The 72,089-nt window shown below is 44.8% G+C and overlaps 1 protein-coding gene across 1 annotated transcript; it reads right to left on the reverse strand.

The window, feature by feature from the left end:
* Positions 1-354: 354 nt before the first annotated feature.
* On the reverse strand, positions 355-55,252 carry BGN (biglycan). The gene is made up of 8 exons (XM_044269210.1): positions 54,935-55,252; positions 33,369-33,639; positions 13,197-13,309; positions 10,425-10,638; positions 9,920-10,030; positions 7,730-7,823; positions 6,331-6,469; positions 355-1,624 (listed from the first exon to the last, which is right to left on the reverse strand). The coding sequence occupies exons 2-8, from the start codon at positions 33,622-33,624 to the stop codon at positions 1,427-1,429; spliced, it is 1,125 nt and encodes a 374-aa protein (XP_044125145.1). The 5' UTR covers positions 33,625-33,639; positions 54,935-55,252; the 3' UTR covers positions 355-1,426.
* Positions 55,253-72,089: the final 16,837 nt, after the last annotated feature.

Consider the following 72,089-nt stretch of genomic DNA (forward strand, 5'->3'; position numbering starts at 1 on the left):
ATTTCCCTGCAGCGCCACTACAGGACAACTGAAGCATTACATGGACAATTCAATGGGCTGTCTATGTAATGCAGGACAGGACACTTTCTCCACAGTGAGAGACCTTCGCAACTGCTCTCCACTCTAGCCAGGAGAGAGTCCTCAACCCTGGACCCTCTTCTATTACCCCCAAATTCCCAGATAAGCTGTAGGAAAATGGTTTATCTAAACCTCACCACCCCCTTTAAGTGTATTCTTTTTTTTTTTTTTTTTATGGAAAATCCTGAATATTTTTACATTTTATAACTTGATTGCATAGAAATGTTGACTTAATGTCATTAAACGGCAGAACAAATTCCTAAAATTATACAAACGTATCCACCACTGATTTTATTGCTTTTGGAATATCTACAAAAAAAAAAAAAGACACATTTGTATGTAAAAGAAATACAAGAACATACATTTTGCGATATTGGGTGTTGTACTGCATCTCTTGCACCCTGCTTGCACGTATTGCCATTGATTCCCTCTAGGTGGCAGTATAACCCTATGGACCCACTGATTCCTCCCATAAGCAATTTACAAAGGCACAAAGTTTAACGTAAAGGCCGCTACTACTGCGTGTGGTTTACAAAGCTTATGCATGATCCGGCATGTATTATAGGGATGAATAAAGTGCGGCGCTACCATCACAGGCCTCGTTGTCTCTCTCAGCCGGGGCTATTAACTTTTATACCATGGAGGGAGTTTAAACTCTTTTCACGGTTTAGGGACCCTGCAATGCCTTGCACTGCAAGACCGCATGGACGAGCCCTGCAATAGCTAAGAAAACTAGAAGACGGAAGACGGGTGGTAAATTTTATTTGGGACTGTCAAGTCATTGACCAATACCCACACTGGTCCCATAGTTTATGAGGGATGCAGGCTGCATTCAGCGGAACCTATCCATACGTCACCAATGCATTGCAATGCCTGACTATATAGAGGGAGATTAACTCATCGAGTGCTGATGTCAGTCTCAATAGGAGCCTTTCGAGAGTGTGGATACTGGATCTGCACTTTTTACACACTGCACTTTCAGTGCAATATATGAAAGATAGGCATCCCGTGGCTCGCCCGGCTAGAAAACATGCTGGGAGTTGGTAGGCCGGGGAACTACAGGCTGGCTAAAAGCTTTCCATTACGGGGATACAGAATTGTGGCTATACAAGTTTAGTGCGACTACTGCCTACCTGAAACTCCATTCTGGTTATCTATACAGCGGTGCCAGAAATCAGGCAGGGCAGAAAGGATACCTAAAGCGTGGGATTTAATGGCTGCCTCTTATCACTGGGTTTATTTGTTACATTTTTTATTTTTTTGCTCTACTCTTCTGTTTTCACCATGTCGCTCTTTTTTTTTTTTTTACTTTCTTTAATTCTTTTGAGAATTTTCCTCCCACTGCGTTTTACTTTCTGTAATTCCCAAACTGGATGGACAGGCGGTCGGTAACGCAGCGGAAAGTGGCCGGCTGTACTTCCCAGTATGGGACTGGGTTGTTGAAGAGGCTGATGCCGTTGTAGTAGGCGCGTTTCACTCCAAATCCTACTGGGCAGAAGTCGTTCACTCCGACTTGGGTGATGTTGTTGGAGTGCAAGTAGACAACCTGTGGAAGAAGCCAAAAGTGTGAGTTTTGACCAGTTGTATAATACAGGATATACAATATGGTGGTAAAAAAAAAAAAAGGGGGTTCACCAATCAGTGTCATCTTCAATTGGCCTAAGTAGACATGGACAGCATTGTTCTGAAGTCCACCTTCTCTAATGGCTCCATGGTAGTCACATGGGCTGCATGAATGTTCTTGAGTAGGTCCCATCAGTTGGAGGGCCTTGTCTGGTGGCCTTAAAGACGTTGTCAAGTGGCACCTGTGGAAAAATCCATATCTACCTGCTCCTTGCTGCTCTGTTTCTGCTCCCAGACTCTCTTCAGTAGACCGGTCGCCATCTGTCAACTTCAGCACAACAAGGTCATGTGAAACTCAGCAGTGACGTGCCACTTGGGGACATGTCACCACTGTGGACAGTCATTAGCTACAGCAGCTTATGTGACCCCATCTTTATGGAGGTTGACAGAAGTCCAGTGAATAGAGTCCAGGAGCTAGGGATGCGGAAAAAAGAGAGTATGAATTTCTCCACAGGTAATGCTAGATAGGTGAATAATAAAAATCCAGGACAAGCCTATTCGTTCCACCAAACAAGGCCCTCCACCTGAGATAACCAACTCAAGGACATCCATATTACATAAAAAGTTCATGTGACCACTACGAAGCCATTAGAGAGGGTGGCTTGGCTAATATAACCTATATTTATCCTTTAGCCCCTCTTCAATTGTTTTGCCCAAGTCCTGCTTGGACTTTGAGATAAGGTCCTAACAGTTCAGCCCGAGGCAGAGCTTGGGCAGCAGGGTAAGGGGTTGCTTTAACCCCTCATATCTTGGATTCTGTAGCAGATAGATATATGGGCCTGGTCTTGTTTGAAATCTGACAGTTTAAGCTTTAAAACTAGACCAGAACCAGAAGCTATTTGGGAGATATAGCTGTTAAAAATCGTGTTGGGTATGATAGTAGCTGAAAGTTAAAGCAGCTCCTGACCTGATTTCTAACAGCTATTTGCACCCACTACATGCATGGTATGCCTCCTGATATGGGCAACGACTTGACAGGCATAATGCACCAAGATGGGAAAGAATGGCACATGTGCAAGGTTTCTGTGTAAAAACTAGCCTGGGAAAAAGCTGGAGCTGTCAATAAGGGCACAAGGTAAGAAAATGGACAGGGTTTGCAAGCAAGGGCTGAGGTACTTGCAGGATTTGGACCGCCCTTAGGGCACTTGCCACGAATTTGCATATTAAGTTAAAGGGAATGTGTCGTCAGAAAATTGCCTACTGTTTAAATCGTATTTTATGTTAAACATATTTGTATAGAATTTATTTAGTTTTATTTTTTTTACATTTTCCATGTCGCTATCTTTTTTTTTAATGTATATAATCGCCATTAACACACTGTCCACTAGGGTCATGATTTCCTGTTCTGTGCAGGTAATTTTTCAGTAGCCATCTCATTATCATAACAGGCAGGATTACAATAAGCCCATATCGATAACACAGAGTCGTCCATTTACAATAGGTGACATGACAGCTTATCTGCTCCCTCCTGACCTCTGCACAGGTCACAGAGCATGCCCAGAAAACTCTCCCATAGAAGTCTATGGGGTCCCTTCCTGCCCATTGTGTCTATGGCCCATGTAGCTGCTCTCGAAAGACATATTTTAGACCTAATGGATTGGCCAGTACGAAAAATGCAGGATTTTATTATTGTTTTATAAATATATGGTAGATAAGAACATGGGGGGAAAATTTTAATCCCCAAAAATTCTAAAAAAAACATATGCTTAACTTAAAATAATGATTTAAACAATAGGCCATTTTCTGATGACACATTCCATTAAAACCCCTCTACCTGGGAACTAGTTCTCTACCGTTTGTCTCGCATCTTATTTTAACTCTTTCATTTGGTGAGTAAATTATCATTTGGTTTGTAAGGCCCCTTTCACACGGGCGTTGCGGGAAAATGTGCGGGTGCGTTACGGGAACACCCGCGATTTTTCAGCGCGAGTGCAAAACATTGTAATGCGTTTTGCACTCGCGTGAATAAAATCGCGCATGTTTGGTACCCAAACCCGAACTAAGTTCGGGCTTGGGATCGGTGTTCTGTAGATTGTATTATTTTCCCATATAACATGGTTATAAGGGAAAATAATAGCATTCTGAATACAGAATGCATAGTAAAATAGCGCTGGAGGGGTTAAAAAATTTTTAAAAAATATTTAACTCACCTTAATCCACTTGTTCGCGTAGCCCGGCATCTCCTTCTGTCTCCTTTGCTGAACAGGACCTGGGGTGAGCATTAATTACATGAACAGGACCTGTGATGACGTCACTCCGGTCATCACATGGTCCATCACATGATCTTTTACCATGGTGATGGATCATGTGATGGAACATGTGATGACCGGAGTGACGTCATCACAGGTCCTGTTCATGTAATTAATGCTCACCCCAGGTCCTGTTCAGCAAAGGAGACAGACGAGATGCCGGGCTACGCGATCAAGTGGACTAAGGTGAGTTAAATTATTTTTTATTACCCCTCCATCGCTATTGATCGGGTCTCCATCCCGATCGTCTCCTAGCAACCGTTCGTGAAAATCGCACCGCATCCGCACTTGCTTGCGATTTTCACGCAACCCCCATTCACTTCTATGGGGCCTGCGTTGCGTGCTGCGATTTTCACGCAACGCATAAGTGATGCGTGAAAATCACTGCTCATGTGAACAGCCCCATAGAAATGAATGGGTCGGTATTCAGTGCGGGTGCAATGCGTTCAACTCACGCATCGCATCCGCGCGGAATACTCGCCGTGTGAAAGGGGCCTAAAGGTTTCATTATTCGTCATATAGTGCCGCCATCACGGTATGAGTATAACGAGCGCTGCGTATACTGAGTAACACTCACTGGTCAACTACCTTTGTGTTCGCTCGGTGTAGACATTTCAGAAACCGTCCTTCCCTTGGCTGCAATTTCAAAGCTTTAACCTCAACGGATCCTCCTTCTTCCCGACACTGCAGCCCCCCCTGTGGCCTGGACAACGCACGGCTCACATCTCTGACCTTTTGTTAATTGCACAGCCTGGTGTTAAGACTCCAGCTGTAATAGATGTTGTCTGCAATCTGCAGCTTCATGGGAAATCAATAAGTGGCCACTGCACACCTCACACCAACTTAGAGGAAAAGTTCAGCTACATTCGAGCGTGTCAGGTTTTATATTGTGAGCCTTATTCCTTAGGATGAATGTGGCCTGTGTCCCTCCACAATGTCGTGCAACTGCTGCCTGTTGGTGTATGTCCTATGGTGTGTATGTCCACAGGGGCGCACCTAGCCTTCCTGATGCCTGAGGCTCCCCTCCAGCCCTACTGTTAAAGAAATACTGGGATACAGTTGAATATAGAGAGATGAGCGCTTCCACAATGGAAGCGCTCATTTCCCACAGCCCTGCCACCACTTCTCTCTAGACCTCGCCGCCTGAGGCAATTGCCTCACTTGGCCTCATTGGAGGCGCGTCCCTTTATGTCCAACATTATGTCAGTGTATTGTAGGGGGTTGTTCTGTACAAAATAGACAGGGCAAAAAGGTGTCCCTGATGTCTATAGGGCCAAAATAACCCCTTTTACCATAAATGTCCCAATATAGTGATCCCTATGTCACGTACTTACCACCCCACGTCAATTCCAGCTATACTATGGCGGCATCGCCATTAGTGGTCTGTTGCTACAGCAACCAGCCCTTCTGAAAGGTTAGCTGACCTATGAGAGAGCAGGGACGCCGAACCAATCAGGCATGGCACCGGAGTCACATGCTTCCTAAGGGGGGGATATTTAAAAAGGCAGCTGCTGGCCACAGTTGCCACAGTTTGTTACTCTGGATCACTGATCCTTTGCCTGCTTCTCTGACATTACCCCTGAATACTGATTTTGCCTCTGACATAACCTCCTCATATTTGACTTTGCTTGTTATTTGACCTTGCTTGACCTTGGACTCTGTTTAGTATTATACTCTGCCCGTTTGTGACTTTACCTGCTGACTTTATCTCTGATGTTATCTCCGGATTTCACTCTGCTGTGTATTTGACTTAGCTTTTGGATTCTGATCTGGTCCTAGTTTTGCCTGTCTGGTTTTGATCTCTTTCTGCCTGACTATTCTTTACCCATTTTGATTTCGGCCCCTGCATGTAGTCAAGTCAGGGACCGTCGCCAAGTTGTGGGCCACCATTTAGGGTGCATTGTATAAGTAGGTAGGGACAGTGGTGGGGGTGGGGTAAAGGGTTGCACTGTTCCCTACCTTTCATGCCACCCTATTGATATATTTGCAGCTTCTTGACCAATTAAATATGTTCATTCATATCTGAAATTCTCCATATACATTAGTTCAGCCAACAATATAATGTGTATGGGCTGAACAACTGTCTGCTGCCAACGGAGGCAAGGATAGGGCATGTTTGTCCCTCTTGAGATGTAAGCGTGAGGAGGTGTTTGACAACCACTTTCCTCTCTTCACAGGAAAGCTAAGCATCCAGGTTTGTGAGTTAGTCAGAGGGTGATGATGTAGGCATATCTCCCACCATAGAGAAGGTTCGCTCATTCAGATCCTACCACTCATGCCCACCCTCAATTAGCCGGACCAGAGAATGGGAAAGTGCCTTTTCTAAAATTCCCCCATAAATGTTCCTTTTTTAGCCATTGTTGGACAGTGCTATCCTCACCTGGAGAAATTTCATATCAGGAAGTCCTGGAGGAACCTTGGAGAGCTTATTATTGTCCAGGTGGAGTTCTCTTAGAGTGGGCAGAGTGGACAGGCTGCCATTTTCTACCGCTCTGATGTTATTGTATCCCAGTCCTAGCCTAGAACATCACAAAAGACAGAAACAGTTTTTAGATTGTAAAAATAAGTCAACAGAGTGAACATTTTTCATTGTAGTTACATCAATTGCTGAAGCTGGGGTTGGGGGTTTGGTCCTTTTGGGTAGATACGTTTGGCAATAATGGTCTACCCAAGGTTCCAGCGCCTCCCAAATCTCCCGATATCACCACATAGGAGTCAACTAATCAACTTCTTAGCTTGGCAGAAGACTAGTAAAGGGCAGTCTTCTACTGAACTGAACCATGGCTACTTTGGAACGATTAAAATAGTATTTGGAGAGGGTGGTTTGGGGCAGCAGATGAACTTGTGCCTTTTTACTCTCATTCTCAGAATGCTCTGTTCATTCCTGTGTCAGAACCAGACTGAGATTAGGATAGTTGAGTAGAGTTATTCTATTTGGTGGTATGGTGAGTGGTAAGGGTCCATGACCTTGAACCCTCACTAATTCCCCATAGCAGAGCTCTTGACCCTGTCAGGGTCCTTTGTGAAAGGAGATCATAGTGCTCTGTTGTTAGTTTTGTAGCAGAGGTTTCCAATGATGGGTTCTCCATTCATTGGGGAATCTCTGGTAATCTGAAGTCCTAGATCTAATTGATTTCTTCTGACTGGGTTAGTCATTTGGAAGATAAGTAGAGATGAGCGAATCGAATCCCACGAAGTGGAATTCGATTCGAATTTCAGGATAAATTTGATTCACCTAGAAGCCGAATTTCCTCGTGCTTCGATTCAGCTAATCAATATATCCAGAAATAGTATAAAAAACAAAAAAATAAAACTTACCTCCTCCATTTGCATGCAACAGGCCGCCAGCCTCCATCTTGCTTGAAGATCTCGGCCGACATCCTGTGCGGCACAAGATTACATCATCACGCCAGACGGCGTGATGACGTAATCTCGCGCTGCACGGGATTTCGGCCGAGATCTTCAAACAAGATGGCGACAGCCGGCCTGTCGCGAGCAAATGAAGGTGGTAAGTTTGATGTAATAGTTTTTTTAATTGCTAATTTTACACAGTTTTTAAACTCAGATGCCGCGATCATGTAATGAATGCGCCATCTGAGGGGTACAATGACGGGGGCGGCGCTATCGCAGCTCCCTGTCATTAGACCCGCTACTTACAAAAAAACGCGCTTCGTGACAAAGTAATTCATTACAAAGCCAATTTTTTGGTAAAATTCGGCGATGCAGCCGAATTAAATTTTGAAGAAAGATGTCTACTAAATAATTTTCTTATTTCTTACCTGTATAAATTGGAAAACTGGCTCAGATCTCCCATCTCAATGGCCTGAATCTTGTTGTGGTCAAGGTGCAGCTCGTTAAGACTGCTTGGTAGACCTACAAAATTATAAGATATCGGTTTGGGTAGTTGAAAATGTTAAGTTCTTAAGTGTATTCCTTAAACAGAAAATGCTGAGTATACCACAAGATACTGGAGTTAGAAATAGAGGATGACTAAATACACTCCTCCTCAACTTTAAAATTGCAACACCAAGAAGGACAAGCAGTAAGGTTATGCAAATCGAGGAAGTAGTAGGTTTTGCTAAGGTTTGCAGATGATCAAATTTTCAAGCACCTAGCTCCAATCTGTGGCATGTGGGAGAGGCATAAAAGCCAGATTAAAAGCAACATTTTTTAGCCACATGAAACCTCAAAAATTGGATCAAGTCGAGTGGGATGATTGTGTGATGCCTCATGCCAGTTACTGCTACTTGTCACAAACTGAGAGAGACAGAATCCTTGAACTGAGAGACCTTGGTTTATCACTCCACCAGATCGCTGGGTGCCTAGGAGGAGATGTAAGCACTGTTTAATGTTGTGTGTCCCGGTGGTTGGGAGACCATCGATGAACTGGAATGACAGTAAGAGGTGCACAGAGACGAAACTCTGCATGGACGAATCATCTGATTATAAAAATGTCGCATAGTGATCCATTCTGTACTGCAAGGGAAATTGGATGTCATATTCCAAGCCTAGGACGTCAAACAGTGTCTACACAAACCATAAGAAGGTGTCTGCATGGCACTGAGCTACAAGCCAGACGTCCCCCGCTTACGGCACCACTCTTAAAGGCTTACCATGGTGCACAGCACAACGGCAACAGAGCAGGAGTCCTGCTTTTGTCTCAGACGCAATGATAGCTGGAGATTGGTCTAGAGACGATGTAACGCCACGAAGAGGCCTTCACAAGGAAATGTCACACTGGTCCTACTTCTTGGATTACGGTGTGAGGTGGCATAATATATGGTAGCCGGACTTGATTTCAGGTACACTAACAGCTTGGCATTACATTTATTTATTTATTTTATGCACTTATATAGCGCTACTATATTCCGCAGCGCTTTACAGACATTAGCATCCAACTGTCCCCAATGGGGCTCACAATCTAATGGCCCTATCAATATGTCTTTGGAGTTACATTAATTTGGTTATGGAATTAGTGGTACAGCCATTTCTCCAAAGTGTCCCAGGAGCCGTTTTTCAACAGGACAATCTGGCCACCTGTTGATCATGCTACTGTGAACAGCCTCCATGAGCTGCACACTGCGGACTTGTCTCTCATTAAACACATCCAGCATCCAGCATGGCATGAGATTCCTCAGACAACCATTAATAACCTCATTGATAGCGTGCCAAGGCTTGAAGTGTGTGTATTGCTGCACATGGTGCTCATACTCAATGCTGAATAAATCAAGATATTTTGAATATTTTGTTTCCATTTTCATTAACATGTCTATCGATCCTGTCATTTCCATAATTCCATGACTTTTCCTTCTTGGTGTTGCAATTTCAATGTTTAGGAGTGTATAATCATTAGAAACAATGCAGTCTAGAAGGGTGGTCTACTCAAAGAGGTGATCTTTTTGTGAGGCATAACTGCACAACACATGGACCCTATGGAGAGGAGATCCTTATATGGATTCTTACCACCTATGATGATGCCAACCTGGGCTAGGATCTTTCTCTACAGACGCCCAATTACAGCCACATGGGATTCTTCTATGTTTCATATGATCTTGGTCCTAACAAACCCTTATGTATATTGCACGGATATTTTTTTTTTTTTACTTTTGAATCACATGTTTTAAAGTCTGGAAGTCTATACAGAGAAAGCAGACCCAAACCTATTTTTTGATCTTTCAAGTGCACATGGAGGGCTAATGTTTGAATTTGTGGAGACTAATACCCATCCATAAGAACATTATTCTTAAAAATGTTCCTTGCATCTTGTATCAATAAGACCAAATCCTCTAAGCATGTGCCTGTCTCCAGTATGGTTGATCTATGATGACCCAGAAGATAAAGATATGGTTTATTGGTACAAGATGTTCCCTCTCCTCTCTCTACTCAGTATATTTCCTTCTGTGGTCACAGACATGTACACATCTGAATCTTTCATCATTCTCTCATTGCTCAAGGACATCTCCGATTACCTTTGGGGATGCCGCTTAATTTGGCTTCTGAGATACGAAGGTAGTTGAGTTTCAGTCCATCAAAAGCTCCAGCGACAATACCTCCATTCTCAAGTGGGTTTCCTCCCATTTCTAGAGAAAAAAAAGCAGCAATTCACAATCAGTATGGCAGTTAAGAAGTTCTTCTAATGGCAAATGGTGATAACCTTCCAATAATATTGCCTGACATAAATACTTGGTTGGTGAATGGAAGTTTTTAGAGTTTTTACTAGGTCTACCTTACATACACCTCATTGTTTCTGATCTACTTGACCTTTCTTGCTACATTCTATGGTTCCATACTCAAAGCGCCACTGTATGATGCCTTCTTAGGGGCCTCTATACTCAACTGTACAAACTTGAAGGCACAGGGAGGTACAGTTATGGCTGCACACATTTCTCTATAGGTTTTCAGGCTCCAGTAAGACCTGGCCGTACTATCAAGGTGGCATTTTTGAGGTTGCTCTTTCATAGCATGTAGACTTACCTATGCAGTTCATGTTCTTGAGACCATTAAATGCATCCTTAGAGATCTTCTTGATCTTGTTTTCATGAATGCGAAGCTCCACCAGAGACTTGGGTAGACTCCCAGGAATTTCTTCAAGGCTGTTTTTTGAGATGTACAACTTCTGCAGCTTCTGCAATGGCTCGAATGCCTTCTCATTAATTTTGGAGATTTTGTTGTTTACTAAAACCAGGGCCTGCATCAAAAATGGAAATGGATGGTCACCTAACTACTAACTCTAATATCGGTAAATCGTTTGACACTATCAGGTGACTTAGGTTGGAATATATTGACATTCGATTAAGTTTTATCATTTTACTGATTACTGCAGTATGTACCCTCAAGCTTTTATTCTGTAAGCTGGAATAAGAAGTCCAAACCATAACTATTTTGAAGGCAATGGAGAACTGTTTTTGGTGACCCAGTCACTAAACCTCTATTCATTCATGCAAGGACAGTCTTGGAGTTCTTGGGGACCAGCAATTGGATGTCATTACCTATTCTAATGGCATCCATTACAGTTTCAATTCATTTCACAAACAAGTGCTTGACTCCATGGGGCCTAGAAAGATCTAAAGAAACATCCAGGTCCTAGGCTGCATTTGGTCTTCATATGACCACTCATAAGCCAAAAAGGAACAGAGATGTTACAATGGTTGTAACAAGGTCCAAGGACTGTACAGGAACTCTGTACAGTCCTTGAACCTTTTTACAACCATTGTAACATCTCTGTTCCTTCTTGGCCTATGAGTGGCCATATAAAGACCAAATGCAGCCTAGGACCTGGATAGGTGAGCTCCTACTTTGAAACAGCTGATCACCGAGGGCGTGGAGTTTCGCCGATCAGACATTGATGGCCTTACCTGAGGGTAGGCCGTCAAAATTAAAATACCAAAAGACCATTTCAAGGGCGTACATTGACTTTAAATTTGGAACTGCTATCAATCCAAAAACATTCATGTTCATAGACTTTTAACCTTTCGTGCTTAGAATATTTTTTTATATGAACTGGGTGCTCCCAGTATCGGAGTCTAGATGTTATTACAGCGTTCCTTTGTGTTTTTCATGTCATTGTTCCTACGCACGGATCACATTTCAATTAAATGCAGCAAGTGCTGTAGAACAATGGAGCCCATTTACTAAGAGTGACACGGGAAGAATGATGTACAGTACAAAGACATTAATTCGACACAAATTGAGCTAAATCCACCAAAATGTTGTAATGTTGTATGCTACCTTAATATGTATGACCATCTCATAGTGATTGTACATGTGTATTCCAGGGGCTACCATCACAACTTGTTTACCGGCAGATCTATCATGGACCCATTATCAAATCTGTTTCACATGAAAATGCTGGGGATGTATAAGATTAGAAAAACACAGCCTTTCCTGTCTATGGTTGTACCTGGTATTGTAGCTCAGCTCCAGTGAAGTAAATAGAGCTCAGTTGCAATACCACATACAACCTGCAGACAGGTGTAGCGCTGTTTTTACAAGAAAGCAGCCATATTTTATTAATCCCTCTAAAATACGGCACATGATGCAAAGTAAGGGAGGACTAAGGCTACTCCATTGACATCACCACTTGTGAATAGGGGGTCATTTTTTTTTATGAGATGCCCTTTATTGTTTAAAGGGTCGCTTCATGTTAAGACAATCACAGGGTATGCAGCTGGTGGGATCAGAGATCCGTATGGAAACCCAGCAGTAAGTGTTCAGTTTGCCTGCAGAGCCACCACAGGGGTAAATGATGCATTACACCTTTAAAGGGCGTCTGTCAGTCGTTCTGACCATACGACTGTTGACGGGACTAGGTAGCTCCTGGAGAGAACAGAAGAAACATGCCTTTTGTGGAGCTTTTATGGAGTAGTGTGAATATGAACTTTTATTCTGCTAGATTCTGCTCCTGCAAGTGCCCAGGAGGTGGAGCTTTACTATGAAAGTGCTTTCTGCTTCACAGCCCTTCCCATGTGAGTGACAGCTGTAGTGGTCTCCTGGATGGTTGTTACAGCTGTCACTCAGAGCAGAAGGGAGGGGATATGAAGAAGCTCAATCCAGAGAGCACTTCATAGTGAAGCTCCACCTTGCAGGAGCAGAATCTGGCTGAATAAAACTTCATATTAACACTACCCCTGATAATAAAAGATCCACAAAGGGGCTGTAATAGCACATTCAAAATAGTTTTTCTAAACTAGAGAGTCCCATTCAGAGACAGAAAGCTTCAGGCATGGGTGCACCACTGGGTCTTAGTGTCTACATAGTGGAATGACAGAAAATCTCCTGTGACTTAAAGGGGTATTCTGGGTATATTAAGTTACCCGCTATCTAGGGGATAACTATTGGATTGGTGGGGGTCCTATCACTTGGACCCCTATCGATTCTAAGCATGGGGACCCCACAACCTGTACAGCCCCTTGAAATGAACGGAGCTGCTATTGACAGCACTCAGCTATCTCTGGAACTCCGATAGAAAGGAATATAGTAGCTGCGTGCATGCCTGACTGGCCGCTTCGTTCATTTCGGAGGGCTTCATTGGGGACAGGGTCCCCTTTCTGGTAATCGGTGGGGTAGGACCTCACCGATCTAATAGTTATCCCCTATTCTGTGGATGGAGGATAACTTAACATAACTGGAATGCCCCTTTATTTATAATAAGCTGAAGAAATGCTTAACTCATGACCTGTTCAGAGTCCTTGAGACTGGAGAAACCCAGATGTAAAATGTTAACGTTCCAAAAAAAGCATCACTCACATAAAGGTTGGTAAGTCCCTTGAAATCGTCTTTTTTAATTTCCGTGATTTTGTTATTCTGCAGATCCAGGAGGGTGGTGTCCTTTGGAATATTCTTGGGCACACTGGTCAGACCTAAAATGGAAACAAACATTGTAAAAAAAAAAAAGGCTGCTATTATGTCCCTGAGTCACTTTGTAACTACCATACATTACATTTAGTACTTTTTGTAATCCAGAGCTGTATTCTCAATTCTGCAGGCTTCAGAGCTGAAATCTCCCAGCATTGTGATTTGCCTTCTGAGAAGTGTGGCGACTAACAGTCCCCATGCATTATCGGAGTTAAGCTGTTAGGGATACGTCTGCTGGCGTGTTTGCCAACTGTTTCCAGTGACAACCGGCAGAATTGTGACTGCAGCTCTGGAGTATAATACAGGCTGATATTAGGATCAGTACAAGGTTTAGTAATGAAATGTACTTACAGTGTCATTCAATCTGTTTTTGTGTATTATATCTACTGTATATAGTAAATATGGTGTCCAGGGGCGGACATACCCTTAAAGAGCACCTGTCATTAGGATCAACCCTATTAAACCAGAGGTAATCCTGCAGATATCACCTTAATCATATTGATCAACCCTACCTGGTTTAATAAGGTTGTTCCTGCTGACATGTGATCTTATAACTAATGAAGCTACTAATAAGGGCCTTTTTGACTGGCTGGGATAGGGAAAATTATCAGGTTCCTATGAACGCTCATTCCCGATAATTGCCCTGTGTCACCTATCGACCCAGACCTGAGTGGTCACATCTTTCACCCTGTGCCAAAAATCCTTGTTTGTCGGCAGTATATCGACACGTGCTGCCAACAATATGCAAAATGAATGGGGAATGAATGATCGGAATAATGATCGTTCACTCACTTTTCACTCCACACTGGTCGTGTGAAAGGCCCTTTAAACGAGCGCCGATCAACTCGTGTATCATCGATCGGCAGTTGTTATTGACACAGCCTCACCTGGTGTAATGGAAACGTCAACAAGAGGTACTTACTGTACAGGAAACCAACCAAGCTCCAGCCCATATACACTCACCTAAAGAATTATTAGGAACACCTGTTCTATTTCTCATTAATGCGATTATCTAGTCAACCAATCACATGGCAGTTGCTTCAATGCATGTAGGGCTGTGGTCCTGGTCAAGACAATCTCCTGAACTCCAAACTGAATGTCAGAATGGGAAATAAAGGTGGGCTACAACAGCAGAAGACCCCACCGGGTACCACTCATCTCCACTACAAATAGGAAAAAGAGGCTACAATTTGCACGAGCTCATCAAAATTGGACTGTTGAAGACTGGAAAAATTATTTCTTGAACATGACAATGAGTTCACTGTACTAAAATGGCCCCCACAGTCACCAGATCTAAACCCAATAGAGCATCTTTGGGATGTGGTGGAACGGGAGCTTCGTGCCCTGGATGTGCATCCCTCAAATCTCCAATTGTTGAATCAATGCCACGTAGAATTAAGGCAGTTCTGAAGGCAAAAGGGGGTCCAACACCGTATTAGTATGGTGTTCCTAATAATTCTTTAGGTGAGTGTATATATACAGTATATTGTCAGACGTTAAAAGTTTTACAGCCCAGCCCCAGGGGCGCACCACCAATGAGGCCAGGTGAGGCGATCGCCTCAGGCAGCACCAGGTAGGGGCAAGAGAAGGGCAGTCGAAAGGCCATGGGCTGAAGAGAAGGGGTTAGGTTAAGAAATTGGCATTGGAAAGGGGAGGGGGGCAATTTCAGTTTTCGCCTCAGGCAGCAGAAAGGCTAGGTGCACCCCTGCCCAGCCCCCACTCACAGCAACCGCTACGAAGCTATAAGTTTTCCTCAACGTCCTGATGGATTACATCATCCATTCTAATAGTTGAGTAGAGTCGTCCTATTACCTGGTACATACTGATGCTGTTATGTAATGACTGCCAGTGAATTCCCAGGACTCCAGTCTGAGGGGGGAGAGTCTGGTAAATGTCTTATTAGTGAGTGAACACCTCCGACGTAAGCGTCCTGTATCTTCACGGTGGTTGTCCTTGTGGACTTTGTATCTTTAATGGAGGCCCTTCTGCTCCTCATCAGTGGGCATGCAGTTCATAACCTCCAGTGTTGGGCACTGGTTATATAGAATGCTGAGAATTCAGATAATGGCCGTCATGGAGGAACGGCAGCATGATGATGGATCCTGCTAGATGTCTGTGAAGTGCAGCTTCCCACTTCAGAGCAGCGGTACACTACAAAAAGGGGTTTTTGAATGGTAAATGCATTTCTGTGTGTGCACAAGGTGTTAATAGGCCGTATTCACATCCACCACTAGATGGTGCTGTTGTCACTCTCTCCATACAGAGAGGAGGGGTTAGTCCCATATAGATCAGACCAGTCCAAGCTAGTCCAGACCTGGGGGTATTAGAAATTGTTTATATTTTTTATATATTGTGCATTTTACTGTTGACTTCTGGCTGTAGCTATCAGCAACCGTGTTCCCACCCTCTTGGGTGGAGTGGGGTGTCCAGAGACGGAGAGGAAGCAAGTTGCAGTGCTCCTGCTCCTGTTACATATTCTTCAGAGAGAAATACCCAAATTGTCCTGAAGTAAAGCCTTGAGATTCCAGACACCAGTGCTACATCTACATCTGCTACATCTGCAGCAACAGACACTGCTGTATGGTGAGGGACTACAGTCAAAGCACCCATCACCAGACAATTACTAAGCCAGTATCACCTATATGATACTGCAGCCATCTGACCTGCCTCCAGAATTCCTTGCTAGTGCCAGAGAAGAATTGCTGCTACTGTATGTATTTCAAGTTCTATCTTGCACTTAGTAAAAAAACCTTTGTTATGTTTATGTTCCCTCTTATGCCCAGGGAGAAACGGCCTGAGGGAGTACACCATGACACAATACTTCATCAGGGCCACTACCACTCCTATCCTCATCACTGGCTCCTCAGGGAGTCGCTGCACATCTACTGCTGCATCAAGGGACCCTGTCTTGCACCTCAAAACCACCAACATGAAGGGCACCTCAAACCACATCAGGCAGGATACCCTAAAACCAGGGTGTGCCCCATAGAAAAGGTGCGCCCTTCCTAACAGAGTGAGTACCACAACCACCATTCTTGCTACTATCACTCTTATCCTCTCCTCCTCCTGGATTGCTGCAGATGGAGCCCATGCGGTTCATCGTAACTTTACTCAAAGGGCTGCTGGTCGTACCTGCCAACCTCACGTCTAACTAGAGGCACCAGAATCTCTTTATAAGCTTGTAGAAAAGTCAAAAGAAGACCGGAAAAAAACAGGGGAAGAGTAATCCGAATCCATGGAATATTTTTGTCGTCAGATGTAGACATTTCCTCCCTTTCCTTAGGAGAACAAACTGACTGCAGTTAAATAATTCCAAACCTTGTCATTTATCTATGTCTGTATTACTGGTCGACCTGTCCACTCCATGCAAACAAACTATATAAAATATATTTTTCCCGCAAGTACTCAGAAACAGTTCAGAAACAGCGCCACTCTTGTGTAGGGGCTCTAACTAGTATTGCAGCTTAGTCTACTCACTTGAATGGGGCTGGGCTGCAACACTGGACACCCATTCCTCTGATCTTATGTGATGGTTCTTCACTACCAACATGGCATCCTAATTACATTGTTCAAGTAAACCTAGCAAAGGAAGACCTTGAAAAGCTGCAACTGTAAGCAAAGAATCCATATATTGCTATGGCACCTGCCTGACACCCTCCTGTCCTTCAACCAGTTACTCACTGATTCCCATTCCCATTCTCATCCATAGAAGGCAGTTATGAAGGCCCTTGCACTTCCAGACCTCATCTAAACTTCAGATTAGTGTTCTTGCCATTATATCCTTGTACAGTACTGTCCTGCTTCTGGTTCCGAACTTTTCGCTAAACCCTGATGTACTCTCCTGCGCTGCCTCTTTGGATTTATGCCTGGTACTTTTTTTGCTGGCATTCCTGATATTGACTTCAGCTTTTCTAGCAATGTCTTGATCTTTCTTTGATCCTTCCCTTCTGTCCAACTCTCACCTCCTTTCTCATAATGACTCTTGACTGTTCTCTCCTGCTCTTTTGGGCTCATAATGGTCATGTCTTTCCCTGACATCCTCAGTTGAGTACTTGCTGCCAATAAATGGCTACTCTGTGGGGCACTGTTACTATGACAGCCCGTGCCTGCTACTGTCCCGCTCCTCCAGGCCTTGCACAGGTGCCATCTCACTCACCGTCCTGATCTTGTCCGGTAGCCTAGATCCGCTGCCCGTTTTCTGCTTCAACTGCAACAGGCCCGCTCTCTGCGATTCCTGAACTCTAATTCTTCCGCAGTCTATGTCTGGCTGCCCTTGGGTATTTAAGGCACCGTACCCCGTGGTAGGGTGCCTGAGCAATAGGTGTATTTAGCATGCTAATCCCTGTAAAATTTTGTTCCGTTTGCCCGTGTACTGACCTGTGCCCAATTCCTGACTCTGATGCTCCTCTGCCTGACCTTACTTGTGCCTGATTACTGCATTTATCCTTGCCTGTCAGCCCTGACCTCAGACCTGTTACACAGCTTTGTATGACCCCTCAGTGCTCCACTGGAACTACTCCAAAGGTAAAGGCCTGGTGGCTCCTCTGCAACGAAGTCCAGATCCTTGTATAAGGGTTAAAGAGTAAATACCAAGGGTCTGCCAGAATAATACGCTTATGTTTAGTCCAAAGTCAAACTGGTTGGTTGACACAGTGGGTCCACACGCACTAATTGTTACAGACACCACATGCACATCTGACAGAAAACATCCATACCATGAGGTAGTTGAAGGTGAAGAAGCAAAGTGTCCCATAGACTCTACTCTCTGGCTAGTCAATGCCAAACTAGTGGGATTAGATGTTCCAATATATTACACATGCAGTCCTTTTTCTGTTTATGTCCACTTCTGGTTTCATTGGAAGATAGGAGTGGTTTTGGTAAGTTTACCATGCATCTTCAGTGAGAATATATGGGTCCAAGACATGAGAGAGATGTACTTTGTCCCTTTTTTCTTAGTTTATTTTGTAAAGTAGAACATACATTTTATCCATCTTCCACTTATCTTCTGTTTCGGACAGGATGAACATTCCATGACCAACACATTCTTGCTTTATCTAAAACACATTATTTCCATTTTCCACTTTCATTCATTTCTGTGTGGGAGAAAAGTCTCACAAATCAAATCTGTTTGCTTTATTATTAATCCTTTCAGGTTGCCAAACAAAAGCTGAGGAGCCTAAGTAGGTTAAAGCAAATATCTATTCCAGTAGGGAGCTGTTTTTAGTGGGGTTCATATAGACATCTCTAGGGGATCTTCAGGGGTGTAACTAGAGGTAAAAGTCAGGCATGTGCCTTGGCCATGGTATTTAGACACCGGTCTACCCTTCTAGGTGTATGTGTCATCATAGAGGTTCCTACAGGTCCTAATGGTCCCTCATAGAAAGGACCTCAGCTCAGTTGACCACATTCCCTTTCCAATGGGTGTTGTGAGTCTGTGTGTAACACCCCAGAGTGGTGTTACCACTTCTTCACCTTGCTACTATCTTTATTGGTCAAACTTCATGTCATCGTATGCATTTCCTCCACACTGTGAATTTCTAATGTTATGTAACTGCTCATATGTAATGTGCCTGGTTCACCAGCAGGTGGCAGAAAAAAAGGCAGAGCTAAATTTAGATAGAATGGAACCTTCCATTACATTCTAACCCCCCCCCCCCCCCCCCCCCTCTGGAGAGAGTTGGGCAATCCCTACTTCCTGCAGGAAGGGTGGGGTAGTAGAAGTTCTAGTTAATCTAGTTTACGCCCTGCTAGGGAAAAGGTGTGCAGGGGCACGTCTCAGCTGGATGTGCCCACGCCAGCCAGAGCTCCTTAAGCTCTGCTGGCCATGGAGGCCAAAGCTTGAAGCCTCAGGAGCCAGGAGGAAAGTTCCCTGACATAACTTAGAGTCAGACTACAAAGTGAAGTGCAGCTACAGAAGAAGCTGAGTTATACAGCCAGCCTGTCAGTACAGCAGAGTCAGAGAGAAATAGATATAGCAGAGTGAAGTTTGACCTCCGTTTTTTTTCTAAAGCCTGCTGGAACCAAGACAAAGTCTGTAAACCACTTTGGAGAACGTTTATGCAAAGTAAAGCTGCCATTGAACTTCATCTCAAGGTCTGGACTCAAGTTATTATTTTATCCCTCAATTATTCCCATTATTTATTGGAGCCAAAGCCTAAGGGTCCAGCGGTATCCAGGTAGGAGCACCGTGACACACACAAGAGACATTTTAGACCGCCACACAGTGGCGTATGGATCACCATAGCAACCATAGCAGTGGCTATGGGGCCCTACGCCACTGGGGGCCCGCCTGTCCGGACCGCATAATTATTTTTTTTTTAATACATTACAGCACTCACAGGCAGCCAGCAGCCAGGGCCGACCGCCCGCCCAGTGTAGTGGGCGTGGCGGGGGCGGTCCGCGGCTCGATCTGGAGAACATGAGGTAGGCCGGCGGATGCGGTGGAGGGGGCCGGAACGGGGGCGTAGCGGAGGCGGAGCCAGGCTGGCACCAGCGCCGCCCGCAGACTGCAGTGCAGGAAAGGAATGAATTTCCCCGCCCCCTCCACCGCCTGAGTCCGCCTCCTGAGTCCTCCCACCCAGTCCCTCTAGTTAGTAGGAGGCGGACTCAGGCGGTGGAGGGGGCGGGGCCAGGCCGGGGGGGCGGGGGTTGTTACCTGTCCTGCTGTGGGGAGGAGGGACTGGGAGTGGGACTATGGAGGGAGACTGGTCCCGCCCAAAACCAGTCTTAACTAGTCTGAGGGCGGCGGGCCAGAGAGGAACCGGCTCATAATCAGTGACTCACTAGTCACTACTACTGCTGTCACTGGATGGCACAGAGGGGTGATGGCACCTACTTCTCCAGGCTGCCTGTGAGGACCAGACATCAGCTGTCTACAGGAAAGGTAAGTGTCTGTCTGTAGAAATAGGTGTATAACTACTTGTAAGTTCATGTGTATGCAATGTGTGTGTGTATATATGTGTATATATATATCTATATATATATATATATATATATATGTCCATATATGTGGTGAGTGCGTATGTGAGTCTGTCCATGTATGTGGTGAGTGCCTGTATGAGTGCGTCCATATATGTGGTGAGTGCCTGTATGAGTGCGTCCATGTATTAGTGAGTGCCTGTATGAGTGCGTCCATGTATGTGGTGAGTGCCTGTATGAGTGCGTCCATGTATGTAGTGAGTGCCTGTATGAGTGCGTCCATATATGTGGTGAGTGCCTGTATGAGTGCGTCCATGTATGTAGTGAGTGCCTGTATGAGTGCGTCCATGTATGTAGTGACTGTGAGTGCCTGTATTAGTGCGTCCATATATGTGGTGAATGCGTGTATGAGTGCGTCTATGTATATGGTGAGTGCCTGTATGAGTGCGTCCATGTATATGGTGAGTACGTGTATGAGTGCGTCCATGTATGTGGTGAATGCATGTATGAGTGCGTCCATGTATATGGTGAGTGCCTGTATGAGTGCGTCCATGTATATGGTGAGTACGTGTATGAGTGCTTCCATGTATGTGGTGAATGCGTGTATGAGTGCGTCCATGTATATGGTGAGTACGTGTATGAGTGCATCCATGCATGTGGTGAATGCATGTATGAGTGCGTCCATGTATATGGTGAGTGCCTGTATGAGTGCGTCCATGTATATGGTGAGTGCCTGTATGAGTGCGTCCATGTATATGGTGAGTACGTGTATGAGTGCATCCATGTATGTGGTGAATGCGTGTATGAGTGCGTCCATGTATATGGTGAGTGCGTGTATGAGTGCGTCCATGTATGTGGAGAGTGCGTGTATGTGTGCGTCCATGTATGTTGTGAATGCGTGTATGAGTGCGTCCATGTATGTGGCGAGTGTGTGTATGAGTCCGTCCATTAAGTTTGGGAGGGGCCCAGTACAAAAATTTGCTATGGGGCCCAGTCAGTTCTAGCTACGCCCCTGCCGCCACATACCACTCGGCATTTACTACACCTGAGACACGCGACATAGAGGGCCCTAGGGGTAGGCGCCCGTTGCAATTTTGGCATCACGAACAAGATTTACTTGCGTGCCTCTAATCTACGGGCCTACAGAATTGTCAGAGAACCCCCTAAAAATGACTTTACTACATTTATTGCGGAGCGACAGGCGGAGGAAAGTGTGTGCTGGCTACTGAGGGGTTAATCCCCCATCTTTGCCAGTAATGGCGTATGTTCTTCTTGTACATCAAGAGCGGGAAAACGCCCAGCCCAAGAGCGGAAAGTGACAGCTCTGCCAACCGGGAACTGCCCAGTGCTATTACAGAGAGAGAAGACTCCACCCCTAAGACTCCTCCACTCCTAAAAGCTTGCTCCTGCCAGCGAGAGGAAGACAAAATGGCGCGACCTCTGCGGCACAACTGGGGTGAAATGGTGTGGGGCGACGAGCCCGAAGTGCAGGCTGCCCTGCAAGAAGTGAGACTCTCTCAAGTACAGAGGAACCGTTGGAGATTCCTTGGCCACAGCCCCTACAGCCGGGGATCCTGAGCTCCCCTTCCCCGGCAGGAGGTTACGGCACTTCCAAAGAAAATGTGGCTGCCGCCATCGCCAGCGTAACCACACGGTCACTACCAAAGTCCTCCACTAGAGGTCAGCAGAGCACTACCATGGGCGCAAGTTTAACGTACAAGAGGCAGGAGTGCCCTCTTATGTCCTTCAGCAGCAGCATTAGCAGTGAGGAGGACTTCAGATACCTCCTCTAAGGAGCTTCTTTCCTAAAGATCATGCCAGAATGATCATCGACTAACCAGAGCCATATCTTAAGGGTTAGGGCGTGTTGGCTATTTTGTTTGTTTGTTGCCCATGGTTTGGCCCTCATCCAGATGGACATGTTTGTTAGGACTCTCCCCATCTGCAGAAAAACTCCAGGTTGCGCTCAGCAGTGCGAAATTCCCTTTTTCCCCCCTTTTCGGGTTGAATGAGAGCCCCCTTTTGCTCAAAGGGTTCTCATCATAATTGCTGCTATTCTATGCATATGCATGTGGATGTTACAAATGATGACATTGCTACCTCCTGTGGATTACAAACGACTTTGGCACTATTTGTTCCAGTTTGGTGAACTTAATCACCCAGCACTAAAGGAAAAGACTCTAAAGTGAATTTGATTGCACTATGGTATTGCATTATATATTTGCAGTATTTAGCCCATTGTATGTACTCTTTTTCAGGTACAACACTGTGAACTTTTGCACTTTTAAATGGACTCTGGAATTTTTGTAGTTTGCCAGATAGCTAGCACCTTACTTTCTAGCTCATATAGACTGCCTCTGAGGACATCAATGTAGAGTCACAAGCATGTCTAACGTCAAGGGTAACCCCGCTGCTAAAAATGTGTGTTTAGAGGGATTAATCCTCGTGAGGGTTCTGGGAGAGAACCGGATCCTCCTCCTACTTTGGTGTGTCCTAAGGCTTAGTGCGCAGCCTTATGGATATGTATGTTTAGCTACCTGTTCAGTCATAAAGGTGACAAAGTACAAGCATTATTAGGCCTTGGTGCTAGGAAGGTATTACAGGATGAAGCCACACTTCTATTTGTGGGTATCTCATAGTATCGTGGAGGGATTGACACCCCCACGCTCCATATAGGACTCTGGCTCAGTCCTGTGTGGAGTATTTGAGCGCTTAGTGCAGTATCTTTTTTCGTTCACTGGTTATACCGAGAGGGCAAACTGCGAATAGACACAGTATTCATATGGGCAGGAACCTAGTGGTAGCCGTCTCTATGTTAGTATATGTATGTCATAATAGTCTATAGTCTAAAGCAGCACTCTAACCTTCCTTGGGTACCCTTAGAGCACATTCTAAGCACAAACCAAGGGCGGCTTGGTTTTAAGTAAGGGGGAATGTAATACCCCATAGTGGTGCTACCACTTCTGCACCTCGCTACTGTCTTTATTAGTCTAACCTCATGTCATCTTATGCATTTATTCAAGGTTCTATACACTGGGCATTTCTAATGTTATGTAACTGTTCATATGTAATATGCCTGGTTCACCATGGCAGAGCTATATTTAGATAGAATGGAACCTTCCATTCCATTCTAGCCCCCTTCCCCTCTGGAGAGAGTTGGGCGAGTCCTACTTCCTGTAGGAAGAGTGGGGCAGAAGTTCTAGTCAGTCTTGTTTACCCCCTGCTAGGGGAAAGGTGTGCAGGAGTATGTCTCAGCTGAATGTGCGCACGCCAGCCAGAGCACCTTAAGCTCTGCTGGCCATGGAGGCCAAAGCTTGAAGCCTCAGGAGCCAGGAGGAAAGTTCCCTGGCATAGCTTAGAGTCAGACTACAAAGTGAAGTGCAGCATACAGAAGAAGCTGAGTTATACAGCCAGCCTGTCAGTACAGCAGAGTCAGAGAGAAACAGATATAGCAGAGTGGAGTTTGCCTGCTAGTTTCATGCTAAAGCCTGCTGGAACCAAGACAAAGCCTGTAAACCATTTCGGAGAACGTTTAGGGTCCATTCACACGTCCGTAGTTTATTGCGGAACCGCAATTGCGGACAAGAATAGGACTTGTTCTGTTTTTTTTTTCGAAGCCTGCGAACCGGAAGATTGGGGGTGCGCTCCAGAAATGCGGATGTGGACAGCACACTGTGTGCTGTCCGCATCCATTCCTGCCCCATAGAGAATGAATGGGTCCGCACCCGTTCTGCAATTTGCGGAACGGATGCGGACCCATTCTACGGATGTGTGAATGGACCCTTATGCAAAGTAAAGCTGCCATTGAACTTCATCTCAAGGTCTGGACTCAAGTTATTCTTTTATCACTCAATTTTTCCCTTTATTTATTGCTTCCGAGCCAAAGCCTGGGGTCCAGCGGTATCCAGGTAGGAGCACCGTGACACACATAAGAGACATTTTAGGCCGCAACATACCACTCGGTATTTCCTACACCTGGGACATGCGACATGGAGGGCCCTAGGGGGAGGCGCCCGTTGCATGTGCATGGTCTTTATGGTTCTAAAGCACTGCATCAGAACCTACCTATGTTGATATCAACCAACCTGAGCTTCATATCAACATTATAGTCTACAATGATTGGGAAGAGGGGGCAAGTAAGGATCTATATACATAACTTGAGGTCCTGGACACCAAAGCAAAATCTACAAGGCCCCCAACTATTATGGGCTATTTATAACACTAGTGTCCTTATGTGAAAGAGAGGTTGTGGGGCTCCTTCAGAACTAGAGTCCGGAAACCCCAGCATTCTCTATATCTACACCCGTGGTATGGGAGTCCCCCTTATGTTTACTCTTGCATCCTCTTCCATGTTCACACCTTAAGGCTAAATTGGTAAAACTATAGGTTGGGGCTTCCAGTGCCTCCTCCAGGCACCAGGCAGCTTGTCTACAGCCAGAGATGAGGAATAATCAACGAATTTAGAAAAGAAAATCCACAACTTGCATGTATTTTGGCAGGCGCTGCAAATTCATGGAAAACTATGCACATGTTTGATGATCTGTCTATTGGCACTTCCCCTATGATACATCATGTCATGAGGTAGCCCCCTGATCTCAGTTGGATTTTACAAACAATTTGAGGAGGAGACAGACATTCCACAGTCAGTGCCAGCATGGCATTCTCAGGGGATCCCTCCACAGCCAAAGACTTCCTTTAGTCAATGAAATGAGATAAGCATACGTTGTCTCCATTACATCATTGAGTTTTGAAAAGTCAATCTGTCCATCTGCAAGCCAGCATTTAAAAGCCATGCCCACAGATGCACCTATGGTGAATAATGACGCCATTTTGCAAATAGCCTTGGTGAAAAATATATTTATACATACAGCTAATATGCGTTTCCATGGTGACAGACTACAAACAAACTCTGTGTAGTCTGATCCTGTAGTCATGCTGCCTTCTATCTGTCCTCTAGTTCTTGCTTATATACATTCAGTAGGTTACAGTATGGCTACAAAGTCAGGTTTCCTGATGTAGTCAAAACCAAGAGTAATTAAAAAAATGAGGAGAACTCATATCTGTCCTCTATACTTGCTCTCCTTTTATGTTCCACTCCTGATTTTAGCATCCAAAACTGGAAACCTTATCGTGTGGTTACACCCTTAAAAGGAGTAGGCAACAGATGTAAGGGAGTATGACTGTAGGATCAGACTACACAGGGTTTGTAGTCTGTTACCATGGATACACAACATGTTGTCTGGGACAGGAATTCATTCACCTTGGGCTATTTTTCTGTCTGCTAGAGGACCCTCCTCAGTTCTCCCTGTCAGTCAATCACTCTGCTCAGATATCCTTGACTGATACTATGCTTGTACAATGCAAAACTTCTACCGTAATTTGTGCATCGTGGATGTTCCGAACATACTTTTTTTGTTCATGTATATGGTGCTCGGGCTCAGACATGTCCTCCTAGTAGGATATGTTGGCTAATATCTAAATGTTATTATCAGTTTGAGGGTTTAGTAAGTCCGCAGTGTGCACCTGTCTTTGCTATTATTATAGTGTTAAAAGAGAATAATCTCCTTTAAATTTGGTCATCCATGGAGCAGGTCTGGGCCTATGTATCTCCTTGCCCTTCAGTGACAGTAGGAAGAGGAGCTCTAGAGTGCATTACTGTGTAGAAAAAGCGGAACTCTCATCTGCACTAGCATGCTTTATTTTTTGAGGTGTCATTTAGAAAGTTCCACAGCTACTCAGTGCTGCCCCTGTCTATGACTTTGAGAATTACCCTGGACAAATATTCTACTTGTGGTTTAGAGGAGCTCCATGATGATCTTGAACTGAATTCAGAGGTGTCATTTGAAGCTACCAGGCTTCAATGCAAATCTGTAAGAGGTCACCTACTGTGGCCCATCCACCATAGGTCCATCTTCTTATATGGCAGAAGGGTGTTTGGGTCCCCGTAGGCACCAGAGTATGTATACAACTATTACTTCTGCACCTTCTAAAGCAGTCATCCCCAACCTGTAGTTCTCCTGCTGTTGCAGAACTACAACTAATATGATGCCCTGATAGCCATAGGGAGTTGTAGTTTTGCAACAGCTGGAGCTCCACGGGTTGGAGAACATTGTACTATAGCTATACCCCTGAGGTAATAGAAGATCTTAACACTGAATTATCTTCCTGGGGTTTGATTCTAGGAGAGGAGAGGCCATTTCTTTTTCTATTTCAGAGCATTTTAAAATTCCAGTGTCTCAGCGGACACTTGTAACTATGACTAACTTTCCGCTACCATAAATCACTGAGTGTTTCCTCCACGACCCCCAGGGCTAGTTGAGAACTGATCAAAGAAATCTGCAGAACGATTTTTCAGCTGTCCCTTAAGGCCTGATAGGAAGTAGTTCAGAATAGTAAAATTCTGTTGACATCCATATTGTTTATACTAAGTTTCCCTGTGCAAGGGATCAGATAATGAGGAACTTGGGTATCTCCATAATGAATACAATAAATACACTGCCTCTAGAACTTTTCCACTTTGTTTCACATTTCATGTTGGAATTTTATGTAATAGACCAACACAAAGAAGCAAGTATATGAGAGGTGAAAAGAAAATGATACATGGTTTTCAAAAATTTTAATAATTTAAAATCTGGAAAGTGTGGTGTGCATTTGTATTCCCTGTACTCTGATACCCCTAAATAAAGTGCAGTTTGATCAATTGCCTCCAGAAATCACCTAATTAGTAAATAGAGTCTACCTGTGTATTTTATTCTCAGTATAACTACTATTGTTCCGTGCAGGCCTTAGAGGTTTGTTAGTGAACATTAGTGGTCAAACAGCATCATGAAAACCAAGGAACACACCAGACAGGTCAGGGATAAAGTTGTGAAAAAGTGTAAAACAGGGTTAGGTTATAAAAAATATCCCAAGCTCTCAAAATCTCAAGGAGCACTGTTCAATCTATCATTCAAAAATGGAAGGAGTATGGCACATTTGCAAACCTTCCAAGACATGGCCGTCCACCTAAACTGACAGCCCAGTTAAGGAAAGCACTAATTAGAGAAGTAGCCAAGAGGCCCACGGTCACTCTGGAGGAGCTGCAGAGATCCACTGATCAGGTGGGAGAATAGGACAACTACTAGTCATGTAATCTCTCCACAAATCTGGCCTTTATGGAAGAGTGACAAGAAGAAAGACATTTTTGAAAGTTAGGGTACTTTCACACTTGCGGCAGGACGGATCCGACAGGCTGTTCACCATGTCGGATCCGTCCTGCGGCTATTTCGCAGTGCCGCCACTCCATCCCTATTGACTATAATAGGGACGGGGGCAGAGCTCCGGCGCAGCATGGCGGTGCACGGCGAAAAGCGCCGGACTAAAAAGTCGGACATGCAGGACTTTTTAGTCCGGCGGCTTTTACCGTGCACCGCCGTGCTGCGCCGGAGCTCCGCCCCCGTCCCTATTATAGTCAATAGGGACGGAGCGGCGGTCCGACGGCACGGCGAAATAGCCGCAGGACGGATCCAACATGGTGAACAGCCTGTGGATCCGTCCTTCCGCAAGTGTGAAAGTACCCTAAGCCATAAGAAGTCCAGTTTGCAGTTTGCCACAATTGAGACTGGGATGGAGGTTCACCTTCCAGCAGGACAACGACCCTAAACATACAACCAGAGATACAGGGTGGCCCACGAAAAAGTAGACCGTCTCCAATCTCCAAATCAAACTGCCTAATAGTAAATCTGTCTTAGTTGTCCACAGCAACAAATCAGAGCTCAACTTTAATTTTTTCAGAGCTCTGTAGGAACTGAAAGTTGAACTCTGATTGGTTGCTATGGGCAACCAAGACTGATTTATTATTCAGTTTGACAAAAATGACCTATTGTGTCAGAAAGATGGTGTTCTCCCTGGAACAGCGAATAGTGATTGTGGAAGTCCCCAGGAATAAAACCACCAGCTAAACTTTGTATTCAGAGTCTGGTTCGAAAATGGCATCAAACTGGCTCTGTTGCAAACATGAAGAAACCAAAGCATCTATCAATCAGGAAGGCTGAAGTTGTGAATGAAGTTCAGCAATGGATTGCAAGTAGCCCCCAAAAATCAAGTCGAAGACTGCCTCTGCAAGTTGGCGTATCATGAACGACGTGTCAGTGAGTGCTGAAATCTCTGAACCTGATACCGTACTGAATAACGTGTGTACAGGAACTGAAAGAGTGGGACAAAGCTAAGCGCGGAAATTACTGAACTGGTTGCTGATTATGATTGCTGACAGACATTTGGACCCATTGCTGGACTTCATGACGGACGAAGCTTGGTTTCATTTATCAGATCACGTAAATTCCCAGAATATGAGGTACTGTTATGCTGAACATCCCCATTCGACTCACGAAACACAACTTCACGACCAGAAAATTGGCGTTTGGTGCATAGTGTCAGGAGCATGAATAGCGGTCCCAATTTTCTTCAAATCAAATGTGAATACCGCAATTTACCTAGACATCTTTTACAACCAACTAATACCAGAAGAAAAAATGTCCTGCTTTTTCTAACAAGATGGGGCAACATGCCGCACCTCATCGAACTCACTGGCACTGGTTCATGAACTGTTTACCGAGAAGCGAACTGTGAGCAAGGGGTTATGGCCACCACGTTCCCCAGACTTTTCCACATGCGATTTTAAAATTGGGAAGCTTAAAGTAGAAAGTGTCCGTTAACAATCCACATCCCCTGGAGGAACTCAAGGAGAACATCACAAACACTATCCGCAGCATCACAAGCAGTATCAGCCAACATAATCCGACCTGACCAAAGATGCAGAGACCTGAACGGGGACCATTTTCAGCATCTTTTGTGACTTAAGCTTAATTAAAAGAAAAACAATCCACTTGCTCGTTCATCTTGTCATACTATCCATGGAGACGGGCTACTCTTTCGTGGGCCACCCTGTATAATGGAATGGTTCAGATCAAAGCATATTCATGTGTTAGAATGGCCCATTCAAAGTCCAGGCCTAAATCCCTTTGAGAATTTGTGGCCAGAAAATTGACGCTCTCCATCCAATCTGACTGAGCTTGAGCTATTTTGCAAGGAAGAATGGGCAAAAATGTCAGCCTCTAGATGGCAAAGCTGGTAGAGACCTACCCCAAAAGACTTACCCCAAGACCCTAATATAGATATATATATATATTTAAACACTGCAGCCCAAAAAATTATGTTGTTGCCCAACAACCATTCAGATCACTGCACCCCCACCGTAATATGTCAAATCTGAACGATGGCTACATTCATCAACACCTCCATGTTTTGTGTGCACTAACTTTTATACATCGGTATGATTAGGCCTTGGTTTCCCCTGGCAACCAATCACAGAGCAGCTTTCATTTTTTCAGAGCAGTTTAAGAAATGAAAGTTGAGCTCGGATTGGCTGCTATGGTCACTCTCCTTCTTTACACACAAGCAGAGGCTTCCGTCCAGCAATGTTCCCGGTGACGTCACCGGCACTGATGGGCGGGATTTAGTGCTGCCCCAGCCGTTTTACAGGCGAGGGCAGTGCTAAAGCCTACCCATTAGTGCAGTGACGTCATTGGGTTCACTGTTAGGTGGAAGCCTCCGCCTAGCATTCCAGTATGCCAGCGCAGGGCAATGGCGAGCATCAGAGCAGGAAATGCCCCTATACTCATCTCAGAGGGGCTGCCTGGGTGAAAACGGGGATATGTCCGGCTTCAGCTCTGACAACCTCTTTAATTAATGTACAATGGTCATAAATCACGTGTGTCAAGCACAAGGCCTTGGTTTTTGTGACCCGCCAGTATGCAGGATTAGTGCCCCAGCATATATTTACAATCATATCCCAGCCACTCAGCAATCACGCCAACGCAGCTTCAACATAATTGCTGAGTGGCCGGAAGGTATTGCTGGGCGCCATTTTCTTTTTGTGCCCGCGTGGAGCAGGAGTGTTGAAGGAGGTAAATACAACAGGTAGCAGCAGGCTCTCTGGTGGCAATATGATGGCAGGCTTTGTAAGGGGCAATATGACAGCAGGATCTGTGGGCAAAATATTGCGGCAGGCTCTCTGGGAGCAATATGGCAGCATGTTCTCAGGGGACAATATGGCAGCTGGCTCTGTGGGGCTATATGACAGCAGGCTCTGTGGGGGCAATATGGCAGTATGTTCTAAGTGGCAATATGGTGGCAGGCTCTGTGGGGCAATATGACTGCAGGCTCTGTGGTGGGGCAATATGGCAGCATGTTCTCAGGGGACAATATGGCAGCTGGCTCTGTGGGGCTATATGACAGCAGGCTCTGTGGGGGCAATATGGCAGTAAGTTCTAAGTGGCAATATGGTGGCAGGCTCTGTGGGGCAATATGACTGCAGGCTCTGTGGGGCAATATGGTGGCATGTTCTCAGGGGGCAATATGGCAGCAGGCTTTCTTGGCGCAATATGGCGGCAGACATCCAGCCAGAAAACAAAATCGGTAAGTATTTTTTACAAACCTGTTTTGTGTTATTTAACTATATGTTATCATCAGCCTTATGGCTGCCTTCAACGGGCTTGTAACTGCGCCTAACTGGCATAGCAGAATTACTAAAGGCCCTTTGAAGACAACCATAGGACTGATGTGGCTCCTGGCAAAAATGAGTTTAGTAGGACTAGACATAGGGATAAGTAAATAATTTATTACACTCATCTAATTGTATCCTGTCCCAGGCGTGCTGCGCTGCTACATCCGCTGGCATAGCTCGACTGCTATAGGGGGTGCAAAGGTAGCAGTCAGACCTAGGCCTCAATTCCTCATTGGGTCTAAAGGCCCCTCAGCTATATAAGAACCAGTATGGTAGACATAGTTGGCAACAGTCCTTAAAGGGTATCTGTCAGCAGTTTTGTACCTATGACACTGGTTGACCTGTTACATGTGCACTCGGCAGCTGAAGGCATCTGTGTTGGTCCCATGTTCATATGTGCCCGCATTGCTGACAAAAAATATGTTTTAATATATGCAAATGAGCCCCTAGGAGCAACGGGGCCTTGCCTTTACACCTAGAGACTCAGCTCTCTCTGCGGCTGCCAAACCCCCTCCACTTTGATTGACAGAGCCAGTCATGATGATGTTTTCACTGTCTAGCCCTGTCAATCAAAGTGCATAGAACGCGGCAGTTGCAGAGAGAGCAGAGCCTTTAGGTGTAACGGCAACGCCCCCGTTGCTCCTAGAGGCTCATTTGCATATATTAAAACATCATTTTTCACAGCAATGCGGGCACATATGAAGATGGGACCAACACAGATGCTGCCAAGCGCACATGTAACAGGTCAGCCAGTGTCATAGGTACAAATCTGCTGACAGATGCCCTTTAAAGGGACATTCCCATCTCAGACAATGGGGACATATCTCTAGGATATGCCCCCATTGTCTGATAGGTGCAGGTGTCACCGCTGGGACTCACCTATCTCTAAAATTAAGTCAGCAAAGTGGTGGCCTGCAGTGCTGGGTCCGGTCACCAGCACTATTTTTGAAATCCCCATAAAAATGAATGGGAGCGCACCGCATTTGCGCAACCACCACTTCCATTCACTTCAATGGGGCCAGTGCTCGGCTATTATCGTCGGCCCCATATAAATTAATAGAAACCAGCCGCGCATGCGCAGTGCACCCTCCTTTACTGTGCCGGATGGGTTTACAAGATTGGTGCGGGTCCCAGAGGTGGGCATACTAGGCATAGTTGGCATAATTGCCAACAGTACTTAATTTCAAAGACAATCCCTGCAAATGCAACTGTCCCTGGATGTCAGTGGACGGGCGTATGTAAGCCCCCTGTGTAGGTTTGACATTATATGCCTTGAATTTACCAACAATAAAGTATAGCTAGGGGCCCTTTTAAGGATTTGCATTGGAGCCCTCAAGGAGTTACATATAGTCTTGAGGAGATGGGTCTAGAAGAACATAATTAATACAGTAATGATGTGAATAAGATTTTCTTTCCTATGTAAATAGATAGTAGACATCCATCAGAAAACCAGTTACTGTCTGCAGCCATGATACAAAACTGCCTAAAAGGAAAAACTGATATTGTGTTATGCATAAAGCAGAACCTCAGGGGTGGAGCACGACTGAAGGATTCAAAGAGAACCAATGAGAGAATCTCTGTCTCATGCACCGCCCCCAATGATCCAGGCATCACCAACACAGTGTATTCCTTTTGCCTGGAATTAGCTCTACAACATAGGTCCTCTAATAAATTAAATCCTTACTGTCTTGGTATAGTTACACATCTATCAAATTCAACCCTGGGATGGGAGAGGGCTTGGATGAAGGGAAGGGGGCTTGGATAAACTTTAGAAAATTGTTTACCCCTATTGATCCAAAGACAAGCAAAATAAACCCATAAGGCATAAACCAATCTAAAAAGTATTCCTTCCTGATCCCAAGCGACGATCGGACTGGACCAACATTTCTAATTTGCAATATAATTCTCTATTTAATCCAATATTATGTTTTACTGTTATATCACATTGTTTTTGACCATTTTGCTACATTGGGGGAGATTTATCAAAACTGGTGTACAGGAAAACTGGTTTAGTTGCCCATAGGAACCAATCACATGCCACCTTTCTTTTTCAAAAGGCACTCTGAAAATTAAAGGTGAAATCTGATTGGTTGGTAACTTTGCAACAGTTTTGATAAATCTCCTCCATAATTTTTTTCAAAATTCTGCTGGTGGCCCTTGGAAGGAGACAACTGTTTAACTCCTCCCCACCGTCAGACTCTAACACTGTATCTTTATATTCAGCTCCCACAATGCACTGCTCCCGGGTAACCCCCAAATCCGATGAAAATATTGTGTGATAAAGGGCACACGACCGTTTTACACAAATTTCGGATCCGGAAAACACGGATACCGGCCGTGGTTTTCCACGTTTTGCGGAAAAGACCAGTCCTATCCTTGTCCATAATGCGGACAATAATTGGACATGTTCTATTTTTTTGTGGAACGGGCATGCGGACATACGGACATGGAATGCACACAGAGTTATTTCCAATTGTTTTTGGCCCCTTTTAAAGTGAATGGTTCCACATACGGGCCACAAAAAAAAAAAAAAAGAACGGACAGATCGCTAACAGTCAGTATCAGTAAAAAGTTACTCTATGTGTTTAGAAATATAGACTCACCAAGGTCAGAGCACTGTACTACCCGAAGGTGGCACTGGCATCCAAATGGACATATATCCATAGGAGGCATAAAAGGGGGAAGAGTGGTAGGACCATCGACTTTAGGAGGTACAGTAAAACCTGACCCATCTTCATTTGCCTCGTCTTTCATCATTGTGAGTCCATCATCCATCGAAAAGTCCCAGAATCCTCTTTGTTCAAATGGCAGTGCATTGCAGAGGATCATCCAGGAACACAGGAGAAGTAATGTCTTCATTATTCCAGTGCTGACCTTAAAAGACAGAAGACAAGGATTGGTTAGTAAATATGATATCTGAATGGTTGTAGCTTTTATATACCACATACTTCATCTTCTATTTCTCTGCTCACTGCTTTCTGTTGACATACCAGATACCACAGAGGCAGACCATGAGGCTGCAGTAGAACCTTTGAAAGGTGGATCCAACCTTGGTTGGTCCCACCATTACCTTTGCTTTTAGGTAGCAAAAATTCTGTGCAAGACCTCGTTCTCCAAAAGGAATAGCACACAAAAGTGAGGCAAATTGGCCCAGAGGTCATAGAAAGATGATGTAGTGGGGTACAAATCATTGTATCTTCTGTCCTGGGTGGCAAAACCTAGTAACATAATGGTGGGGTTTTGATATTTTTTTTTTTTTTACAAGACTCCCTCTCTTCTACACTACTGTATAAAAATATCTTCGTATGATGATGTCCTCTACCTTGCAAAGACCCTTTTTTTTGGAAGCACGGTTCTTTTTGTGCATTTGCAGTTAATATCATGTTTTGAACCTTCATTGCATAACTCAGGTTCAACACTGATTCTTCCAAGAATTTTTATAGTTCTTATAATTGTTCCAGCCACAGAAAAAAAAATTAGGAAGAAATCAGGAAAAACAAAATTGATTGATATATTACGCCTAGATGTTCAAAAAATGTCTTCTACTTCTGTATACATCTATGGGGTGTTTGAGAAATGTATGTAGGAGCCTGGAGATATAGCGTAAGGGTCAGTGGGCATATCAAACCCCTTTGTGGCCATCAGAAATGTTGGAAGGTCGAAGAATCAATTATATGAACACAATGGTTATATTTTGCATAGGTACAATGGGATTAAAGAGGTTCTCTTCTTTGACTAATCCCTGCTTGTTAGAAGGGCCCCTTGACATAAAGTGGGAGATTTATCAAATGTCAAATGATGTCCAACCCCTGTATTGTGACTTTTTCAAGCCAGTATTATGGAGTGCCGAGCTTGATAAATTCTACCCTCCTAGGACCTCCAGGGATCAGCTGTAATCTCTGAGGAACGCCGGCAAAGAGTGTTTACCTTTTCTGCAACACCACCACAATGAAACATTAAGTATTGCAGACTGTCTACTCAAATGAATGAGCTGTCCATGTAATTCAGAACAGGACTGGTCTTTGTAAATGATATCCACTCTGTCCAAGAGATGAGGATCCTGAACAGAGGAACCCGTGAATTAACTTTAAATTATTAAAATAGTTTTTTTAAACTAAAAATGCCTTTACTTATACAAAATGGAACCTTATCTTAAATATCTTATCCCATCCTCCATCCTCAGAAAGGTATTGAAGCTCCATATCCTCAAACCTTCAAGATTGATCACATGTAGAAGTTCCAACCTAAGATCAGTAGCTCTAGGTATGGATAGTACAGTCCAAACCCAACATACTGACCAATAATCAGGTTTTGAAGACTATCGGACATCATTTTTAATAACCAGTGAAGAATCAAGGAAATTCATGGTCAGCCAGGCCTCCTCCACCAGAATCATTGGGTGTGAGACATCAGAATTGGAGTTCTTACCAACTGGAGGTCCTCACCACCTAATATCAAAAGTGGATGGGATCAACCAGGGCTGGGCATGGATGGTTTGCCAGTATGGTATGTATCTCTCTGTGGTAACTAAAAACCTCAAAAATGCCTACAGTATATCTTGTTCTCTGAAACAAGTAAAGGAATAGCAAGTCTGTGGTGTGACCATTGCATCAAATGACCATTCTGTAATAAAATGTCCAGCAAAAATAGCTGCAAAATTATAGCCTTTGACCAACAGCTAAATTCACAATTACAGGCAAAATCCAGAGAATGGCACCACGTTGTACTTCACTTCTCTTATATCATAAGCTGTATTTTCAGAATAATTTGTCACAAGTGGCCATAGACACACAGGTAACCACAGCAATCCCCCCATTGCCAACATCTAAATTTCCCATCTTCATACACCATGCAACAGCATTTGGGCCCAACCACTATAGAAAAGAAGGTGGCTGACCATCACCTTATTTCAGATAACTCCACACATTCAAAGACAATGTCCTTTAAAATAATAATAAAGGCAGCACTGGTCACCTACTAGATCCAGCATCTGGTTCTTGGCCATTTTTATTAAACAAGACAATGCTCTTTAAATTAATCTTGTGCGTGATTCTACAAAATCATATAGGGCAAGTATAAAAAGTTGGCAAGACCAAGCATATTGAAAGGGCAAAAAAAAGGACAAATGCACAAGGGCATCCTACCACTGAGGGACATCCACCACTCTCAGAATGATTCATAGCCGGGTCTAGCTACCAGTTTCTGATGTCCACATCGAAAACTTGAACCACAGCACTGACATCTCTATGCAGCAGGAGCCTTCCAGGGGAAGCAGCTCACAGAGCACCATGGCTCCAGGCAGTTTATAGACTGAGTATTATGAGGGGATCAGAACTGCCAGAAAGTCCAGTAACCAGTCTGAAGCCAGAGATCAGTACAGCAGAGAAAAAGAAAGCAAGGTATCCAAGTTTGCCTGCCGGTTTACCCTTAGCCTGCTGGAGCCAAGAGAAACATCTAGCATTGGATGACACAAGTTTATTCAAGTAAAAACTGTTGAACTTCACTAAGTCTGGACTGTACTTATTCCACCAACTACAGCTCTTTTGAATGCTATGGAGCCTAACCCTGGGGAGCAACAGTATCCAGGTAGGAGCACGGTGAGACAAACTATTAGGTCAACATCACAACTCGGCATTTCTAAAAACCTGGGACATGATCGGCTATGGGGGGCCGCTCGCTGCAGGTCCTCCCAACTTTCTCCAGTGGTAGATGAGGTTAGCTCATCAATATTAAAATCTTGAACAACCCTTTTAAGCAACTACCAGTTATCTCTTGCAGTAGCTTTTCTGCCTAGAGACCAAAAGGATCAGGCACTGAAATTCAACAAGCCGACATCATCTGTCAGGGGTGAGTTGGGAGGTCCCCATAAATATAAGATAGTTGGCCAGTCTCACCAAAATTAGCAGTTTTGGCTGACTTTTTTCTCATGTCCGTGGAGGGTCTCTTGTCTTTGGGACACTGAACTTGTAACTCGCCAGTTAGGTGAAGTAATTGCATGCACATTTGCAGACCTGGAGAAGACTAACTCGGGTTGCCAGTCTTATCGTACCCAAGGCCAACAGGCAATACATAAGTCAATGGTAGGTGTAACATACAAATCTGATAAACCAATAAACTAGGTAACAACTATAAGGCCTCATGCACACGACTGTTTGAGGTCCGCAAACCACGGATCCGCAAAAAACGCAAGCCGCCCCGTGTGCCTTCCGCAATTTGCAGAACGGAACAGGTGGCCATTGTAGAAATGCCTATCCTTGTCCGCAAAACGGACAAGAATAGGACATGTTCTATTTTTTTGCTGGGCTACGGAACGGAGCAACGGATGCGGACAGCACACGGAGTGCTGTCTGCATCTATTGGGGCCTCATTGAAGTGAATGGGTCCGCATACAAGCCGCAAAAACTGCGGCTCGGATGCGGACCAAAACAACGGTCGTGTGCATGAGGCCTAAGAATAACTTTTTCCAGGCACCCAAAAGGTGAATGTGGGAAACTTTAAGGCTAAATGTGCTATTCAATGCTGGATCAAAAATGGTCCTACTGAAGGTCTAGAAAAAGAGTTGGTTATTCATGGCTGGTCAATCTTCACTGAAATCAATGACAGACACACACGGTTGTTTCTCACACTGATTGCAATAAATATTGATGCAGATGCGTTACCAACCCTCCACTGGGAATGTGAAAGCAGACAGTGGTGGGTGCACAACACACACATACTGGTGGAATCAACCCTAAAAGGACAATGTCAATGTATATGTAGTCCTCAACCATCCAGATCTACTGGATTGTCATAGATCTTGATTTTCTTGGTTGGTTCAGTTTTTGCTTACTCTGGGAAATTACCCATAAGACCCCTGTAGATAGGGTTGCTGTTTTATTTCTGTTTTGCCTATCATGACCTTCCCACAGCATGGTTTATCTCAATTCATGAGCCAAACCCCAAGATACAGAAGGCTTATTTGATTTAATCTCTTACATTCTTGGCATGGTGCAGTACATCAACTCTTTTTGATTTTAGGGAGGCCTTTTACTATATAGCTTTGCAAGAACTAATCCTGGTTTCACGTTCCTCTACAGCTTTGTATACATAGGGACAGATCATACCGGCCATAATGTCATGCTGTTTGTTTGACTGTGCAGTAAAGCAGCTGCTGTTATTTATTGACTAAGCATTAGTTAAGAAATTGACTACCACCATGAAGGTAGGCTTCAGGCCTTCTCCAGGGCAGATGCTACAGCTGAGCTCAGATTTGAAGCCTGAAGCTTCTGGACCCAAATTCTAAAATCTGTAACAAGGCCACCCATCTACCATGTGCCATTTTATCATACTGGAGTCTTCTTATGTGGTAGAAGGGCTTTGCATGGTCTATAGATAGGTCCATAGATAGGTTCTGTGTGCCTACTAAACTCCATATAGATGCATCAGCTGAGCTCAGAGGTGTCTCTTGACTACTTTTTGCTCATCATTCACAGCAACCCAAATGTTACACCAATGATGAAATTCCAAGTTAATAGAGGGGCGGTCCTACATTCAAGACACTCATCTTGGGGGACTTTAAAAAAGTGAATCCCAAAATGGCCATACTATTAAATTATAAAAACTTATTCTATATGGTGAACACTGTAACAGAAAAAAAAAGTAAAAATAGCCGATTCTCCTTTTTTTTGTTTCACTTGCCAAATGTGTTGAATTAAAACAATACAAAATGCTATTAATAAAAAAAAAATTTAAATCATTGAAACATAAAAAAAAATTGGTGTAACTGTAATCGTACTGTCCCACAGGTTAAAGATAACATTTCACTTTTACTGCCTAGAGACCACCGTAAATAAAAAAATAAATTATAAAACAATGGTGGAATTTCATTTTTTTCCAATTCCACCCCACTAAAAATACAAGAAAAACTATATAAATGTGTTTATCGCTGTAATCGTACTGATCCTTAGAATGAAGATAACAGGTCAGTGTTACCACATAGGGAACACCGTAAAAACAAAACTATGGCGGAATTTTGTTTGTTTTCCGACTTCACCCCATTTGGAATTTTTTTCCAGCTTTCCACTAAATGGTATGCAATATAAAATGGTGCCATTAGAAACTGCAACTTGTCCTGCAAAGAACAACCCCTCGTATGGCTACGTGAACAGAAAAGTTGAAAAGTTATGGCCCTGGGAAAGCAGGTGGTAGTAAAAAAATTAAAAGCAAAAATGGGAAATTGCTTGGTCAGGAAGAGGTTAAATGGTTTACTATGGATAGGGAGTACACTATGGCGCATAGGGATGAAAAGGTTTTTCCAGGATTTTTTTTTACTGATGACCTATCCTCACTCCAATCCTACGATCAATTCAATCCTCTCCGCTCTCCTCTCCTGGGCTCTCTCACCCTGTGATAGATTTCATGAAATGGCATATCTGAAATCAAAGGAGAGGTAGCAAGGGGAAAATGAGGACCGATCCTCAGGAGGATAGGTCAACAGTATAAATATCTCAGAAAACCATTTTAACTTTACAGGCTTGATGTGCAGCGTCCATTTGTAAAAGGGTTTTAAAATGTGGTTTTACCATATGTGCATAGATTCATCCTGCAAAGGAGTTGATAGGCTGTAGCAAGCAGTTGCTAGGTGGGTCTGTGTCACCCTTCTGATAGGAACTTAGATTAAGCACAGAGTATTCGGTGCAGAGACAGTGTATACCTAGGCAGTGGAGGGAGCAGATGCAAAAAGAACGCAGCTCTTGATACAAAGCCAGCCAGAGAAGCAAACATGTAAGAGAAAAGTGGAGAAAGAGAGAGAAAGCCTAAAGAGCATTTCCGTGTTGGGAGGAGGGGTGGAAGAGTTACAGACTGTGGAGAAAATCTGTCTAAAAAGGACGTTAGAGACTCCATAGTAAAGTCTCTTGTCTGGGAGAAATGTCTTATGGAGCCTGGACATGCATTAGAGACAGACTGGCCCTCTCTATGAAGAAACTACACGTTGAAGAGGAAACTTGCAGCCCATAAACGGTCTTGCATGGGGGCCTCCCCATGGTTGCATTGCATAAAGTGAGAAGTGTTGTACCCCTATTTCTGGATGCTTATGCTAGAGCTATAAAATGTAGAGGGTGAATAACAATTTTCTTCAGAGAAAGAACTTGGCCTATCAGCTACCTTCGCATCAGTGAGAACTGTACAATCTGTGGAAAATTGTAAAATTGTGCAAAAACTAACTGTCTATGCTGCGTTAAGAACTGTGACTGCCGGTTAAGAACTGTTCCGTTGTTAACTTGGTGTTATCTTTGGCTGCATCACCACACTGTACCACCATCCCCCTCCATCTATGATCAGGGACTCTGCCTAGCAACTCAAAACCCACCAAGGGCACCTCAAACAACATCAGCCAGGAGAACCCCAAAGCCAGGGAACGCCCCGAAGGAAAGAAAAAGTGTGCCCTTTCCATTACTGCACTGCCAATGTGAGTCATTACTACCACCGCTTTTGCTACGATCACTCCGATCCTTTCCACTCTCCTCTCCTGGGCTCTCTCACCCTGTGATCGATTTCATGAAATGGAGTATCCGAAATCAAAAACGGTAGCAAGGGGAAAAAAAGAGGGTGATGGATAAGTGTAGTCAATTTCTATCACAAAGAAAAGTGGAGATCCATCTCCTAAGCTCATTCATTAAGACAACACTTTCTACATTCTATATTTGGTAGCTGCAGATAGAGGTGGCCCTAGTAATGCACAACAAAGTTAGTTGTAAGGGCCACATTGTTATACTATATGCCCAGAAGGGACCACAAGAGCACAGTCTGAAGGATGGTGAAATGAGCCATATTGACCGCAAAAACTGTGAAATGCGAATAGTGTGGCATCACTAAGGAGTAAGAATTCCCATTCTTCTAAATCTATGGGAGTATTTTTAGGGACACTTTTTTCTACTAGTGTCCGTGTATTTGGTTAGTCGAGCCATTAAAATTATACTTATTGAACATTGCCCAACATGACTGTCCCAAACTAAGATGCATTCCAACTTCCCCTTAACGCTCACCATATGCCTTATATTACCAGGTCCTGACCTCCTAATCCCAATTCCATACTCACATCATGGTTGCTAAATATGTGGCCCATGGGAACGTCCCAAACCCACCTGAAAACACCAACTTTTGGATGGGGCTTTCATAAACCTCACCCATTTTTCAGCCTGGGACAGCTGTGAATTTGTCAGGCCTGACTCTGTAAATTAGGGACAGTCTGTGCAAATTCCCTACTGCCCCCAGTCATGGCTCTCTAGATACTTTCAAGATGCTTTCCCACAATCAATAGCACCCACATAGTCTGCCCAAGGTGCCCCCTGTTTGCTACGTGCTGCAGTGCCCCCTAAAGAAATATTTGAAAGAGTGACCACCTTTTCAGAAGATAAGGCTTTATCTGCTATAGCCTTCATTTCGGGCCTGGTTTCTACCCCATGGCCTGTTTTTACTTTGTCAAGTTCTGGCTTACAGTATGGAGGGGTGTGGGTTTAGTTAACATAATCATTTTATGAAGCCCTCGGAGCAGCATTCTTTCATTCAGTCACAATTATGTTTCCTGGCTCTCCAGCTGTGAGCTTGATTCCTTCTTCATTTTCTGGTTTCTTTCAGCATAGCTTTGCTTACAATCCAGCCAGTGCCAAAGATAATAAATCTTCTAATCTCGTTCATTGGATTTTGTGTGTAATGTATGCAGAATGTGCACAGGAAGAACATGAATGTCCAAAAGTTAACCCCTGTCTGCTTTTTTTAGACAAACCATAGCTGGATGGGGGCAAAATGGACAACTGCCTAATGGTCGTCAATATGGAGACGCCTTCATCTTTACAATCACTCATACACAGATGGTTTGGTTAGAGGCCAACATCAGCGACTTTGGCCAAAAAGTATCTAATGAGTATCATAAGCTTCAATTAGCCATGCGTTATAGGACACAGTCACTGTGGCCTCCACCAACCTTGGCTCAGCCCTGAGAGAACCATATTGTGCTCCAACAAATACAATTAAATACACCAGTGAGCACCAAACTGGATTTTTGCTGGGTCACCTGTTCTAATGAATCTTAGATCCCTCTTCAACATGGTGATTGAAGGTAAGTAAGACCACATGGATTTATTCTAAGGTGGTAATACAGAGAACCATTTCATGTTACCAAAACCAAAAGGTCCCCATCTTAAATAGCTGCTCGTTCAGCCTATGGCTTCCAGCACACAACAGAGATAAGAGAGTAAAAGCCCCTTTACACTGGCCGAGAATCGGCCAGAAAATCACTAATAGGAGTTCGTAGGAACGCTCTTAAGCGATTATCTGCAGGAGTCAAGGTGCCGCCGTTTACCTGAATGAGCGGACATCAAAATTATTATTTGCCAGCAGCAGATCATGTATTCTAAACATGCTCTGCTGTCGGCAAAATATGATTCAGTATGGGGATAAGCAATGGCATTATAGATCACTACTCCCCATACTATGGAGGAGATCGCTGCAAGTATATGCAGTTGTCTCCTTCACTGACAATCGCCTGCTAAATTGTTCAGTGTAAATGGCCCTTAAAGGCTATGTACATCTTTCAGGGCAGTTTTTGTTTTATTATTGCATTGTACTCATTTTGAGCTAAAAATCATTTTTTTAATTGGTCTTTATTACAAATATGGAGCCCTTTTTTTTGTACAGGGCTGAGATGCAGCCTTTGGATTTTCTCTCTTTTCCGTCAGTTAGGGAGCTGACGGGCTCCTTATCTCTGCTCTCTGAAATTATAAACACTCATTACAGCTCAGTTCTTATCTTACTGATAAGAATGTGGCCTAAATAAAGTGACCTCTTAGTAAATTAGAGATAAGGGTTATTAGAGGACCAGCACAAAGTGAAAGTTAAAAGTACTATTCACATGACTAGACAAACAGTTAACCCTTTTTGACAGAACGGCTCAATATTTTTAATAAAGACCAATTGAAAAAAGGATGTTTAGCCCGAAATGATGTCAGAATCTGGAGATGAGTGGTGTTACATAGACCACAGACAATGCTCTTCCTGCAGCTACTGCCTCTGATTATTTTGGAGAAAATTATATCTCTTGTGCCAAGTGCTTATTGACTGACATAACGAAAAACGTGTAGCAAATGTCAAAAGGTGCTTCTATACATTACACGGTCAGCCAGCCCTGCCAGAATAGCAGATTCGTCTGACATTTATCTAATGTCTATGACCACCTTCAGTTCTGAAGACTGCAGAATTTTGAATTCAGCTCTGGAGTAAAAGGAATGCTGAGCCTCAGGATAGGTAGCATATAAGTAATCTCAGGTATTTACAAAGTTACTTACCTTTTACGTAGATTCATAGAGTGCATTTTGGGACGCTACAAGCGTACACAACCAACAAACACGACCTGTTCAGGCAGGAGGTTGGAAGTCCTGCTGAGTGTTAGGTTACAAGCCTTAAAAGCGCACATGGAGCCAGACAGATTGGATATATGTTATGATATTGGTATTTACAGTTTGACACATCCCAACGTGTTGCCTGCAGCTTCTGTGGAGTCCTGAGGTACAAATATTTCACAGTCGTTATCATTTCCTGGGTAGGTTCCTCCAAGTTCCTTGGCATTCTTGGAGAAACGAAAACTAATGGAGGAAATAGCATTCATTGCACTGAGCAGTACAGCAGAGTGGCTTTGTCCCCTACTGCTCCTTATCATCCTATTGTGTTTGTATAAGCTACTACCACTGACTTTGCAAACACAACTGAACTTTTCAAGGGTCAGATGATCTTTCTGCTTGGTGCAGTCCTGTATCTGCTGAGCTATGGGGTCTGAAAAAGATTCTAATCATCCAAATCATCCATATCAAACAAGGTAGAAAAGATAGTCCTTCTACCCGCACGACACGCATGGTGCAGGTGACCCAAAAAGTTCCATCATGTGGGAAAGTAGATTGTAGGAAAAGGGTTCCTAACAAGTTGTAGGTTGGTCCAAAATTCTCCGGGTGCAGGGGATGGCGGTTGGATGGACGGGTCCTGTAGCTGTTTTGGTAGAGCTTATTAGAGCTCACAAGACATGTTTCTGTGGTCTATTCTATTCCTCCATCAGAGGCTGATTAACTTGAAGCTACTAGGCCCCAATCCAAAGTGTATAAAAGAGACCCCTCAACTAGCATGTGCCATTTATAATACTGGTGTCTTCTTAAGTCAAAGAGGACTCCTGGACTCTCTTAGGCACCATAGCCTGAATACAACTGCAATCTCTGCACCCCATGTAACTTGTGCAATTGAAATCGTACACATAATAAGGTACAGTTTGGGACGTAGACTTTTATGAGTGCCATTTTATAGTCATGTACAACTCAAAACTTGTATAATAGGAGTGTGAATGATGCATTATTTAGGATCCATTCATGTTTATTACATGTCTATGGTGCTCCAGTCCTGTACCATTTACTCTAGCCAATGGGTTATCCCCATCATCGGAGCCCTCGATCACTACAATATGTCCTAATGTGGGTCAGTAGCAAGTAGCCAGACAAACCCTTTTAAAAAACCCTGCCTGGTGTAGACCAATAAATGCAGAATTAATAGACTATATTCACAAGTTGATGATAAGGCAGCCATAAAGATTAGATTAGGGTTCATCCAGGTTTTATTTATTTTTTTCCCCTGGCACCAAAAGTGTTTATCACCAACTCAACAAACTTATGTCCTCCATCAGTACTATCGCCAACCAAAACTGTCCATACATGTGGTTTTCCAGGACTTAGATATTGATAGACTATCCTCAAGATAGGAAATTATAGGGGTTGGCCCATCTCATTAATTGGGAGAATATCGCTAGGATATGCCCCCAGTGTCTGACAGGTGTGGGTCCCACCGCTGGGACCTGCACCTATATCTGGAATGGAGTCTGCATCTAGAACTGATCTTCATTCATCTTCATTTCCATAGAAGTGTCTAAAATAGCAGAGCAGCACACTCGCCTTTTTTCGGAAGTCCCATTGAAATAGATGGAAAGCATACTGCGCAAGCGCAGCCGCCGCTGCATTAATTTCTATGGGGCTGACGGAATTAGCCGAGCCAGGACTCTGCTATTTTCAGCAGTCGCATAGAAATTAATAGAGGGCAGATATTCATGCAAGGTCCGCTCCCCTTCACTTTGCGTGTCTCACCTTGGCTACTTCTGTCATTCCAATAGAAATGAATGCAAGGCGGTCGCCCACTCGTAGTCTGCTCTCCTTCAGTTTGCGGGCTCTGTTCTGGAGATAGGTGCGGGTCGCATAGGTGGGATATGCCCCAATGTATGAGATGGGCCAGCCCCTTTAATATAAATTTAGTGGGTGTCCAACACTCAGCACCCCCACCGATTGGCTGTTTTGGAAATTATAGCGTGGACAGTGCCAGAAGCACAAGGCTCTGTCCACTGTGTAGTGGCCATGTCGGGGTACTGCAGCTGTTGCTCCCATTCAAGACTTTCGTCCATTGGAGCCAAGTGCAAAAGTTTATGAGAAGTTTGGGAGAGATAGTGTATGATCAAAAGAATGTTTGGTCAACAGTTACCCAATTCAGATCATATTGGCTTAAAAATGGGCATGGTTTATAGAAAGCCATGGGTTTCCTGACGGCTTTGGAAAGGACATGAGAAATGATGCCCATTGACTTTTTGACTGTCATGATATGTCCTATGCTGAATGTTAACCACCAGCTACTGCAAATTTTTAACAAGCAGTTGTAGGATGAACCCAATGTGGGCAGAGGACACTAGATATCAGAAGGGGGCTAGGTTTTACTTTACCCATGACAAATATTCAGTTCACTGCCCTAGCCTTGAGTCTAAATTCTCTGTCTGGCTAGTTGATGTCATCTTTAGTGCCTAGCACTTGGAGCACATGCAGTGCCAAGTGGTAACCCCTAGCTATGATGTTATATGCTGTGTTCTACTATTGTTTGTAGTGTCATTAAAGGGGGTGTCCAGAATTTTTCAATTCATGGCCTATCCTCAGAATAGGCCATCACTATCTGATTCTTCGGGCTCCAACACCCGCACCCCTGCTGATCAGCTCTTTCAGGGTAGATCCAGCTACAACTTTGCTCCATCCACTGTGTAGTGGCTGGAGCTGGTTAGGTACAGTTGATAGGTAGGGGTAAGGGGTGTTGGACACCCACTGATCAGATGACTCACTGATCAGTGATGGCCAGTGACGGACTGCGGTTCCTTGAGCCCACCAGTGGAAATTATGCTCGGGGCCCAACCCCCATATCATGAATAAAGTCTAATAGATTTTGATACATAGACCCTAGTGGCAAGTTATTGCCTTAAAAGGCAGCTACCAATTGTCTTTTTTTCTCCTGGGTCTTTGGGGCCCACCATGGTATCAAGGACTGGTCCCAAAGGAGCATCCTCAAGTACTCTGGTGGGCCAGACCAATGTTGGTCATTGCCTATCCTAAAGATAGGCCATCAATTGTAAAATCCTAGACAACCCCAGGACAGTGATGGACAGTCAATAGCCCATTCTCTTGGTGACCTGAGTAGATATGAAGGTTTATCCTAAAATCCACTTGGTATAAATGTTTTTTGCATTATCATGAATGTCATCATCCTGATGTGATGTGCTAAAAATCTCCTGTGAGATGAAAATATACACTTCTTTCATAGTATAATCCTTTGATCGTGCTTGAACATGTTCTGCATAGTGGAGATGTACATCATGGTGAAACGACTATGGTGGCAGAGATTCCACACATATCAGTGGACTTACAAAGGTGTTCCCACTGCCAGCTATATACCCTCTTAGTCAGGAATACAGTCCTAGGCCAGGGACTCATTCAGTAATGGAACCAGTTCACACCGTATTTAAGTAGAGGTAGCGGGCGTGTATGTACCACAATGTCAGTTTTAGGACAAAGCCAAATTAAGTCAGTGAAGACCTTCAAAGTGAGAGCCCTATGTATGAAACACTGTAAGGTGCAGGTGACAATTAGACTTAGGCCTCTTGCACACGATCGTATGCCCTCCGAGACATATGGTCCGTGAGCGGGCCAAATGTCCCGGAGCGGCATTGATGGTGCACACGGGAGCGCACAGCATCATAGATTACAATGATGCTGTGCACGTCGGGCCGCCCGCGGGACTATTGTCCCGCACTCATAAGATCATGTGAGTGCGTGACAATAGTTCTGGGCGGTAGGTGCGATTAACTATTTAGACTTAAAGGGATTCTGTCACCAGGTTTGGGGCTATAGAGATACGGACATGCACGGCTAGATCGCCGCTAGCATGTCCGCAATATATGTGTCCTATAGGGCTGTGTGGTTTTAATTTCTTTAAAAAAGGATTTTATAGATATGGAAATGAGTGTTAAATGTGTCCAAGGGGCTGTACTAAGCTTACTTGTGCCCAGCCGTGCCCAGCCACGCCTGCCTGTGAAGGAGCCCAGCACAGCCTATGTCTCCTCCTTTCATCAACTATAGATAGCCGTAATCTCGCGATGCGCAAGCTCGCTCATGCGCAGTGCCAGTATAGTGTTTCTTCCCTGTGCTGGCATCAGCCTCAGGGAAATAACTGTGCATGCGCAAGCTCGCGCATCGCGAGATTACGGCTATCTATAGTTGATGAAAGGAGGAGACATAGGCAGTGCTGGGCTCCTTCACAGGCGGGCGCGGCTGGGCACGGCTGGGCACAAGTAAGGTTAGTACAGCCCCTTGGACACATTTAACACTCATTTACATATCTATAGAATCCTTTTTTAAAGAAATTAAAACCACACAGCCCTATAGGACACATATATTGCGGACATGCTAGCGGCGATCTAGCCGTGCATGTCCGTATCTCTATAGCCCCAAACCTGGTGACAGAATCCCTTTAAGGGCCTTTCACATGGACTGATTCTCGGTCAGATGATCGCTAACAAGCATTCATAGGAATGCTCGTTAGTGATTATCTGGTGGTTTGAACACTCATTAGCGATTATCTGGCAGTGTGAACTCTAATTGCCTGTGTAAAGGGATGTTTAGACAATTAGGCAGTAGTTGCAATTAACTACTGGAGAGCGTGCAGCAAGCAAAGTATAAAAATACAACAGGCACAGCACCCACTTGTATATAACTGGTTTCAAAATAAGGATTTAAAGGGGTTGTCCCACAAAAAATATTCTAAATTTTTTAAACCAGCACCTGGATCTGAATACTTTTGTAATTGCATGTAATTAAAAATTTTGCATAGCCACTGAGTTATTCAATAAAATGTATCTGTACAGTGCCACCTGCTGGTTGTTTCTTTTCTTATTTCTTTGTCCTGCTCACTGAGATAGCCGCACATGCTCAGTTCCATCCTTCAACTGTGATAGGGAGAGCATGGACACGCCCCCCTGAGCTGTGATAGGGAGAGCATGGACACGCCTCCTGAGCTTCGGCAGAGAAGACACTCCCCTTGAGCGGTCAGCTTGATATAAATGTAACTAAACAGTTAATGGGAAGATCTCTCTGGGATCTTCGACTTTTCAATGTCATTGGAACTTTTGCAGTCACAATTGGCATTATACACTGCCCTTGCCAATTTTACAAAAAGGTGGTGTGGTGAGGGCAGAGTGTGGACAGGGCCATAGGCCATCATCAATATTTACACCAGATGCTGGGAAAAAATTACCAAAATCTACCGCAGCTCCGAGCCGGAATGCTGGAGAAGCCATGTAATTTATTTAAGAAAGCTATAATTATATATTCCCAGCCACCACCTCTACCACCCAGAGGTACCTGTGAAAAAAGCCTCCCACCGCTCCATTCAAGCATGATGAGCCAGGGCTGTCTTCACTGGACTTCCTGTCCCTGTCTGTCAACTTCCTGCATGGACAAAGTCACGTGGACTGCTGGAGCCATTGACTGGCCTTAGCTGTGACGTGTCCCCAAGCGTCACTTTACCCAGCAGTAACGTGGCTCTTGGGGACACATCACCATTGAGGCCAGTCATTGGCTGCACATGTGACCCATCCATGCAGGAAGTTGACAGACAGGGACAGGAAGTCCAGTGAAGACAGCCCTGGCTCATCATGCTTGAATGGAGCGGGGGGAGGCTTTTTTCACAGGTACCTCTGGGTGGTAAAGGTGGTGGTGGGGAAATAACTTATTTTAAAAATCCTGGACAGCCCCTTTAAGTAAGCTGTTGTGACATCACAGGTGTATTTCACTCAAGTATCTTGTTGTGACATCACAATTATGTGTCCCTGAGGTAACAGCTGTGACATTACCACTATGTTTCCTTCAGGTAACTGCTGTGACATCACAGCTATGCTTTCTTCAGGAAACAGCTGTGACATCACAACTATATTTCCTTCATGTAACTGCTGTAACATCACAGCTATGCTTTCTTCAGGAAACAGCTGTGACATCACCACTATATTTCCTTCATGTAACTGCTGTGACATCACAACTATGCTTCCTTCAGGAAACAGCTGTGTCATCACCACTATATTTCCTTCATGTACCAGCTGTGACATCACCACTATGTTTCATACAGGTAACAGCTGTGACATCACCACTATGTTTCTTACAGGTAACAGCTGTGACATCACAACTATGCTTTCTTCAGGAAACAGCTGTGTCATCACCACTATATTTCCTTCATGTAACTGCTGTGACATCACAACTCTGCTTCCTTCAGGTAACAGCTGTGACATCACCACTATGTTTCTTACAGGTAACAGCTGTGACATCACCACTATGTTTCTTTCATGTAACAGCTGTGACATCACCACTATGTTTCTTACAGGTAACAGCTGTGACATCATCACTATGTTTCTTACAGGTAACAGCTGTGACATCACCACTATGTTTCTTTCATGTAACAGCTGTGACATCACCACTATATTTCCTTCATATAACAGCTGTGACATCATCACTATGTTTCTTACAGGTAACAGCTGTGACATCACCACTATGTTTCTTACAGGTAACAGCTGTGACATCATCACTATGTTTCTTACAGGTAACAGCTGTGACATCACCACTATGTTTCTTTCATGTAACAGCTGTGACATCACCACTATGTTTCTTACAGGTAACAGCTGTGACATCACCACTATATTTCCTTCATATAACAGCTGTGACATCACCACTATATTTCCTTCATATAACAGCTGTGACATCACCACTACAGTATGTTTCCTTCAGGCAACAGCTGTGACATCACCACTACAGTATGTTTCCTTCAGGCAACAGCTGTGACATCACCACTATGTTTCTTACAGGTAACAGCTGTGACATCACCACTATATTTCCTTCATATAACAGCTGTGACATCATCACTATGTTTCTTACAGGTAACAGCTGTGACATCACCACTATATTTCCTTCATATAACAGCTGTGACATCATCACTATGTTTCTTACAGGTAACAGCTGTGACATCACCACTATATTTCCTTCATATAACAGCTGTGACATCACTACTATATTTCCTTCATATAACAGCTGTGACATCACCACTACAGTATGTTTCCTTCAGGCAACAGCTGTGACATCACCACTATGTTCCCTTCATGTAACAGCTGTGACATCACCACTATGTTTCCCTCAGCCAGTTAAGCTGCTATGACATCACAACTAGTAAGGAAATACACCCATTCCAATCCACGTCTCATAGTTATTGCTAGATTGGTACGCCAATAAAGGTTTTTTTTTTTTTTTTTGCACAGCCATTAATAAAGGCATCTATGCCATGTCTAGTACCCCACTGTCAAATTAGTAGTTGGACATCTAGGAGTCCATACTCCTCTTGCATGGGGGCCCACTTGTGTTGTGTTGGTGTTTGCCCTGCTACAGGCTACATATAAACCCATTCTAACATAGTTGGACTGAAGTTTACACTGATGGGTGCGACAACCCGAACTTTGAAATTCTCCATTTAAATAAAGAATGTGAGTCTAGCCCATTATACTGAACCAATCACAGTCATATTTTGGCTTTTTAACCCTCATAAATGGGAAACTACATTCCACGTGCTTCTTTGTTTAGTCTTCCAGTTTACTCCACCTTTAGTATATCTGCTACATTTATGTAGATATAAAACATTCAGAGCACTTTTCTGAACATATTCCATAAAGAGTATTGTACATAAAGGGTTTGCCCAGGATTTTACTATTAATGGGGTAACTCCAGGACAGGCCATCAATATCTGATCATCGGGATCCACCCACCCACCACTGATCAGCTGTTTCAAGGCAGCTTCAGTGCCAGTAGTCAGAGCCAAAACAGCTCCATCCATTGTGTAGTGGACAGAGCTGGTTACTGCAAGGCTGCTCTTATTTACTTCAATGGTGAGACATAAGAACTTGGCACCTAATGGTGTTGATGAAGGTGGGACCAATAAACGCTATGCACAGCAACATCTCCTGGGGACTATAGGAAGTGCCATTGCAAATGTATTGCAGGGTTGCCAAGCATCCGTAAACTCCACACAATCCATAATAATGGGGCAATTTATCTTTGATAAATTGTCTTTGATTTTTGAATGCTGGAGAAGCTTGTGTAGGCTACATTGACTACATCAATGGCTTTAAAGTTATGCAGAAAAAAAAATAAGATTGGTAACCTTGGTGCATGGTGGAGACATTGATCTTGGTTCTTGGACCACCACTGATTTCTAGAATGAGTGCCATATGATATAGAAAAAAATACCTAAGAAACCAGATACCAACACTAGTAGGATGTGAACAAACTAGTGCTGAGATAACAGTCGTACCTGACCCCTCTGCCTCATGAGAAGACACCATTATTATAAATGGCTCTTGTTAGATGGGTGACCTTGTTGCATTTTTTCCATGAGGGCCTGTGAACTTCAAACTATTTGTCCAGTCAAGGAAGCCCAACAGGTATCACTACACCAAGTGAGGAGACTGGTACTGTAAATGATGTACAGCTGTTGGGGTCCCAATTGTAGGTTTTGCATTGGAACCCAGGAGCTACAACTCACACCTCTGAACATGACTATTCCATCTGCACCAGTGGTCACTTAAGATGCATGGAGGCTGCTACTAGACAGGGGTTCTCATTTCCACAACTTATAGGGTTCTCAGTGATAGATCCACCTCATTCTCCAGAACTTCCAAGATTCAAAGGCAGACACAAAATTAAAAACCTGAAATTCTACACGACCACTGAAAATGGACCTGAGCATAGGTGGACAACAACCGGTGAATGTGGTAATCTAGAAGATCTTGGTATTACTAAGGTTCTTCATGTTTATATTACATACGGACCTATATAGGATCATATTATATTATTGTTTGTTTTAGTAGGTAAGGCTCCATATGTCTGGGCGCGTCTCTATAATGTTTAAGACTTCTATGATATAATACTAAAGTTGACATTCCAGACCCCCCAGGGTGCATGAAATTGGGCACGTCTGTCTTATTTTGCTTTCTCTTAAGTCACCCTAAGTCTGAGACAGCAGCTTTTGCCTCTCCTAGACTGAGCATTTTCCATTCTTGTAGCCAAAAGAACCCTTTTTTCCCAGCGCACATTAAGGTTATAAAATCACATATGCCTAATCCTCTGACTATAGGGAATTTTCCATACCGCTCTCAGTTCAACCATGATATCTCCTTATCATGAATGCTTGGATGTCAACATTCTCATCTTTCCAAGAAATTAGTTGAGTGTTGTGTAACAGAGATGCTTGCAAGATGATACTTGTAGATCTCAATTGTAATGTAAGTTTTTCAAGATCATGCCATTGTTTTAAAACTCTAGGCAAAAAGTTTATCATTTGCATCAACTGGCCCAACAGAATACCAGAGGATCCTCTTGGTGGCCCAGGCTCTCACACCATAAAGGATCCCAAAGGTCCAGCAGAAGGCAACCTTATTTAACGCTGAATTTGTAGCCATATGTAGTCATATGCCACTAGGGTCTATTTCTTATGGGGTGATTCGCAAATAACCTATTTGACCTTATCAATGATATATCCTGTGTGTACAATGATAACACCAAAGATTAAAAGCAGCTGTTCATATGTTCTATATCAGGGATGCTCAACCGGCAGCCCTCCAGCTGTTGTAAAACTACAACTCCCACTATGCCCTGCTGTAGTCTGATAGCTGTAAGCTGTTCGGGTATGCTGGACCTTTGGGATCCTTTATGGTGTGAGAGCCTGGACCACCAAGAGGATCCTCTAGTATTCTGTTAAGCCAGTTGACCCTGATGCCAATGATAAACTTCTTGCCTAGAGTTTTGAAGCAATGGCATGATCTTGAAGAAATTACATTGCCTAGTTCTATATAGATGGAGAATGGAGCCTCAGATTTATTTCCTCCAGTGAGCCCCAAGAACCTCAGTCCAACACTCAGTGCTGGAGTCCAGGAATGGGGAGTTATTGGAGATCCTCCTGGTCCACTTTCTCCATATCATGATCAAGTGCCACTTTCAGGATCTAACTGGTCATCTGACCCTTTGATAACCAGCAGAGAGCATATACCCAGTAGATGATAACCACACAGTCAAGTCTTGATCTGGAGGCATCTGACCAAGACAACCCTGCAGATGACAAGACTCTAGGTAGATAAGATTTCTTAGGGTAGGAGATGGTCCTTAACTTAGGCAAAAATTGTTTTCTAGTTTTCTTTGACAAGTTGACTCTACATAAATTGGCCTTGGTGCATTATCCTCGCTTGAATGGTCTTCCGACTTCAGACAAATGTCCTCCGTAAAAGATCTGGACCTCCTTAACAAATCTAGAATATTATATTGACTCTGAAGTGAAAAAACTCTTACGTCACTTATAGTCTCAAATCAGTATTTACAATGGCTAGAAGTGATTTAAACAGGAAATATCTTTTAGACAGCGGTTTATGGGCTGTGGTTGTAGCAATGACATGAACAATATGGGGTTTCAGGCTCTTACTCACAAGGGGTGGAGGTTCGGAAAATTCAGACCTCCCAGAAGGAGGCTGTCTGATATAATATGACCATAAAACTTCACAAAGTATTTTATATTTTGTGTTACCGTCATAATATAATAAATATAATAGGCAATTGGGAAATCAAAAATTTAGGTCACCTCTGGTGCTGATGGAAGAAGAAACCATAAAGGGATGTCATACGGTACTACTAAGGGTGTGTGATCATAGGTGGAACCAGCGGTAAAAGAAAAGCATCTAAGATTCTAGTATACTGTTGCACACAACATATGGTTCTGTCATTGGCAACATTAGACGAAAGTTGGGCTGATTTTGCCCATCTTGGCCAACCAAGTGAGATCTGGGAAAGAGTAACTGGGGTCCCCTCTTTGCTGGACTTTTGGATCACTTTTGAAATAGCATACACCCTTCAGATCACAATGCAACAACCTACTGTTTGTCTTAAATAAAAAGACTGGGTGCAAGTTATATCTTTAAAAAAGGCAGTTCCATAAAATTTAACCCCCTACTTAAGATTATAAAAAGTAGTGAATGAAGCATTATAAATAAAGGTATTTAGAAAGAGCACATGACAATGCTCAAACTTTGTCATATCTATCCCCTAGCATTGTGGTCAAACATTCATGTGGCAATAGTCCAGGAGATTTGCAGGTCCATATTAGATAGTATAAGAGCTTCATACTCAAATCAAATAATGTGAATTGTACAAGAATGGAGAATTCTTTTAAATCCTGATGTAAGTATAAACTGAATGAACCAAGTCCTGAGCAGCTGGCACAGAGTCCTGTGGGTACATCATCTGTCCTCCTAACGAAAAACCTCTATACGCATCAAATCTTTTGTGAGATCCTGTGGTTTCTCTGCTGGTGGTTACTGGAAGCTCTCTAATTGTCAGTACATCCTGCGCACTTCCACTGTCTCATTCATACACTTCAGAAGTTCCTCTTTTCAGAAAACTGCCAGTTCTACCCTCCCTCACAACAATGTACCACATCAAACCATTCTGCATACCAATGAAGAGCACTCTGCTGACTGCAACTGTGACTTGCTCTACCATTTCCCTAGAAAATATTAAAATCTTAATTCTTTGATCAAAAACTTTTTTCTAAACAAAAATTATATTTTTGGATAACTAGAAAGTAGATCTAACAATAAAACTAACAATGTTCTGTAATTATTTAGAAATTGAATGACAAAATCAAGAAAAACAAATATAGGTCCACCTCCTAGAGAAGGTTTAGATATTAGACTTCAATCAAGAGCGTTCTACCTTACCTTGTCCTCTTTCTTCTTATTTCAAATATCGTTTTCTTTCCGGTGATACAATTTTAAATGCAGTGTTAAGTTTCCAAAAAGACTTGTCCCTGTCCCCAGAGGAGTTTATTGTTCTTCAACCCTTTGCTTCTTGACTTTCAATTCTTGTGTTGAAGAAGGAGGCTCCCACCCTGCTGCCCCCCTTAGTCTGACTGACTGGACTGGTGCTGCTAGCTGCAGGGTTTTGTGTGTGAGGTTTAAAGATGTAATTTCCTTGCAGACAGCGGAGCACTCAATGCTCGGATTGCATCTACCTCCTCCTCCCCTCTCGAAAGACATAATACATGTAAACGACTTGAAGTTTCAGTGACATGTGGCTTTTATCATCCCACCTGCCAAAAAAATAAAAATTTAAAAAAATCCCTCATCGACTGCTCCATCTTCCACCAAATGTTTTTCCACAATGAAAAATATCCTAAGGGGAAAAAAAACTGAAACCAATCCCATGTTTGTTTTGCTTTGATTATAGTGAGTGGCAGGCTGTTTACATTGTCTACTCAGAGGCTACGTAATGGGGTCTGTTCATAGATGGCGCCGAGACTTTAAACACGTGTGGGCCAATGCTGTTGTGATATGGTCCTTCTTCCAGTAAGGACCATCCCCCTTTTTAAATTGTAGTCCCCCTTAATCGTTGGCTTCATAAGATAATACCCTTAATGCCATCTGGGGATTTACTGGTGCTGTCAACGTAGGAAAAGTGCCCAACTGAGAAAATTTAAGTGGGCACAACTTGGCGGAATCAGATTCAGTGAAGTAGGCACAACGTGATGGATTTAGACCAACGTGATGTGGATGAGAGTCACCTTGAGCTGTAGGGTTCTCTCTGGTTCCTCCAACCAGGAGGAAACCTAAATAAAAAGAAAAGTAAACAAGTAGACAGGAGAGCACACCCTAGAGGATCTGACACAGTGATGTAGCTGAGGTCCATCTTAGACTTTAGATCCAACCAGAAGGAAACCTGAATAAGAAGCAAAGCAAACAGGTAGACAGGAAAGGACAATCCAGAGGATCTAGCACCTAATTAAAATACCTCTCTAAAAGATAATCTCTTTAAGAAGACTGCTCCCCATCTAAACCTGGATTTTCGATTCCAAGAACGATCCCCCTAAAACATATGTTTTTAAAAGCGTTTTCCGAGACTTAAATACCGATGACCTATCCTGTGGCTAGGTCATCAGTGTCTGATCAGTGGGGGTCCAATACCTGGGACCCTCGCCAATCAGCTGTTTAAAAAAGCAGTGCCGCTCGCAGTAGCAGCGTGGCCTTCTCGCAGCTTTTCCTAGGCTGAGTGACAACATAAGTCACATGGCCTAGAGGCAGCTCAGCCCCATAGTAGAGAATGGGGCTGAGCTGCGATACCAAATACAGCCATTATACAATGTACGGCGCTGTGCTTGATGAGCACAGAGAAGGCCGTGGCGCTCACAGGAGGCTAGGACCTATAAAACCCTTTTAAGCTGTGGTACATGTACCCCAGGGGGTAGATGCCATGTCTCTAGGGGGTGCTTACACTGTGCACATGCTTCATTTTTAATAGGTGCATCATTATAGCTTTGGGAGTGCATTCGTGTAGTTTATTTGAGAAGTGGTTACTCAGCTAGGGAACCATAAGAAACATTCACCTAGGAAACAAATTTCACTGAAGAGTGAAGGACTATATACGGACAGGTAACAACTCGACCTACAGCTAAAGGTGCTGTAACAACCCCCATAGAAGATTGTATGTAGTCACAACAATTTATTGTGGGGACTCTTGTAGCAGCCAAAATCCTGGAAAGTTGTGTTGTGTCCATGAAGTCAACTGTTCAAGATTTTATAAATGTCTCCTGCTCAAAGGGAGCAGTGCATTAACGTGTTCATAATTGCAATTTGTTAGCATTCATTTCTGGATTTTTTCCCCTAGAAGCGCGGAAATTGTTTCTCAATTAATCTTTTTGTTTCCATCTGACCGCTAATAATTCGTTTAATGCAAATTCAAAGCATTCCCTAGTGGATATGGCAGTAAGAGATGAAGGACTTAGTGGTTTGGACAATGCCAAGCTTCACTGTCTCACCTCTGTCACCTGCTCCATGTAATATCTACGATCCGTGCCATGCCCATGGACATGACCACTGGAATACTCACCTCTCCCACACTGCTCTGTCTGTGACCACCAGTAGCTCCCTGTCACGGCTGAGGATGGGGGAAACCCTCAGCCGTGCGGTGATGGAAGATGGTCGCTGCTTGACCAGGACGACAGGATTAGGGAGCAGGTCACCTCCTATCGCGTCCCTAACCTGACCCTAACTCCTGGCTGCATGGGCCGACCTTTAAGGTAGGAGGACCCATGCTCAGGAACCTCGGAGCCCTAACTCACCCTCCGACCGGTCCCTGGACTAGGAGTCAGGGTAAGACAACCTGTTCCTTCTGGATACGGAGGAACAGGAGTCTCACTGGCCAAGCTGCAAGGAAGGGAGAACAAGTACAACCTATGGCAATGGCAGGCACTTGCCACAAACATAACACTCACCTGCCACAGACACAAAGCCTGGAACCCATGTGGAAGTACTGCTATCCACAAACTCAAGGACTCAGCACACAACACACATCACACGGGAACCCAGGACCATAGGTGCAATAAACAAGCATAAAACCAAACACATCTTCTAGACACCAAATTATATTTGCTATGACCAGAAGGATGGCCCCCACTGGCAGTTGGTAAGTAACCAGGAGGATGTCTCCAGCCAGCATGGCTGAAGCACCCTCTCTGGCTACTGCCTACAACTGAGGCTTTATAGGGCCAAGAGGCCACACCCAACAGTCAGACACACCCCGTGACTCACAGACACAGAAAGGGAGTTAACCCTTCCAATACCAACGAAGGGAAAACACAAACTTAAAGGGGAAGTGTCCAAACAACGAACACACTGTGGCTGTTGCTGCAGGCAACGACATGGTGGCACTCATGTCCTGGGAGTCAGCCCGAAGGCCGGGACACTGCCACCACATGTACACACAACGACCAAACGTTGCCACGGGCAACCACAGTGAGGGGAAGATGTAAGTGCACACCACACATAACACAGAGTGCACACAGACATATGAAAGTGCATACAAACACGCACACAACTCCAAGAGAACCGCACACATAACTGTTGTCTGCGGCAACCGCACCTGAGGCGAACAGCAAAATGCCTCCAGCTGCGGTTGACACAACAACCCAAACCGCGGGCAACTGTATGCGGCTCCCAAGGAGTCACGGCCATAAACATGGTCGTGACACTCCCTGCTCCATCCCAGCAGGCTCGGCTACCAGAGTCTGTCCAGTCCATGCTGTAGGCCTCTTCCAGCCTCCTCACCTTCTGCCTGCTGTTCCCTGCTCTTCGCAATTCTTAGAGGGCCAGCTCAAAGCCTGATCAGTCCATAGCCAATGGAGGCCTTTTCTGGAGCCCCTATGGGAAGGTGCCTGAGCAATAAGGTTTTAGATTGTCCAACCCTGTGATGGTGTGTTATTGTGTTGTCCTAACCTCCCATGCCCTTGACCTTGCTCTCGTCGGTCCGCTTAATGTCCCACATCGGTGTCTCTCGACCCATTGGACAGAAACTGCTTCAACAGCTAGCGGCCTGGTGGTTCCCCTGCAGCAGAGTCCAGATCCTTGACAATTGGGTCCACACCAGCTTCGTTACACTCCTTGCCCGTGTGACCTCTAGACAATGACCTACAATAAGAAATACTGACAACTAGGGTCTTATCCGTGAACTGTACAGTATGTGGTGTGGTGTACAGCTGATTTCTATTCAAAGCTGCAATACCAGTCTTTGCCCATAGGCAAGAGCGGCACTGTTTTAGCAAGAATACAGCCTTGTTTCATGCAACCTCTTAAAAGGATTCCTTCACCATGGAAAATACAGTGCGATCTTCAGGAAGTATGTGAGGATCTGAGCAGATTCTATGGGAAATAAATTCTGTATAATATATTTAAATCTCTGCTCGTTTTATGCTTAGGAGTCAAGGATGGCAGTCAAAGGATGCAACTGAGCATGCGTGTCCACCTCAGCGAGGTGGAATGAGAGATTAGCAAAAGAGCAAACAGCAGGTGGCGCCATACAGATACATTTTATTGAATAACTCTATTAGCTATACTAAAATTTTTTTTACATGCAATTGCAAAAGTATCCAGATCCAGGTGCTGGTTTGAAGCACGTAAAATATTTTACGTGGGACAAACTCTTTAAGTTCATAATTCTTTTCCCACAGAACTATACATCAGGGGTGGCCAACCTGTGGCTCTTGAGCCGCATGCGGCTCTTTGCTTCTTCAAGTGCAGCTCTAGCTGTGGAGCCGGGAAGCAGTCAGGCGGCTCACTCTCCACCCCATGCTCAGATCTCTTTTCCTGATCAGGCACTGTTGCAACTTTGCAACTCCAGCTCATTCTCCACTACGTCCTGATGCACACAGTGTGAAGACGTAGTACATGGAGACACGCACTATGACCTGACGTTGTGCTCGTCAGGTCACAGTGGAGAGTGCGTCAGACCTGCAGAGTAGCAGGTGCCTGAACAGGAGCCCAGTGCCTGATCAGGAGAGGGAAGAGATTTTTTTAAATTATAGAACTGAGCATGGGGGTCTGATCTAAGCATGGTGGGGGTCCTGATCTGAGCATGGGGGTTCAGATTTGAGCATGGGGGCAAATCTGAGCACTGAGCATGGGGGTCTTATTTGAACATGGGTTGGTCAGCATGGAGGGGGAGATCTGAGAAGGGGGAGATCTGAGCATGGGGGGGGGCATCTGAGCATTGGGGGGGGCATCTGAGCATTGGGGGGGGGGGGCATCTGAGCACTGAGGGTCTGACACTGGGAGTCTGATTTGTGATGTCTGATCCGAGCATTGGGGGTCTTATTTTGGGGGTCTGACTGATTTAGAGGTCTGATGAAGTTTGGGGATCTTATTTTAGGTCAGGATTGGGGATCTGATTTAGGAGTCTGTTCTGAGGTCTGATGAAAAATATATATTTTCTTTTTTTCTCTGCTAATGAAAAATAAGAAAAACATTTTTATCAGACCTGAGATCAGATGAAAAATCATTTTTTTCTCTTATTTTTCTTTGTTAAAACCTAGTTGAATCTTGTAGGGCGAAAAATACGGTGAATCGCGTGAAAATGTATAGTTTGTGGCTCCTGGTAGTCATAAGTTGTTTTTTTTGGGCTCTTTGTGTCTGTAAGGTTGGCCACCCCTGCTATACATCAATCTGCTCAGCTCCTCCTGCTCTATCTGCCTTCCGGTTTCTACTGCATTGTCATGATGACAGGTTCCCTTTAATTAACTATAGTAAGTAGGACAGTTAACTCCGAGGTCATTCTGTTTGCCTTTATGGACCTGAAGATGAAATTAGGACAGAGGATGAGGCTCCTCAGCAGTAAATATAAATTTCCTTATAATGAACGGGGTCCAGTAGGAAGAATATAAAGTATTCACACACCGTAATTACAAAATACCGTCCCTTTATAGGTCACTTCTTACCTTTGCAATAATTAAAACTTTGTCCTATATACTGTATTATATAACAAAGCACTAAAGGTTCACACAATTTTAAAGGGGACGTCCATTACTTATGGTTCATACTATATAATGGCGTGCAACAGCTTGTGGACCCTTCTACAGGAGGAGTGTCTAACGTAATGTATGAGATTAGAGAAAGGGTCTCCTCTGTTCAACACTTTTCTCCATAGGCTGTTTTTGATATTACAGCTGAGGCTGAGTTGCAATACCAGGCATGGCCTGTGGATAAAAGTGGTGCTGTTTCTGGAAAAATAGGAGCCTTTTTTTTTCTAATCTCAGACAGTTTGGTTCTGGACAAGAGTTTGGTTCTGGACTATCCATTCTCTGCTATTTTTTAAGGATCCTTGTGTCACCATAAAATTTAGCCTTGTAGGGGTAGTTGAGCTAAATGTATTGATACCTTTCACTTAGTGGAGGAAAACTGCTTTTAATTTATATTCAAATGAGCTGTTAAGTGCACTGAGGGTGGGCTCAAGTCACTTTGTGCACCCTTGCTCCTCCTGCTTCCTCTGTAAGCCCCTCCTTCTTGAATGATAGGATCAGGGGATTAGACTGTGCAGGAACCTGGCCCTGTGAATCAAGAAGGAGAGGAAGGGGCTGGCAGAGGATTTGGGAGGAGCAAGGGTACACAGAGAGGCTTGGACCCGCCCCTCAGTGCACTTTGCAGCTCATTTGCATATCAATTGAACATATCTTCTCCAGAATGAAGCAATTAAGTGAAAGCCCTACAAGGCATTTTGCCTGGTTTAACACTGAATTTCCTGGTGACACAAATATTGTCTGAAATATCAGAGAATGGGTTCTCCAGAACCAAACAAGAATACTTTCTGGTTGCCACTTTGGATAGTAGTATAATTTTCTAAAACCAATGCATTTCGGGGCAACTATGACTGCTATGTCAGGTGAAGGTGGAGCTGAAGGAAGTATCTCTAGACCATCCATGAACCTCCTACCAATGACTGGGACAATGTTTTGGGTCCATTATGTTCTTGAGAAGCTTCCCATAGGAAACCTCTGGACTTTTTGACTTTTTTTATCAATGGTCTTGTTGATAACCTGAAGAAGTCTGGACATTGTAACTTCATCAGACTTAAAGGTCATATCTATAAGCTTCAGAATAGTGTATACCCTCATATCTCACCTCTCCACGGAGCTGTTTCATGTCAGTGAGGTAAGAGGCATACCTCAAATTCCATCACTTCTTCATCCCAACCCATACTCCCCAGAGCTAATGATTTGCTCTCAGCGTTTGTATCTCAGAAGGCTCTAAATCAATCACATCTGCTGGCTGGTGCATGGCAGGTGACATACCAATGAAGGAAAACCTGGGCAAATATTTTAATGTTAGCCGTAGCAAATGTTATCTGTGGCTGGTCAGAGGTCATCCTTTCAACACGCTACAATAACCTCCAGGCTTTTTTTTTTTTTTTCTCTGACAAACTTTCTGGAATTTCAAAGCTGAAAAAAAAGCTGAATTTTAGATTTTTTTATAATTAAATAATTGTAATTGTGAGGGATACCACCACTCGTGCCTGCTTAATGTCACCTACGTCGAGCTCACGAGACGCAATATGGTCACTTGTTACCAAAGCGTGACGTTACGCCCTCCAGAGGAGCAGGTAAGGTCAGCTTGGTACAGTTCGCACAGACATCTCTTGTCCACGTGGGTACAGAGAGGCAACAAGCTGAGAGAGCCTTTTCACTGCCGCCGTGAAACAGCGCCTCCTCAGCCCGGGTAATCTGCCACAAGCTTCTCGTTTGATATAAGCCCGGTCCGCTAACATTATATAGGGTGAGAAACCAACCCGCGGTAGCTTATAACTAGGCCTAAACACAGACTTGGGGATTCGTGATCAAGATACAAGATAGTACAAGATTAAATTATATATTTAATCACCTTAAGGGCACACTAGATGACACAATATACACAGGGAATATATACAGCATTCTGAGTTTACAGATACAGGTGATATACTGTAGGTACAACAGGGTTAAGCAGAGCAAAAGTCAGTTACTGGGTAGATGAAAGTTCCTTGGGGTTATGATGGTGGAATAGTCCTTGGCTGCAGTCACAGTGGGGGCGCTGATGTCAGCGGTTTCCAGGTCTCTCTAAACACATTTGCACGATGTGACCCCCTTTCAGAAAAAGACACCCCCACTTGATGGCACAAGCCTTTTAACTTGTAGCCGGTCCCTCCCCTCACGGCCTTTGGGAGTGGTCCACCCCCCTCTCTGCTGGGCTGGCAGCAACTGACCCACAAAACACCTTTAGGGTTCAATAGCTCCAAGCCAGCAGGTCACAGGGAGATGGTTCTGGGACCAACGGATCCGCCTGGGTTACGGCTACAATTAGAGTCCAAACATGGTACCGTTATTTGGTTTCTGTGGGGAGACATGTATATCTCCCTTCCCTGGCATCCCAGCATCAAGCCAGTACCACGTACATGTTTGACTTTGCCCAAGGATCCCAAAAAGATAACCGAATTATGCCTGGGATGGACGAACGATTCATAATTCCTTATGAAATGTCGGGGCCAACATGTATGTGGGAAAAGTGATAGATCTGGTCCAGGGCTGAGACCTCCTGCCGGGCGTTTAACTGCTATATCTTCCTGGTGCCTGTCAGCTGAAAGAGGTGTGACTTTATCCACCTGGGGCCTTCTTGAATCCTGGACCCCTGGTGGGTTTTCTCCCTTACTATCTGACAGCAGATGGCTGGGGGAGTGAGAACATATTTTGCATGGACATGTACTGTGTACATGCAAAGGGTGAATCAAATGAAAATCAGGGCTGCCAGTAAATGATAATCCATATTCCTCACACCTCCCCCCTTTAGAGGGCACCAGGGGGTAGCACCGTCCTGTGTTCCCCCGTGCGCCCATCCGCATCCTCTCCTTGCCTGGATAGCCCATCGGCGTTCCCGTGGTCACGGCCCTTCTTGTGGCGAATTGTCAAGTGATACTGCTGGAGAGCTAGGCTCTAGTGTAGCAGCCTCCCATTCATCCTGGATACGGTGTTTAACCAGCTGAGGGGGTTGTGGTCGGTCTCCACAGTGAAGCGGCGCCTGTATAAATACGGCTGCAACCGTTGAAGTGCCCAGACAATGGCCAGGCACTCCTCTATTGTGGAGTATGCCACCTCCCTCGGCAGGAGCTTCGGACTCAGGTACAGAACGGGGTGTTCCTGGCCCATAGTGTCGACCTGGCTGAGTACGGCACTGAGGCCAAAATCACTGGCGTCGGTCTGTACTATAAATGGCCTCATGCTGTCGGCTGCCTGTAGTACAGGTAAGCTCCAGAGGGCGGCCTTCAGCGCCCGGAACACCGTCTCGCAGTTGTTTGTCCAATCGACTGCGGAGGGCAGCTTCTTCTTGGTGAGGTCCATCAAGGGCTTCGCCAGGCTACTATAGTGGGGGACGAACCTCCTATAGTACCCGGCGGTGCCCAGGAAGGACATCACTTGTTTCTTGGTCCTAGGAGTGGGCCAAGATGCGATCGCATCCACTTTCCAGGGCTCTGGCTTCAGGGTACGCATCGGTGACCGATACAGCATTGAGTCCCCTGTAGTCTACGCAAAACCGGGTGATCCGGTCCTTTTTTGGGACGAGGACCACAGGCGAGGCCCAGGCGCTGTTGGATGCCTGGATGACCCCCATCTTCAGCATCTCATCAATCTCCTGGTACATGTGCTGCTGCACCTCCAAGGAAACCTGATACGCTGAACGCAGGATTGGGGGGTGATCCCTAGTATTCAAGTGATGGACGGCCAACTCTGTCCTTCCGGGCTTGTTGCTGAACAACTCCCAGAAGGGGTGAAGGGTGGCCCATAGCTGGGACCATTGGTCCTTCAAGAGCTGTTGTCCCACCTCTACATCCTCGATGGACCCACCCACCTTCGCCTGGGCGAGCATGTCCAGGAGGGTTTCCTCCTCCCCCTCTTCTGGAAGGTTGCAGACAGGGAGGGCACATGCCTCCCTCTCATGATCTGCCTTCATCATGTTCACGTGGAAGGCCTTCCGCCTTCCCCGGGGGTGGTCCAGGGTGACCAGGTAAATCAGGGCGTTGAGGTGCTGATGCATGAAGTACGGGCCTTCCTAGGCTGCCTGAAGCTTGTCATGAGGTACAGAGACCAGTACCCATACATTTTGACCCACCTGGTAGGTCCACTCACAAGCGTTCTGGTCATACCATCGCTTATGGTCGGCCTGGGCCTGCTCCCTATTATTGTGCACCAGCTGCGACAAGGCCTGCATCTTGTTTTGGAAGCGCATGACATAATCGATGACCGACACTCCAGGGGTGGCTACATCTCCCTCCCAGGGCTCTTTCACCAGAGCCAGGGCCCCCGCACACGTCGCCCGTACAGGAGCTCGAAGGGGGAGAACCCTGTGGAGGCTCGTGGGACCTCTCGGTAGGCAAACAGCAGATGTGGGAGGTACCGCTCCCAGTCACGCCCTGCCCTGTGGGTGTTCTGATGAGATCTGTCAGAGTTGCTACACGTGACTCGAACTGACAGTTTAGTTTTGTTGTGGGTTTGAGCAGAATCCCATCTGCTCCCAGGTGTTGCTCTTTAGGTAATTGGTGAGGCTATTTATTCCTCCCCTCCCTATAGCCTTTGCGGGTTATAGTTCTTCCTTGTGTGAGCTCTGAAAGTTCGGTGGATCGTCTACTCCAACACATCTCTAGATAAGTCCTTTTCCCTTGTTCCTTCTGTATCTGTTTTCACTAGGCCTCTAGGGTGACGCTAGCTCCTTCGATTGTTGAAGGAGCTGGGTGCTTATTTCCCTCTTCCCTACAGCTGAGGGTTTGGTTCAGTGTGTTATAGTCTTAGGTACGTGGGCATGTGCATATCTACCATCGAGGTTTGCACATGGGCATAGCAGCTTAGGGAAAGTGTTTTAGGGATTGTTAGGAGATGACCTCTTTGTTCCCTAGCATTTGGGGCCTAAACAGTTGTTTTGTTTGCTTTGCCATGTTCTGTTTCCTTCCCTTATCTTACCTACCGTGATATTATAACCTGCTATACCGTCATTTTGTTTTTCCCTTGCTGTTTGCAAAATGGAAACTATTGATACTTTGGTTGATCGCATGCAGGGATTGTCTTTGGAGGTAGCTGGTGTCAGAGTACTTTGGCGTCTGGCGCTGCCGGGGGAAACCAGGCCTGCCTGGAACCTAAGGTCGCTCTCCCTGATAGGTTTTCCGCAGGAAGTTATAACTTTGTTCGGTTCAGGGAGTCCTGTAAATTGCATTCTCGTCTGCGTCCGATTTTATCTGGAGACGAAAACCGAAAAGTAGGGATTATTATTTCTCTGCTAAAAGGTGACGCTCAGTCTTGGGCTTTTTCTCTACCGACCGGTTCATAGTCCCTCCGGTCGGTGTATGAATTTTTCGGAGCCCTGGGCCTGATTTATGATGACCCAGACTGGGTCTCTATGGCTGAATCTAAGTTGCGCAGCTTGTGCCAGGGAAAACGTACTGTGTCGGATTGTGCTGAAAACTTGATTCTTTGGAGGCGGCCATATCTTTGGCCGTACGGATTGATAGACGTCTTAGGGAGAGGTGCAAGGTTCCCCTCGGGCAGGGGGTGCTGTCCCTCGGGGTCCTATGACACTTGAATTAGGGGCTGGAGAGGAGCCTATGCAATTGGGTCAGGTTGCTTCTTGCTCTGGTAATAGGAATTTTAGGAAGCTGAATAGACTGTGTTACTTCTGTGGTAAAGAAGGTCATATTGTTAATGTGTGCCCTTTTATTAAACCTCGAAGTGGTAATGAAAAAGAAATAGGGGATTCCTTCAAAGAAAAAAAAAAACTCTTAATTTTGGTAGTGTGAATGGGAAATCAGAGCAGGCATATTCGTATCCTACCTGCAGTACCCGATTCCTCCTGCCTGCCATGGTGGCGCTAGACTCTGGAAATTTTGAGTTAAAGGTATTTGTTGACAGTGGCGCAGGGGTTAATCTTATTGATTTTAAATTTCTTAAAAGTCATGGTTTTAAAACTAGCGCATTACCCAAAGAGATACCAGTGTTTGCTATAGATTCCGCCCCCCTCTCGCAAAGATGTCTAACTCATATTGTTTAGGATATTCATTTGAGGATGGGTGATTCTCATGTTGAGTTAATTTCTTGTTTTGTTATGAAAGGTTTACCTGCTTTGATGGTTCTGGGTTTACTATGGTTGATAAAACATAACTCTACCAACAAGACAAATCAGTAATTGAAGTGAATTTTGTATGAACAACTGTCTTAATGCCTCTATTTCGGGGGTGTCCACTAAGGTGTTGCCTCAGTTTCTTTCCGATTTTTCGGACGTATTCTCGGAGGGTGGAGCTCAGGAGTTTCCCCCTCACCGAGAGTATGATTGTCCGGTCAATTTTATTGCCCAAATCTCGGTTATATAATCTTTCTTAACCCGAAAGAGTAGCTATGCGGGAGTATATTATCGAGAGTTTGGCAAAGGGACATATTAGACCATCTAAGTCTCCTATGGCCGCTGGCTTCTTTTTTGTAAAGAAGAAGGACGGATCCCTTAGACCGTGCCTAGATTTCCGGGAACTGAATCTTATTACTGTCCGTGATCCTTATCCCCTTCCCTTGATTTCGAATTTATTTGATCAGATTGTTGGTGCCAAGGTGTTTCCTAAGTTGGATTTAAGAGGAGCTCATAATCTGATCAGAATAAGGGAAGGAGATGAATGGAAAACAGCCTTCTATACCCCCGAGGGTCATTTCGAGAACCTAGTCATGCCCTTTGGTTTAACTTATGCTCCAGCAGTCTTTTAGCACTTTATCAATGACATTTTTCATCATTTGGTGGGGAGGTTCATTGGTATTTACCTCGATGACATACTAATCTACTCACCCGATATGAAGACTCATCAGGATCATTTGAGACAAGTGTTATTGATCTTTCGGGAGAATAAATTGTATGCTAAGTTGGAAAAATGTGTGTTTGCTGTTCAGGAGCTTCCGTTTTTGGGGTACTTGCTTTCTGCCTCCGGTTTTCGTATGGATCCCGAAAAAGTCCACTCGGTACTGAAATGGGACCGGCCGGAGAATCAGAAAGCCCTTATGCAGTTTTTAGGATTTACTAATTACTACAGAAAATTCATCCTGAATTATTCCACCATTGTCAAACCTTTGACAGATATGACTAGCAAGGGCACTGTCTTCTCTGTCTGGTCGGATGAGGCATTACAGGCTTTTTCTGCTATTAAGAAATGTTTTGCTTCTGCTCCCATTCTGATGCAACCTGATGTATCTCAACCCTTTATTGTGGAGGTTGGCACGTTAGAAGTGGGAGTCAGAGCAGTCTTGTCGCAGGGTCCCTCTCCTAGAAAATGGCTCACATGTGCTTTTTTCTCCAAGAAACTCTCGGCCGCCAAAAGAAATTATGATGTTGGGAATAGGGAGTTATTGGCCATCAAATTGGCCTTTGAAGAGTGGCGTCATTGGCTAGAAGGGGATACTCATCCGATTACGGTATTTACTGACCATAAGAATCTGGTTTACCTGCAATCTGCAAAGCGTTTAAATCCTAGGCAGGCTTGATGGTCATTGTTTTTTACCAGGTTCAATTTTGTGGTCACCTATCGCCCTGGGGTTAAAAAGGTCAAAGTGGATGCGTTGTCACATAGCTTTCCTGGGGGGGGGGGGATTCGGAGGACCCTGCTTCGATTTTGGCTGATGCGGTGGTGGTTTCCGCTCTTTACCCCGAGCTGGAGACGGAAGTGTTGGGGGCTCAAGAGGAGGCACCTGATTCTTGTCCTCCAGGCAAGTTGTTTGTTCCTTCTGAACTGCGATACAAGGTGTTCAAGGAACATCATGATACTGTCCTTGCAGGACATCTTGGAAGTAGATCCACTATAGATCTTATTTCTGGTGGCAAGGGTTGCGTAAAGGTGTTGAGGTTATGTAGCAGCTTGTGAGACCTGTGCACGAGCGAAGGTGGCTCACACTCGGCCATCAGGATCTCTTCTTCCTTTGTCCATCCCATCTCGTCCTTGGACACATTTGTCCATGGACTTCATTACTGATTTGCCGAGTTCCTCTGGGAAAACTGTGATTTTGGTGGTAGTGGACCGCTTCAGCAAGATGGCTCACTTTGTACCATTATCAGGTTTGCCCGATGCGAAAACTCTTACATGGCATTCCCTCTGATGTGGTGTCTGATAGGGGGACACAATTTGTTTCCAGGTTTTGGAGGGCGTTTTGTTCTCGTCTGGGTATTCAGTTGTATTTCTCTTCAGCTTTTCATCCTCAGTCGAATGGTCAAACTGAGCGCACTAACCAAAACCTGGAGACCTATTTAAGGTGTTTTGTCGCTGAGAATCAGGATGAGTGGTCCTCGTTCTTGTCTTGAGTTTCCCTTGAATAACCGTAGGCAGAAGTCAACTGATAAGTCACCATTTTTTGGCGCATATGGTTTTCACCCTCAGTTTGGTACTTTTTCTGGGACCAAATCTTCTGGGATACCGGAAGAGGAGAGATTCTCTTCCTCTTTGTCATCCATCTGGCGGAAGATTCAAGTTAATTTGAAAAAAATGGGTGAAAGATATAAACAGATGGCTGACAAGAGACGTATGACTGGTCTGGACCTGTGTGTGGGTGATTTGGTATGGTTGTCCACTAAAAACATTAAGCTGAAGGTACCCTCTTGAAAAATGGGTCCAAGATTTATTGGCCCTTACAAAATCTCGGCCATTGTCAATCCGGTGGCTTTTCGTCTGGAACTTCCACATGCCTGGAAGATCCATAATGTGTTTTACAGGTCCTTGTTGAAGAAATATGTGGAACCTGCGGAACCATCTCCTTTGCCTCCTACTCCTGTTTTGGTTGATGGTAATCTGGAGTTTCAGATCTCTAGAATTCTCAACTCACGTGTTCTTTGGCGTTCCCTTCAGTACCTGGTGCATTGGAGATGATACAGTCCCGAGGAAAGAATGTGGGTTCCGGCTACCGATGTTAATGCTAGCCACCTTGTGAATGCCTTTCACAGGGCACACCCAGATAAAGTTGGACCTGGGTCTCCGGAGGTCACCCGTAGAGGGGGGTACTGTCACGCCCTGCCCTGTGGGTGTTCTGAGGAGATCTGTCAGAGTTGCTGCACGTGACTCGATCTGACAGTTGGTTTTGTTGTGGCTTTGAGCAGAATCCTACCTCCTCCCAGGTGTTGCTCTTTAGGTAATTGGTGAGGCTATTTATTCCTCCCTCTCCCTAAAGCCTTTGCGGATTATAGTTCTGCCTTGTACGAGCTCTGGAAGTTTGGTGGATCTGTAGATAAGTCCTTTTCCCTCGTTCCTTCTGTGTCTGTTTTGACTAGGCCTCTAGGGTGATGCTAGCTCTGTAACAATGGCAGTTGGCAGCCGCCAGCGTGCAGCACATCCTGCTATGTACCTCAGTCGAACTGCACACAAGGCTCCTCCTCTCCGCTGTAGGCTCCAGACCCGCTTTTCCTTCAGTTGCACCTTGTAGGAGCCGCACACGTCCTGTTTCTTTAAGGGTGCGTGTACGCCCCTGATTCCGCCTTCTCTCCAATCCCAGCCAGGCACCCCTTTTATAAGGGTGCTTCCCCCTTCCTGTGATGCCTGAGCAGCAAAGGTTCCTGTGTTGTTATCCTGCTTCCGACCTTAGCCTGTATCCTGACCTCGTCTCTGCCTGATCCTCCTGTACCTCGCTGCCCTGAAGTGTATGATGCGGATTGTCGACCATGCCTCTGTCTGCTGTTCAGCTTGCTACACCTGCTGTACCTGAGCTATCCAGCTCTGCTGTTCTAACAGCTCCACTTCTGCTTAATCATTAAATCAGCTCTGCTTCATTTGACTCTGCTGCTGCACTTCTTCCATCCAGCGACAGCTCGCTCCACCTGCCTGTATCCCCAGTGCAGCACCTAACCGAGACCACTTTTGCGGTAGCGACCTGGTGTCTCCCCTGCAGCTAAGACCAGCTTCAGCATCTTAGAGCGGGATAAAGGGTGGAGACCAGGGGAACACTTAGATTCCGCTCCCAAGTTTGGCCCAAAGCCAAACCGGTAAGTGGCACAGTGGGTCCACACCTGTTGGAGCGTTACAAGCTCCTTTGGTTGTTGAAGGAGCTGGGTGCCTCTTTCCCTCTTTCCTACAGCTGAGGGTTTGGCTCAGTGTGTTATAGTCTTAGGTACGTAGGCATGTGCATATCTACCATCGAGATATGCACATGGGCATAGCAGCTTAGCGAAAGTGTTTTAGGGATTGCTAGGAGGTGACCTCTTTGTTCCCTAGCATTTGGGGTCTAGTCAGTTGTTTTGTTTGCTTTGCCGTGTTCTGTTTCCCTCCCTTATCCTACCTACCGTGACACGCCCGTGGGAGTCTAGCAACATCTTAAGCATCTGCTTTAAGGTGCCATTAAACCGTTCGCACAGGCCGTTGATCTGTGGGTGGGATGGGCTGGTGACCAGATGTTGCACCTGTGTTTGCCTGCAGAGGGACTCCATCAATTGCGACATGAACTGAGTCCCCTGGTCGGTGAGCATTTCCTGGGGAAAGCCCACTCTGGAGAAAATCTGTCGGCCAAAATGGATGACAAGGCTACCGCCTCCGGGTTAAGGGTGGCGTAGTCTACTACCGTCAATTTGAAGCGTTTCCCGGAGCTGCTGGGAATAGACAGCGGTTAAATCAGAACCACAGCCACCCTCCTGAAAGGTTCTTGAATTATGGGCAGCATTACCAGTGGGGCTTTGGGGTGCCGCCCCATCTTCCCCACCCGTTGGCAGGTGTCACATAAACGGCAGTAGGCAACCACATCGGCCCCCATCTTTGGCCAGTAGAAATGCTGGTCTAATCTGGCCTTTGTCTTAGCGACCCCTAGGTGTCCAGCCATCGGAATCTCATGCGCAACCCATAACAACTCTGTCCTGAACTGATAGGGTACCACTAGCTGTCGGTCCCTGCTGGACCATGTCCCGGTATAGCCGTTCTTGGTCCCAGACCATCCGCTCAAGGTCTGAGTCCGAGGGGGGCTGTGCCGCTTGCTCCTTGAGAGAGGTCAGGCTGGCGTCAGCCACTAACGCTGCCTGGAACTCGAGACTGCTACGTCCTCTGTCAGGTTCCCGGGACCTGTCTCCTGGCCTCCATCTGACTCGGTAGCCACTTGGTCGGAAGGGGAAAGCCATCAGACCCCTGAGGGGCACCTAGGGCCCCAGCACTCCCACTACGCGTGACAGCAGCTATGGCCGCTGCCACCGCTGGTAGTGCCTGCTTCCCCTCGGCTTCCGACCAAGTCGCCAGTCCAGATGGACTAACCTGGCCCTCTGATATCCCAGTAGCGGAGGAACCCTACACTGAGGCTTCACCTGGCAGCCCTACTTCTCCTGGGACAGCCCTGACCTCATTTGCATCCTCCCCCCCCCCCCCCGCAGCTGTCTGCCCCCTGCTTGTCCCCTTAGTAGCCACACCTGATGACAACAGGTCCCAATATGCTTGCTGGCCACATCCTGGGGCCTCAGCACAGCTGGCGTGAATGACCCCCTCCCCCTTGAGGGGAGAGGCACACATTACATCCTCCACCCCCAAATCCCCATCAACAGGCATGTTATGAAC

Source organism: Bufo gargarizans, chromosome 9 (genome assembly GCF_014858855.1).
Source record: "Bufo gargarizans isolate SCDJY-AF-19 chromosome 9, ASM1485885v1, whole genome shotgun sequence".
Taxonomy (NCBI): Eukaryota; Metazoa; Chordata; class Amphibia; order Anura; family Bufonidae; genus Bufo; species Bufo gargarizans.

What these genes read in the sequence shown, in the direction of transcription:
- BGN (XM_044269210.1), bottom strand. Translation starts at nt 33,624, where the DNA reads ATGAAGACATTACTTCTCCTGTGTTCCTGGATGATCCTCTGCAATGCA. An exon ending in CAGTTTTCCAATTTATACAG is followed by an intron (nt 6,470 to 7,729) that starts GTAAGAAATAAG and finishes GTGATGTTCTAG; the next exon opens with GCTAGGACTGGGATACAATA. An exon ending in CTGATATGAAATTTCTCCAG is followed by an intron (nt 1,625 to 6,330) that starts GTGAGGATAGCA and finishes CTTCTTCCACAG; the next exon opens with GTTGTCTACTTGCACTCCAA.